General features: G+C 42.9%; 4 protein-coding genes across 6 annotated transcripts; 1 reads left to right on the top strand and 3 right to left on the bottom strand.

Annotated features, from left to right (window-relative positions):
* Positions 1-11,802: 11,802 nt before the first annotated feature.
* Positions 11,803-16,094, bottom strand: MEIG1 (meiosis/spermiogenesis associated 1). The gene is made up of 3 exons (XM_068402280.1): positions 15,991-16,094; positions 13,990-14,152; positions 11,803-11,981 (listed from the first exon to the last, which is right to left on the bottom strand). The coding sequence occupies exons 1-3, from the start codon at positions 16,092-16,094 to the stop codon at positions 11,853-11,855; spliced, it is 396 nt and encodes a 131-aa protein (XP_068258381.1). The 3' UTR covers positions 11,803-11,852.
* A 2,686-nt stretch (positions 16,095-18,780) lies between these two features.
* Positions 18,781-33,686, top strand: DCLRE1C (DNA cross-link repair 1C). Its single transcript, XM_068401982.1, has 14 exons — positions 18,781-18,889; positions 18,973-19,024; positions 21,036-21,120; positions 24,069-24,128; positions 24,739-24,794; positions 25,438-25,539; positions 25,804-25,876; positions 26,041-26,181; positions 26,717-26,818; positions 27,431-27,567; positions 27,732-27,786; positions 29,223-29,311; positions 30,173-30,273; positions 31,062-33,686. Exons 1-14 carry the CDS (start codon positions 18,781-18,783, stop codon positions 32,036-32,038), a joined length of 2,139 nt encoding a protein of 712 aa, XP_068258083.1. The 3' UTR covers positions 32,039-33,686.
* Positions 33,687-34,022: 336 nt separating this feature from the next.
* On the bottom strand, positions 34,023-44,956 carry SUV39H2 (SUV39H2 histone lysine methyltransferase). 2 transcript variants are annotated; one of them, XM_068402249.1, is made up of 7 exons: positions 44,864-44,956; positions 43,599-43,744; positions 41,940-42,611; positions 40,277-40,423; positions 38,557-38,686; positions 37,061-37,176; positions 34,023-35,092 (listed from the first exon to the last, which is right to left on the bottom strand). In XM_068402249.1, the coding sequence occupies exons 1-6, from the start codon at positions 44,880-44,882 to the stop codon at positions 37,067-37,069; spliced, it is 1,224 nt and encodes a 407-aa protein (XP_068258350.1). In that variant the 5' UTR covers positions 44,883-44,956; the 3' UTR covers positions 34,023-35,092; positions 37,061-37,066. The 2 variants fall into 2 exon arrangements, with proteins under 2 accessions (XP_068258350.1, XP_068258349.1); XM_068402248.1 differs by having other exon boundaries at positions 34,023-35,045.
* Positions 44,957-46,556: 1,600 nt separating this feature from the next.
* HSPA14 (heat shock protein family A (Hsp70) member 14) lies at positions 46,557-60,392 on the bottom strand. Of its 2 annotated transcripts, XM_068401473.1 has the most exons (14): positions 60,311-60,392; positions 59,933-60,013; positions 59,754-59,836; positions 58,698-58,746; positions 57,764-57,857; positions 57,553-57,643; positions 56,266-56,370; positions 55,385-55,546; positions 54,325-54,480; positions 52,921-53,023; positions 50,444-50,659; positions 49,867-50,040; positions 48,795-48,865; positions 46,557-47,217 (listed from the first exon to the last, which is right to left on the bottom strand). In XM_068401473.1, the coding sequence occupies exons 1-14, from the start codon at positions 60,365-60,367 to the stop codon at positions 47,139-47,141; spliced, it is 1,521 nt and encodes a 506-aa protein (XP_068257574.1). In that variant the 5' UTR covers positions 60,368-60,392; the 3' UTR covers positions 46,557-47,138. The 2 variants fall into 2 exon arrangements, with proteins under 2 accessions (XP_068257574.1, XP_068257575.1); XM_068401474.1 differs by lacking the exon at positions 46,557-47,217 and having other exon boundaries at positions 49,867-49,991.
* Between the last annotated feature and the right edge of the window lie 9,950 nt (positions 60,393-70,342).

Raw genomic sequence — 70,342 nt, 5'->3', positions numbered from 1 at the left:
TCCGAAATAAAAAACAACCTGCTTTTTAATGGAGGAAATAATATAAAAGGAAATCTCAAATGGGTTAATATCACAAAGGTTTGTTCTGCTCAGTTTGGACGCAATTTGCCTTCCCTTGTTCTTGTTTAGTGCGCTTTACATTTATCATAGCTGGCTGCAGCTAAGTGTTAGAGCAGTTCCAAGGTTTACATGATGAGCTTTAGCTCTCCTTTCTCAAAAGCAGTCCTGGCATTGCTTCCAAGAAATAGATTTGGCCCATAAATTGCAGAGAGCTTTGGAGTCTCTTCAGAACATCAGCACCGTAGACTCGTAAAAAAATATATGCTTTCTTCTGGCTCATATTTTATTTATTCTAAAGGTCATGATGTGTTTTTTCCTGTACTCTGGGCGAAGATTTAATTCAGCACATATAGGAAAATTCTAATATATCCCAAGGCTAATTATATATCATTGTCATTGACGCTGCTGCCTCCATAACTCATCAGCCGGCTGTTCGGGTCCCAAGGTGGAGGTCAGTAACTCATCTGTGCAGGCAACGCTGTCTTTAGCTCTTCACCGCCCCGGCTCGCTGATGCTCTGCGTGTCCTTTCAAGTGATCTAATGTGCTGGGTTTTCTAATGCATCAGTTTATTCCGTAACTCTTTGTTAGCACTGGCTTTCTGCTGCAATTTATCATCTTAGTCGCAGCTCCAGCTACAGCAGACACTGCTCTCCTGTCTCCTTCCCTGGAGCGATTTCAGCTTCCTGACGCAGCCGTTAGTGATTACAGCCTGGTAATTGGTTTTTGCACCATTAAATCAGCCTTCAGCTCCCAGCATGGTGGCCCTTTGGCTATTCTATTTGGCATGCTTTATTTTGAAAGGATACAATTTCCTTTGGAGCTTTCTAACAAAGCTTTCGCAACCCAAAATTCCTGGAGGACCCAGGAACTGTTTTCACCTGTATTTTTAAGTCCAAAGGGAACCTGATTAACAAACTTGCTTCATTACAATGGACTTTAAACACACCTCCACACCAGAGGAAATGCTCTGGAAGGGGAGAAGTTAGACAAGACATTTATGACACTGAGATCCATCTCTGTCATTCCAGAAGAGTTGTGTTTATGTCCCTCTATGGAAAGAGGCATCCAACCCTGGCAGATCACCGATGGGAAAACCAGCTCGAGGACCTCCAGCATTGCTCCTCCACCCCAGAGCAAGGGGTGTGATTTTTCTCCAATTAATCCTGCAGTGCTGAGATTGCACTTTTCTTACCTTTGCATGTGCCAGGGGACATGTCTGCTGCGAGGACACGGAGTTTCTGAAGTGTGTGACAAGAGAAGAGAAACCAAAACCTTTACGTTATGCAGATCCCATGGTCAGTTTTACTTAGTAGCTGCCTGTAAGGACTGAGAGATTTTTAAACCGATACCAAGTAGTGTCACAGAATTAAAAGAAACAAAACCAAAATTCAGCAAAAATATTTCTACCATACTCCAGCTGTAATCTAGTGATCTAGCCAAAGTTCCTTGCTTGCTTCTCTCAGCTTATAGCAACTTTCTTTGAGTCTCTGCCTTACAGCTTTCAGGGACTTTCCCTTAAACAAGTGTTCACTCATTATTTTAGCATTAATGGAGAAGTCCAGTGGCAGTGGGACCCAAGGGGCAGATGCCATGTGGGGGAACACAACTGGAGTGACCAGCACCTGCACCATAGGGCTGACGTGAGCAGCTTGTAACCGTCCCTAGATGGGGTGGTTACATGGGACATGAGGAGGAACATTAGCCCAACAGGAGGGGGAAAAACAATCACAGCCTTTTATCGTTTGCAGTCAAGGAGAGGTCCGGGGGAGGCAGTCAGCAGAGGGAGGCATGAGCTCACAGATTCAGTGCGAGCCCTTGGCATCCCTCCGAGCTGGGAAATACAGGCAGCAGGCTTTAAAGGGTACCGCAGAACTATTTCATTTTACTTTTTCCATATTTCTGTTTAGCTCTTGGAGATCAGATGAGAGATTAAACAAATTAAGAAGCTGAAACATTCAGAGTCAGGGATATGTGGTCCAAATTATTCATTATAATCTTCCCTTTCCTTTGGATTTTCTAGCAATTTCATGAGGATTGTGGATTCTCCCTCTTTTACATTATTTAAAGCATCATAGAAGCTTTCCCATCTGCTCCTTCATGCCCCAAAACCTCAACTGAGAGTCACAACTTTTGATAGAAGATTTAGAGAAAAAATATCTTCAAGATTTTTTTTTGAGAAAAAATACCTTCAAAAAGATAAATGTTTCATTAGAAATATATATATTTATATATATCATGAAAATTTCCCTTCTGAGCCTCTGATACGTGTATAAGCAGTTTACCAACACCCAGCTCTTCTTTCAGGTTGGTGGCAGACTTTAAGTGGGGCAGCACCTGTGGGTCTGCGTCAAACCATCCCTTTGAAGAGCAGAGGAAAGACGCTCGAACTGACACTGGTTGTTTCTGTGTTTGGAGCCTGTGTGCTCACTGAATAGCAAAACCAGCCCTCTCAGCTGCTGCCTTTGCAAATTGGGCATCACTTGTCAGCCCAGGGAGGGTGGCAGTAACATCACAGGGAAATCTGGATTGATACTGTATTTTCAAGAGGAAAAAAAATGCTACTTTTAATAAATCACAAAAGGACATAGAACAACAGTACCACCTCCCGATTTTCCAGGTTTTCTATCTTGTAATTTAAGCTTTCCACAGCAGGATGAATAGAAATGAAAAATCTCCCCCTCCTTGTCCTCCTTCATTAGGTGCATATGGTCCCCTTGGCACCGCCACGTCCTTGAGATACGAAATTTTGCGATGCACTCTGTGGAGAGATGAAAGACTGTCCTCGCCCACAGCAAGAGTGCTTTGCCGTGCCAGGAGAGGTCATCCCACTTCCTGCATCTTCCTGAGTCACCTCAAGGCTACCTGGCAGCCAAGCACATCCAGGAGAAGTAGGTTTCCTTCCCCAAACTCGGTGTCCCCGAGGCACAAGCTCCATTAAACGGTGGTTAGCCATGGGATGACTAAAACACCTGCCTGAAACCCAGACTGCTGCCTCCTGTGCTGAAATGTTTCCAGCTGGCACTGCCAGCAACCATGGGCTTTTTCCTCTCCATGGGCTGTGCAATTCAAACCCTGAGGCAGCTACAGCCTCTGAATTGAAAAGCAAGTAATTTAATTTCTATTTGCACAGAGGAGCTGTTATCTTACTAAAAGTTTATGGATTTCACAGAGTCTGAGGGCCGAGGGCTCCATCCCACGTGAGAGGTCTGAACCTCTCCTCCCGGGGCCTCTCACAGCACCAGTCGCTGCTTTTGTTTAGGTAACTCTGGGCTGAGATCGGTGATAGTGGTTAGAAACTATGATAGCCCTCAGGCAGTAAAATAAGATGTTCCAGAAACAAACCTCTGAAGCGCCTATTTCTTCATCTTCCCTGTGGCTCATCACTGATACTTCAACTCAGATGCATCTGACCAGCTGAGCATAGAGGAAAATACTTTCTAACCCCTTTTTCTTTATTGACAGAGTCCTAGTGTGACCACTTCATTAGTTTATCCCTGATTAGAGTCTGTTTACCCAGTCTAGTATCATTCCTTTTCCTTTTCAGTAGCAGATCATGGTGACCCTCCATCAGTCCTCTGTCACCTCTCCAATTTTCCAAAGTTTGTTAAGATCTAAAAATTAGTAAATTAGAGAGTTCTGAGCTACTGGTCTTAAGACTGTGAGTGTACATGACCCCAGACTTCTCAACTGAAAGTGTTTATATTTAGCAGGCGATGTTTTCACATTCTCTGTGGCTACAGATGGTAAATTATTTCATCTGGTGGGGATGGATTCTCCTACTTTGCTCTGATATAGTAAAGCAGAAATTATGACTATTTGGTGAGATTTTTCTGTCTATCTGATGGATGCAAAAGGTAAAAATGTAAATAACAGAGAAGCTATTCCTGAGCTAAGATTCCCAGTGACATTTGAATGTCTTCTTACTGTCTGTAGCATACTTAAGATTTTATATTTCTTCTGTTTCTTTTGCCTTGCACTCTCAATAATCTTCTTGCAATATATGTACTATCAATGAATATCTCTTCTAAACAACTCTTCAGAACTCATCCTTCAGATACATAAATCTTCCTTCTCTGCTGAATTATTGCTCTGGTCTGATAAAATATTAACCCAATGACATTTTAAATAAGTCTCTGTGTTTGTAGTTGCAAGGGTGGTGACCTTTCTCACTTGTGGACACCAAAGTTGTAAGCGATAGGCTATCAAAGAGAGAGTTCATGTTTTCAATGAGTGCCTTCTCAAAGCAGTGATCTTTCAGCCCTTGGTACATAGACCTCCTCTTTTTTGAAGAGTCGATGGAGAGAAGCAGGGTCCCTCTGGGCTGCTGCTCAAGTTCATTCTGAACAAGATGAAGATGGATCCATTGAGGAGGTTAGGATAGAAGTCAGCAGGGTCTACCCGCCGCAGCTGCAGAACAGGGCTACAGAGCAAGAGCTCCGCTGTCTGTAGCTTCAGGAGACCAGAGCCATGGAAAGAGGCAGATCTGCAGGGCCACTGTGCTCTCTCCTCCAGAAGCACTGCACAACATGTCTCTGTATCGAGCGTGCCTGGCTCCAGCCCATCTCTCCATGCACAGCATCCTAGCACCTATCTCCCAGCACCCACAGTCCACCCGCTGGCTCTTCCCCACTCGCATCCCAGCATTGGCTGTTCCTTAAAAACATCGTGTATTTGGCACAAGCATGTCCCCCAGTGCAGTGCAGCACAGCTGATATCCTCTGGACACCCTGGGCAAAAACGAAGAACCTGCCACGCGTCCAGTCCGCCCACTTTTTGCTCCATCCCCCTTGCAAAACCCAAGCAGGACACCTTCCCCTTGGCTGAGGCATTCGGGCACTCCTGCCAAGGCAGGACGAACATCTGCAGCGAGATGCTGGGACCGAGTCCTGCTTCCCCAGCCAACAAGAACTGAGCTACTGCCAGCAAGGGAGGAGGCTTCTGTGGGTGCAAGATCACTGGCAAAATGCTGATGCATCTGTGTGGTTGACTCCCTACGCACACTCTTCCTTCCCTGAACTCATGTGCCCTTTTTGCCTCCCTCCTCCATCCTCCTCCTCCTGTTTTTAGGCAATCCCTTCCCTTTGTCTCCACGTCCTTAGAGCTGCCACCTGCCTGGACATCTGCAGCAGCAGGACAGAGGTCCTGCTGGGTAGGTGCCTCTACACAGCATCATCCTTCACGTCGCAACCAAGCCGCCTGCCTCTGGGAGGTTGGCGTGAGGACATGTGAAATATGAGAGCATCTGGTTCAGTAAGTTACTTGGTTAAGGACTATTCCATACCATAGAAATAACAAATAACCAGGAAAATGCTAAATTAAACAGGCATACACACAAACATTAATGAGCAGGTTATGAGAGAGAGAGTAACGGAGGCCAGAGCCTGTCAGGCACTGACTGGTGGGCCATTAAAAGAACTGCTCCAGCCTTGGAGAGGGTCAGCCTCGATTTTGTAACTGAATAAGAAGAAGGAAACATGGTTAGCGTGAATATTAAGGGATATTTGAGGGGGGATGGGGGACTGCACGAAACTTACTATGGGATGTTATGGGGAAGGACCACAGACACAAAAAGGGAAGGATCAGGGTGGAACAAGTATGGGAAGATGGTGAGGAGGGAGGATGGAGGGGCCAGACATGTGTGAGCAGGCTGTCGGGCAGGACGTTCACCTGACTGACCCAGCCCCTGATCCCTGCAGTCTGGCCTGTTAAATCCCATTCTTAATTACCTTTTCTGTGTCATCTCACTGTCTATCCTGTGTGCCAGCCCCTGGCACACGGTCAGCAGTCACCCTCCCAAATGCTGTTGGCGAGCATGCTGAGCTTCAGACACGAACTAAGTGCAAAGTCTCAGCTGCAACAAGAAAGAAAATGTGTTTTGTTTGGTAATTACAACTTGCCGAGAGGTGCTCAGCACAGACAGGCTACTAAGAAAGCAGCTCCTACAAATAAATATAAATCCAGTGGAACTGGAGTAATAGGAGAGAACCTGCAAAGACCATAAGGCAACGCCATTCAAGCTGCTTTCAGACAGACTTCACTTGTGTAAGACAATGTGAGGGATAGCGGCATCAACAGCTGTTGAGTTACAAAGTTCTCTTTAAACTGTTTGAAGCCAGTCAATCATTTTCAACACCCTGCAACAAGGAAACCATGTTTGAAAACCAAAAAGTTGAGGTTCAAGTGTCTTCAGAGCTGGAAAGACAACTGTCCACACAGGTACCAAAGAGAAAATTAAAATGCTTATACCGTTTTTTTTGTGTGTTGCTTTGAGCTGCTGTGACTGTAAAGCAATGAAATAACCATAGTATCACTTTCAGACAATGCTGTTCCATAATGGATTCAAGTAAAGGCTGAAAACACAGCAAACCAGCCTAGAACAGACAAATGCAGCCTTTATTTCCCCAAAGTAACTGGATGAATTCAGAGAGGTTGCACCCTTGCCATTTCAGTTGTAGCTGTCAAACACAAAGCCTGAAAAGTAGGTCTTGGAAAAGTTTGTTTTACCTCTTTTTATGAACTTCAACAGGCACAGAAAGCATTTATCCTTGCCTTGTACAAAGCCATGATGTGAATGAGAATTAGACTAAGTACATCAGACTGGGGCAGCTGGTAAGCAGTTGCTAACAGGGAGCCTTGCCATCATCCCTCTGTTGAGCTGCTGCAAATGGTCATTCAAAGCATTACAGTATGCCCTGATAAGAGGAACACCAACAGATAAGAAAATCACCTTGGAAAGTATTTTCACAGGATTACTTTTTATTAAGACTCAAATCAGCAAAATAGCAGATATTTTCATCTCTAGGCAATAAAATGGATAGATGTGATTTTATCTCTCTTTAAAGTTAGTAAAGTTCAGCAAAAGAAGTTTTTGTAATGGTGTTCAGAAATAAGTTATCTTGATATGAACTGCCATGTCACCCCCAAAATGAAGCAGTTTCCCCAGATTGCTTACTTCGATACTTTTTCACAACTTCGTGACCTTAAGACACAAGTAAGCTAACCGTTCTCAACACGCTTAAAACTGAGGTGATGGACAAGACATTTCAGTTACAGATTTATCAAATAAGAGAAAATACTGACATATGAAGTTCTTTTGACAGCTTTTTTGACTGAAAGAGAGACATCCAGCATACAGGTAGCAGAGGAAAACTTGTTAGTACTTGAGTATAAGCTTCATGCTCAACAAGCACAGCTGAATACCAAAGCCAGTTTAGGAAGAACTGACAGGCTGGAAGAGTGGGTCTATGTGAACCTCACGAGGTTCAGCAAGGCTGAGTGCAAGGTCCTGCATGTGGGTCGGGGCAACTCGCTGTATCAATGGAGACTAGGGGATGAATGGATTGAGAGCAGCCCTGAGGAGAAGGACTCGGGGGTGATGGTTGACGAGAAGCTCAACATGAGCCGGCAATGTGTGCTCGCAGCCCAGAAAGACAACCGTATCCTGGGCTGCATCACAAGCAGCATGGCCAGCAGGTCAAGGGCGGTGATTCTGCCCCTCTACTCTGCTCTCGTGAGACCCCACCTGCAGTACTACGTCCAGCTCTGGGGCCCCCAACATAAGAAGGACATGGAGCTGTTGGATTGAGTCCAGAGGAGGGCCACGAAGATAATCTGGAGCACCTCTCCTATGGAGACAGGCTGAGAGAGTTGGGGCTGTTCAGCCTGGAGAAGAGAAGTCTCCGGGGAGACCTTATAGCAGCCTTCCAGTACCTGAAGGGGCTACAGAAAAGCGGGAGAGGGGCTTTTTACAAGGGCATGTAGTGATAGGACGAGGGGTAAAGGTTTTAAACTGAAAGAGGGTAGATTTAGATTAGATATTAGGAAGAAATTCTTGACTGTGAGGGTGGTGAGACACTGGCACAGGTTGCCCAGAGAAGCTGTGGATGCCCCCTCCCTGGCAGTGTTTAAGGCCAGGTTGGATGGGGCTTTGAGCAACCTGGTCTAGAGGAAAGGTGTCCCTGTCCGTGGCAGGTGGGTTGGAACTAGATGATCTTTAAGGTCCCTTCCAACCCAAACCAGTCTGTGATTCCAAGAATTAACTCAAGCAAACATCCTTATACTAGATTAATGTTGTCTCGTGATCACAGACAAAGTCAGGCAAGAACCCCTGTACCTGTTTCTTCTTAGAGGAACCCCTTTGACTTCATAGCTAAGGCCATTACACAGCTACGGTCTTTAAAAAACGAGAGTGGTTCTAAGTAACCTTAAGTTTAGCATGAAGTGGAGTGAAATACAGCTACGAACTGGGTGTCAAAGGACAACAATTGACGCTGTCACTGTCCATACAAAACCTGCTTTCTTGCTAATGAAGTGAGTGAACTCCCAAACACAGCATTAGAGCTGACAAAGGCTATGTCTGTAAACTGGTCTGCAGCACTAATTAGAAGGCTTTTCTTTCCTTTTCATCCCATTGATCTTTTAAATAGTACAGTGAGATTCCACCTTTTAACACACTGACAATGCTGCAAAATGTTAGTAATAAAATCTAGGTGATTCACTCTCTTAAAAAGAATCTGCCAACTCATACCAATCCAGCATTTCAGAAGTGGAACATCAATTCCCATGCTATTTGTTTGAAACGAAAAGAAGCCCCAGTGGGCTGTGTGAAATGCACACTCATTATTTTAAAACATAACACAAGAGAAGAAGCATCCAGCAGTATTGCAAAAACATGGAGGTGTAGTCAGGTGAAATGAGGGAAGCCAAGAATAATCTTTTACATTTGTTCCAATTTTTAAAAGTCTTACTTTAAAAAAAGTTAAGCTCTAAAAAGTTACCTGCTGTTTTAATTCCTGTTCTTGAATACCCAACTATGTCTTTTTATAGACTGAGAAAATGTCTGTACCAAACATTCTAACTTATTCTGTTGGTGCTGATAGCAATAATTTCTGCCAATAAATTTGAGTTGGCTATACAACACGTCTGTTTTTGTGTATTTTTAAAATGCCCTTTTCATGTCTACTGGAAGATTTCTTTTTTAGGAATCTATAAAGTTAACAAAGTGAGATGCGCTATCTTAAAGTGACAAAAAAGATGGTTTATGCTAATAATTGTTCTGTTCACACTATTTGATGGCAAAGTATGAAAAAAGTTCTCTCTTAAAAAGTACATCCAGAGCAATAACAACAACAAAAAATAATGAAAATCTGAAGTGAAATTTACTGTAGCAATGCTTTATTTCTATCGTTGCAATAACTCTCTATTTGTATGTGATTAAAACCTTCCTGGAATAAAAAAGCTTCACAGTTGCTTCTGAGTCCCTTTCAGTCATTTCTCTAACAAAGCGAGTACAAATTTAAGCTAAAAATTTCCAAGTAGTCTAAATAAGGTGACTAGATCTTCATCACCTATTGTCAGTGAGATCTTTTGAATATTGCACCTATACTACTTATTTTGACTTGGAGCTGTAAGTCCTCTATTTTGCATCTTGAGTTGGCCACCACCTTGGGTTCAAATGAAGAATGTCCATAAGACAGATGGTCAAGTGTACACTGCTAATCCATGCCTAAAATTTTATTTAGATATCCCTTTGCTTTGTGCTTTAAAGGCAGGAGATATTAATAATATTTTTGTGTAACTTCCATGAACACACCTACTGCCTTGGGGGGGGTCGCACCTGCAGGGAGGAGCAGACAGGGCAGGTGACCCAAAATTGACCAACGAGGTATTCCATCCCATACACGTCATTCTCAATATAAAGCGGGGGGATCACGAGGGTCTCGGCCCTTCCTCTCCTGCTGTTTTCGGGTGCTTCTGCTGCTTCAGGCTGCTTCTGCAGCTTGAGCCTTTGGCCAGTGTCCGAAGAGGACTCCGTCTGTTTTCCTGCTGCCCCCGATCCCGATCCGCGCATCCCTGAATCCAGCTCTCGACCGTCGTTGGGCCCAGCCTGGGCCTTCCCGGAGCCTGCCCTGAAGTGCCGGTGGTGACGTGGCCGACATCGGGGGAGCTCGATTTTGGTTTTGTATATATTTGTATATATTTGATTATTCCAATATTATTAGTATACTCTTTTTCATTATTATAATTAAAACTGTTTGGGCTTTCCAACCCGTAGGTCTCTCTCCCTTTTCCCTTTCCCTTTCCCTTCCTGTGGGGGGGAGGGCTAACAGAGAGCATCTGCCACAGGTTTAATAGCTGGCCCAGCGTTAAACCGTGACAGATAATAATGTGCTCTACAGGTCAATTATCTAAAGAGTTTTGGCATCTTAAAATATTTTACTTAAATTCCTTAACGAGTGAAGGCAAGTATGATACCTCACATTTACCAGGTGCCTCGGAGCAGGAGCCCACGTATGGACAGCTTCTGCAGAGCTGATGGCACAGCAACATGTTCAAAGTAAATGCTACAAATCTACTTGGAAACATTCCAGGTCAGGTTGGACGGGGCTCTGAGCAACCTGTTCTAGCTGAAGATGTCCCTGCTCATTGCAGGGGGGCTGGACTAGATGGCCTTTAAAGGTCCCTTTGAACCCAAACTGTTCTATGATTCTACATTTAGAAGAAATGAATTGTGCTCGGAAGAGCAAACTTCTCTCCATTCAGAGCAAAGGGTGTCCAAATGACAAGATGAGGTTAGATGAGATTAATTCTGCCCAGAAATCCCACCTATCATCTGCATGAGCTACCTAACCATAAATACCACTTGGTATGGGTTTCGTGTTCTACCTGAAGTTTTATACTACCTGAACTCACTGTATGTAAATCCACAATCTTTTTTTTCCCCTCCATGAAAAGGCACATGCTACCAAGCCAATTAATACTTCCTCTTCATGTAATTAATACTTGCACCTGACAAAAACACTTTGGGGATACCTCACCTATTGCTCACAAAGACATTTTTGTTGTGACTGTTTCTATCACAATAATTAGTTTTTAAATCTGCAGCTCAGCACTGGTCCTTGCTACTTGATTGTTCAGTGTCCTTCACTAAATTCTCTGCTGGTTATTCTTGCTGTTCTCCAGGGGAGCATCGGCCCTTTGGCCTTACTTTGGCGGTCTGTAGTCTCATAACCCTGAGCTATACCAAGAGACTGCAGCTGACATTAGCCAGTGTCAAGAAGATTATATTGTTTTGCGTAGAGATTGATGCCTGTACTTGAAGAAGGGGAAAACGGGGGCGCGGCTTGCAGGTGCTGGGTAACGGTCCAGAGTAACGACACAATCTCAATGTGAGTGTGGAAGTTCTCTGTTTATTCGCTAAGCACGCAGCGGGTGTATAGGCTGTAAGCTGAGTACATGCTGATCACGCGTCCCGATCGCACTTGTGATTGGTCTATAGATTTACATACTCAGAGCCGTGACCGCCCCCCCGGACACAGCCCTGCCTCCTGCCGAAGCAGGCACCGCGGAGTTCCTTGTTTTGCACCTTTCAAGGGGAGTCCAAGGTCGCTAGCTCTGGACTTAACTCTTGCTCAAAGCCTGGGTTGCTCAGACTACTCAGTGGCACAAGATCGTGCCCCTTCTCACTTAACCAAGCCTCTACATGTACTTATCATGGAGTTTGCACACAGTTAAACCAAATACATGATGCCCATTTACCAGCTTTTTATCTTTATGTCAAAGCATTTGTAACTAGGAAAATGAGAGATAATACGGTTTTTGGTTATAGCAGGAAAAAAATGCAATTCCTATGTCTATAATTCCAGGCTTCTCTCCATTTCCTGTATTCCCCCTTCTATCCAAGAACAACACCGATGCTTAAGGCAAGTCAGATTACACAAATCTCATTTAGTCACAGATTATAACAAAGAGATTCATTAAAAAATACAAACAAATTAGAACAATAACAAAACTAATACACATAAACTTTCACTTTATGGACGTCTTTGTCTTCACATTCTCTTTGCTTATCATAATAATAGAACGTATTGTCCCTTCTCTGAAGTTTCTTAACAAATCCAGTTTCTGGCCAACACTCTACCTAGGAAGAGAATAAAAAGGATATACATTCACCTGAACATGCTCACATTAAATGATGTTTGTGCATGATATTGCAAAGAATATAGGGTATACTTCCATGGGAAACCTCATTTGCATCTAAACACTACTTTGCCTTTAATGTGTTTAGTTTTTAAAAAAAAGATTAAGAGCAAGATGTCAGAAACCAGTTTTCTGGTCTAATATAAAGAATTATGTGATCAGAAAAGTCTCAAAATAAGAGTATTAGATAGACTAGAGTATTTTAAAAAGTGAACTAGCTTTTAAAATATTTCGTTTAGGAATAACATGTTGATGCAATTCAGTAATCTGAGAGGCTGAAGGATTCCACTTCTGTAAGACTGACACACACTTAAGGGTTTCTTTGGATCCTTCTGACCATGAAAAAAGTGCTTTTCATTAGTAATTTCATAAAAATAAAGTGAGCTATGTGTATCAGTCTCAAGGAGAGTAGAATCAGTCCTGCAGGAAACCAGCACCATCCTGGTGCTGTTCAGTGTTACACAACGTAAAGCTTTAAACTGAAGGCTTGAGCACTTGCACGTTCAATAGCTTTGTGGCTTTAGCAGCTATCTGCAGCTTGAACACCTATGACTACTTCTGACCAAACTGAACCTTAAAAATCAGGTAATAAGGATCTTATTTCTCTGCCAGGCAGGGATGACAACAGGATGTCAAACTAGGGCATTCTCTAATCATAGAGTCCCAGGAGTAGTAGTATCATCACTTACCTTATTATTTTAGACATACAGCCGAGTTATTTGCATTCTCTGTCTAAACATAAGAGCCTTAATATTCATTCCACCTACATTATAATTGCATCGTTAATAACAACTGCATTATGGAAACATAATAGGGAGTAAACAAGGCATTTCAAAATGTGTAAATTGAAAGACAACCACTGCCAGACCCTGGCAAGTTTGAACAGAGTGCATGCTCATTTTACGTTGAGCCAGTGGTGTTCTTTAACTTTCATCAGGGTTTAATTGTTTACGGTTGTGCCCTGCCATAAATCTTAAACAGGCTGATCCTACCACACTAATTACAGGATTTCCTTTTGCACAGTTAAAGGAATTTATACCACAGCCTTTACAGTGTTCTCTGAGCCCACAACAAAAGAATAAACTGCATCTTATTATGCACATCAACGTTTCGCTGTATTTTGAGTTAGCTGGATGAGGAGCTACTTTCTCAGGAACATTCTGCGCTGATGTGCACAGGAGTTTAAAATCTTTTAAAAGTGGATTTTTCATACTCAATGTGCTGCTTTGGAAGATAAATTACAGAGCTCTAATAAAGAAGATATGTTGTTTGCTGTGTTAACCCCTTGGTTGCTATTTTGAATCTCAGGTAGCCACTGAATATCTGGCAGTTATTCCTTTGGTCATTCGATGTGCTAGGGAGCGTTGCCATCAACTATAGGGAGCAGAGGACCAAGTCCTTCATGTTCTCATTTGATAAACGCCTGTGTCACAACTGCCTTTACCACAGTTGGCATCAAATATTTCTATTGTGGGCAGTTTCAATAGAAGCAATTTTGAGTGTGCACAAAGTCTGATTATGCTACCATGCAATTCAACTGTAAAACTGAAGTCATAAGCAATGACACAGGACTGGCTCCCTGGACAACGAACAAGTTTCCTATCAGGTCTGTTGGCAAAAAATCTTCACAGAGGACTAACTTCGATAAATTCCTTTCCTCAAAACCAAATTATTCTTTTAGATAGCAGCTACCTCTACTCAAAGAAATTATAATACTTCTAAATGCATAAGAGAGGGGGAACAAAAACACAGGCTGGGTAGTGTTTCCGTTTCACTTCCATGAAATAAGTTATTCTGCACAGTTAATAATAGCCCAGGAATTCAAGTCAGACCAGAAACAAAAAACTGTATCAGAAACTAGCCTAAATGAAAGGAGGAAAGCAGCAGACAGAAAGACAGTAGGAGACAGAAGTTTAAAGTATTAACCATTGCAGAGTTCTAAATCTTACCATATCAACTTGTTTTACTTGTTTATATTCAACCTCATCTCTGTATCCAGCTTGCTGAAATCTGTATAAGTTCTCTACATCATTTGACCATGTTTTGGCATGATGTATAGATTTTGGTTTGATGTCAGCTTTAGCCATGACTCCAGAAACTTCAGACTTTTTCCTGAAATTAGATTTTTAAAATGAAATAGAGAAGATGGAAGCAAGTGATTTTGTTAGGGACATATAGAAATGTGTAGAACAAAATTTAAAAAATAAAGGAATTACAGACAGTACAATATTGTCTTCCCCTCGAAGTCTGAGGTTAAAAAAGGAAACTGTTATAAGCAGCTGGAATCAAATTAAATGCACTACTTGATCTCAAACAAACCCAACTCATCTATACTTCTATATAAACCTCTACACCTCGACTTAACCTACCTAAAATTTGTGCATATTGATGCATTCAAAAAATATACAGTAATTTTTAAAATTCCACATCTTCACAGTTGCTATTCCTTTGGGACAGGCAGTTTTTCAGGTTTTTCTTTCTTCCTACTGAAGGGACACCAAACTGGGAAGCACAAAATGAAGAGCTGGGCTGTTACTGAAGCACAGCAAACACTCAGGATGGGAGAGGAGGGGAAAGGAGAACTGCACTGCCAATCACGTGGCCACAGTCGAAATGACAGTGTCCTTAAGAAATAAATTGGATAAGGAGGCAAGGCACACAGCCTACTAAAATTCATCCTGTTCTACCCTTGCAAAATCTGCACTGACTGCCACTGACTTGTTCCTCACACAAAACCCATTTGGACAATCTGCTGAGAAATAGTAAACAGGTTAATCAACTGCTAAACCTGAACAGAGTAGAACTGGGACAAGAGAAACTCAGACTGTAGAGAAAAAAAGAATAAAACAAACAATAAAAAAAAATTTGCAAAGTCAGTGGAAATTCACCAGGGATGGATTTGAACTATATTTCAAAAACATATGAATCATCTGACTTCTACCTTATATCTGAATTTCACTGCATTTGCTTTCTTGAGTGCATCTTATTCTGCTACTAAAATTGAACTTTACGTTGCTTCTGCAAGCAAAACACACATAACACTATCATGCCTAGCAGATATGACAGAAATGAGTCCTTTCCTAGTTTTGTAATGCCACCAAGCTTCAGCTTCCTCATTAGGAAGGTATCTTCAAAGAAAGAGAAAAAGCTCCTGGATTTTGTAGTGAGAGGGTGAACACAGTCTCACTCCCTGTGGGTAGTATGCTGCCTCCAAATCTTGTGCACAGAGTAAAATTTCCCTACTTAGCAAGTTCCTATATCAACTGAGAGCTTGAAAAGTTGAATGCTGATGTCTTATCAAATGCACAAATGCCCCCAGTCTGTTAGGCAGAAAAGGAGGGAAAAAAAATCACATCACAGCATACAAATCTTTGGGAAAATGATATCAAGAGTTATTGTTATCATAATGTGGAAACAGCCAAAGTCTGCATCTCTGTCGTCTAACTGTATGAGAGCCATTAGCACAAAAAGAAAGGGCCTTTCATCTCTTTCCGCATACACTGTATTAAAGACAAATAAAAATATGCACAAGGGCTCTGTTCTGGCAACACTAAACTATTTCTTGTAGTTCAGGACTCCAAACATTCTTTTACCAGGCTCTGCAGCATTTTGTAATTGAAGGCAACCTTTTACTAAAAAAAATTAAAAAGTCGTTTTCCCAGCCAGTTATGAGGAAAACATACTAATTAGCATGATAAGCAGATACCCTTATTCTAAATTTTTAGTGGAGTCTTTGAGATATCTCTCTTAACATCATTTTTTTTCTTCCCTTGCTGCAAACAGCTCTTTTGTAGCCATTACAGAATTTTTCATTCCCTGTTTATGCTCATCGATGTTTGATGAGAACTGTTCTCAATCCAGTACTTTAGACAGTCAATATTACTAGGAATAACATTAGATCTTAATAGATGCTAAACTATAATGACTTTAAGTTATTTATGCTAACTTACGTGTTATTAATGTTAAGTACGTCTTTATAGGATGTACTGAATTCATCTAATGAATGTGCTTCTTCAAGACATCTAGATACGTGTGGCACTTCCTGAGTCACCATTAATTCAGATGGCCAGTCCACAGGCCTTCCTGCCCAAATATATATATATAAAGGTCATATATTTCAAGTGCCAGCTTGGTGACTTCAAATAACAAAAGCACCATCCTGATATTTTTAGGCTGCTATTCAAGCCCTTTAAAAATTGTACTCTTTGTCTGTTGTAGTGCATTTGAGTTCCAGGCATAGAGCTGGTTTCATTGTACAAGAGCACGAGATGAGCTGTACTCCAGACAGGCTGCAATTCAGGGAATGGGAGACAAAAGGCAGCAGGCAGATACAGGCAAATGAAAGAATGCAAGAGAATGGTACAAAAATATTCAGCATAATACTCACACTTTTCACTTAAAGGGAATTGTTGAACAGCGAAGTGGACAATGCCTGCCTACTCTTAATTTAGGGGAAATAGTGAGATTTCATATACCTCTGTTTTGGCTTTGGGAAAACAGGTTTTTTTAATGTTAATCATAGCACAATTTCTACAGAATCCTAACTAGCCTGAGCTTGCATATGGTAGTTTCCTTAATGCTTATATAAGTTGTAAGGGTTTGTGGGAGGAGAGTGTCTGCTCCTCTAAGGGCATCTGGTCAAGGACCTTTTTCAATGCAACAAGGGATAATAAGAAAGGGAGGAAGCCATAAAACAAGAACAAATGGGGACACAAACCTGGCCAGTAAATTATGAGGGAGGCAGTGATGAGAACCAAACCTGGTCAGTCACACTAATTGATGAGGGCATGTGGGAGCGTGAGACTGTTTATTCCAGCAAGGTTATCTGATCTGGGACCTTGTCAGTTGGGAAACTAAGGGAAAAAGGGGAAACCAGAAACAAAACATACAGAGATACAGACCTGACAAAACAAACATAGAGACCATGACAAGAAACAAACCTCACCACCCACGCTAACTGATGGGCTATCAAGAAACCACAGGCGCCACTTCCAGGAAGATCAACCTGGACTTTGCAACTGGTAAGACTGTAAACCAGGGAGGACACCTGACTCGGCGGGGTGCAGGAATGGATAGAGCTGTACAAACCCGTGATGGATGTGCAGGGGAAGGGGAGCAGAGGTGAACAAAGATGGGAATAGACAGAAAGGAGTATAAGAAAGGACTTTTCTGCACCTGATCATCACAGTCTGTCTTACCTTCTTATATCTTCTTATTGAATCTTTTCTTAACTATCTCTCTGCGTAATCTTGCTTTCTATCCCACGTGTGTGTGTGCTGCAAGGACTAAGTTCCAGCTACTGGTGAGACCTGTGTGTATGAGTGAAAACTGGTGTCAGCTCCTGGAGTCAGACGGAGGGTATGGGCACTCCTGGCCTGTGGTGGCAGCTGCTGGAGTGAACTGGGGGTCTTTGACTTCCAGCCACTGGAGCAGGAACAGTATGTGTCCCAAAAAATCAGCTACTGGGGGAGGGCTGGCATGAGTGAGGGGCTCCATGCCAGCGTCTGGAACAGGACTGTGGGTCACAGCCTCTGTGCCTGATGCTGGGGAGGAGGGGTGTGTGTCTGTATCTTCGCCAATCCAGGCATATGTGGGGTGCGTATCCATATTCACTAGCAAACTTTAAGATGGACTAGCTGGTTAGTAAGGGGACCTTGAGTCCAGGCCAGGGCATCAAGCAGGTAGAGGCACCTGTGCTGGTACACCCAAGGGGACTTGTGAACGTGGAGATCATGAGGAACACATGTGTGAGTGCATGTTTGCTAGCGAGCATCAAGCTGGACTAGTGGGCAAATAGGGGATCCATGAAGCAGGTAAGGGAGCCTGGAATCTGTGCAGGGGTGCTGGGCAGACAGAGGAGCTGTGCTGGTGCTCAAGGGATCCAAAAAAGTGTGTGTTCTTGTGAGCCTAGAGAGTGGTATGTGTATGCCTCCACTAGTGAACTTTTATTGCTACCAGCTGAAGAGGAGGAAAGGGACTTGTCTGTGTTTATATTTTATGCAAGTCCTGTGTGTAAGTGCTGTTGAAGGCAACCCTCATCTGTGGCAGTCTGTGTGGCCAGCCATGTCTGTGATACATGCTCAGCTTTGTTACTCATTGAGCCTGCAATGGGGAAAGCAGCAGCTGCATCCCTCAGCGTGGGCAAAGACCCCCAGGCCAGGCTCCAGTGGCCAGGCAGGAGAGGCCCTGGGCCACAGTGGCTGGAAGAGATGGCCACACTTCTTAGATCACTTAATACAAGTCAGCATTCACAGGGCCTATCTGGGACCCTGGAAGAGTCAGTAAGCGATTTGCCAATGACTTCCACAGACTTTACATGAGAGCTGCTTGTATCTGCCAAGGTGCTCAGGCAGACATCTAAGCCCTGGCCTGAGCCACCGCTGTGACCGTAACCCCACCCCGCTCCCACCGCCATAGCCACGACCCGGCCGCCCAGCCCTTAGACGACCCACCTCGGTTCGAGGGCTGCAAAGCGGGGGCCTCTCCGCAGGCCGGCCGGCGCGGAGCGGCGCGGCCTCCGCAGCGCGATGGCGGCGGCCCTCAGGGCGCCACCAACCGCCGCCGAGCGGCGTTGCCAGGCAACCGCCCTCCATCGCCTCTTTAAGGAGCCGTTCCCGCCTCTCTCCGGCCGCGCCTCCGATAGGCTGGCAGGAGGCGGAGCCGCTTCGCGATTGGCTGAGAGCCGAGGAGGCGGGGCCGCGGGGGCGAAGCGTGGCGGAAGCGGCGCGCCGGTCGCCGCCATGAGCCGGTTCGGGGGTCGCGTGCGCGAGTACCCCGCCGTGTCCATCGACCGCTTCGACCGCGACAACCTGCGCGCGCGCGCCTACTTCCTCTCGCACTGCCACAAGGGTGAGCCCGGCCCCCGCCCGCCCCCGTGCCGACCGCCCCCGTGCCCCCCCCCCCCGAGTGACGGCCGTGCCCTGTCTCCCCAGATCACATGAAGGGGCTGCGGGCGCCCGCCCTGAAGAGGAGGCTGGAGGGCAGGTAGGGGCTGGCGGCGGGATGCGGGGCTGTCTGAGGGGGAGAGGGGGCGGGCGGGGCTGCCCTGCCCTGCTGGGGGCCGCTCCGGCCCGGCCCGGCCTCAGCGGCTGCCTCCCCGGCCCGACCCGGCCCGGCCTGCGCGGCGGCACGCAGGGCCGGGAGGCCGGAGGAGGACGCAGGTGGTTCAAAGCAAAGTGTGGACAAAATAGGGTAAGGAGACTGCTGTGGGTCACAGGGGCACGGAGTGGTTTGGGTTGGAAGGGACCTTAAAGACCATCTAGTTCCAACCCCCCTGCCACAGGCAGGGACACCTTCCACTAGACCAGGTTGCTCAAAGCCCCATCCAGCCTGGCCTTGAACACTGCCAGGGAGGGGGCATCCACAGCTTCTCTGGGCAAGCTGTGCCAGTGTCTCACCACCCTCACAGTCAAGAATTTCTTCCTAACATCTAATCTAAATCTACCCTCTTTCAGTTTAAAACCGTTCCCCCTCGTCCTGTCACTACTTGTCCTTGTAAAAAGACCCTCACCTGCCCTTCTGTAGCCCCTTCAGGTACTGGAAGGCTGCTATAAGGTCTCCCCAGAGACTTCTCTTCTCCAGGCTGAACAACACCAACTCTCTCAGCCTCTTCACAGGAGAGGTGCTCCAGCCCTCTGATCATCTTTGTGGCCTCCTCTGGACCCGCTCCAACAGCTCCATGTCCTTCTTACATTGGGGGCCCCAGAGCTGGACGTAGTACTGCAGGTGGGGTCTCAGGAGAGCAGAGTAGAGGGGCAGAATCACGTCCCTCGACCTTCTGGCCATGCTGCTTGTGATGCAGCCCAGGATACAGTTGGCCTTCTGGGCTGCAAGCGCACATTGCTGGCTCATGTCCAGCTTTTCATTCATTATTCCCAAGTCCTTCTCCTCAGGGCTGTTCTCAATCCACTAATCCCACAGTCTGTATTGATATTGAGGATTGCTGCGACTCAGGTGCACTTGGCCTTGTTGAACTTCATGAGGTTTATGAACTTCATGGGGCTCCTCGCTGCTGTTCCCTGAGAGTGTGTCAATGCATGGAGACAGCTCTGTGCCTGTGTTGTGAAGGAGACCAGCTGCGTTCAGAGGTGTACGAGCAAGCAGGTAGCCAGCAGTTTGAGGGGGACAGTTATTCCCATCTGATCAGCACTTGTACGACTGTCTCTGGAGCACTGAGTCCAGTCCTGGGCTCCCCTGGACAAAAAAGAGCATTGGTGTTTTGGAGCAGGACTGCCAACCTGCTCTGGGGCTGGAGCATGTGATGTGTGAGGAGTGGCTGAGAGCTGGATGTCTTCAGCCTTAAGTGTAGGAGAGAACCGTGTATCACTGTTTGCAGGTAGGGGTAGAGAAGATGGAGCCAGACTCTTCTTGAAGGTGCAGAACAAAAGGGCACGGGACACCTTTTCACCATGAGGATGGCCAAACATGGGAATGGGCCCAGAGAGGTGGGCCAGTTCCTAGGCACTGTTTCTTTTATTAGAGTAGATATTGCGTCTTCTCAAATGCGAGCAGAGACTCTCTCTTTGCTCGTCAGGTCTCTGTGCACTGTGCAAAAGCTGGAGCTTTATAGGAAGTATTCTGTGTTCTGCTGAATGCCAACTGTCCCAAATGCCCGTTCCAGGGAAAGCATGCACGTCTGAAACAGACCTTGGTGGGTATAGAAACAAGCAGAGATATGTATACATGTGACCATGTACCACGCACTTTATTTATTTCTGCACAAAAAGATGCTTGCATGGGCACACGTAGGTAAGTCTTTGGGTTTGCTGTGTTGAAGAAAATCCTACTCAGCAAGGTGGAGTAATTCACCTTGAACCTGCTTCAGGTTGGGGCAAGACTGCTCCTGCAGTCTTACTGCTCTGCAGATGAGAGAGGCATCTGAGCGAGGCATCTGAGCGCGTTTTGATGTACTAGGTGCCAGGTGCTGATGCGTCGTTAGATTGTTCCCTGCCTCTACTTTAAAAAACACTCATCTGTGTTTTTTGTCTCCTCGCAGCTTGAAAGTTAAATTATACTGCTCACCAGTAACTAAGGAACTGCTGCTGACTAGCTGGAAATACAAGTTTTGGGAGAATCACATTGTGAGTTTTTGTTTATTTTTACATTGTCACTTTCCGAACAGTGATTCTAGGGAAGAAGCAGCTTCCCCTCCTCTGAAATGTCTAAATGTTGGTGTTGATGCAGTGTTTCAGGGCTTCAGTACCTACATCAGTATGCCTTTCCTTGCTGCTTGCTATGTGGGATTGGTTTATCGTTGTTCACTATTTAATCTTATTTTTCCCTCCACAAAATTTATCCTTTTCTCTCAACTTCAGCTTTAAATGTCCCCCATCTGTACATTGATCATTTGTATTGCTCTTTCATTTCCTTACCTTGCTTCTGTCTCTTTGCTCCTGACCTTATTTCATTTCCCTTTTGCTTCATTTAAAGTCTTTTATTGCTTGGAGTACGTATAATCTTCTATTTATATTATTTTCCTTTTGCTTTTTGGAAAATGGACTATCTCTAACACGAAAATGTTTTAGTGATGTAAAATCACCAAAGAACTTAATTAGTTTACTTGATTTCCACTATTTGGAGCCAAAATTCATGTGATCAGTGATCATGTACAGGTATGACTTGTAGTTAATTACTTCCTTCCTTTTGCAGATGCGGGCTTTGAAATTGAACGTGTTTCTTTTCACACCTTACTGTATGTTCATACATCATCACATAGCGTAGGGATTTGGCTGTATCCTCCAAGCAAGGACAGGAGAGTTTTCTAGTCAAGTGGAAGGTCAAGAAGGACTTCAGGCAAGCTGAAATTTGTTTCCTTGACAGAGTTACAGCTCAGAGTTTCCTTAAATAGGTTGTCAGTGAGGGTCTTAGGCTCCATATCCAAAGAAACTCATATGAGTGGGACCTAGGAGGTAAGTCTGGATAAGAGAAAAAAAAAGAGATGTAGGGGACTTTTCTGTTCAAGGTCCTAGTTTAATTGTGAAGCTGAGGGAGAGGATAACTAGCTTTATATGAAACCTTGAGAAACAGAAAGATTTAATGATTTGGAGCATGAACATGATTCAGGGCTCTGTAAAAAAGACTCTGAACATCCCTTAGGCGTGTTTGATGTGTGAAGGAGCACAGTGTGCGTAGGTGACAATTTTTCTAAGCCTATAATCTTCTTGGACTAGCAAAAATAAAATGAGGTGGGTTTGTGGTGGCTTTTTTGTTGGTGTGTGTTGTTTTTTTTTTATTTTTGTTTTTAAGCTTGTGTCCGTTTGCTTCTGGTTTCCCTTGAGTTTAACCCAGAAGAACTGTGTTGAGCTTAACGTTCTGAGTTTAACCCAGAAGAGGAGGTCCCTTGTGGGGAGATATCTGTAAGCTATTAGGAGTTTGTATGAGCAGTAAAAGGAAAGTAGGCAGTGCTGGTCCTGATATCCCTGTTTGAGAAAATCTTAATCTGGGAAGAGATGCCAGAGTTACCTGTGGTATAGTCTAAGATGAAGCACAATTAACACAAATCAACACAATTTTAAAAATATATTGATGTTTGCAGCTGCTGCTCCCAGGAGTGACTGCTGGTAATGGCATGGGCTGCACAGGCCCTAAATCAGATTGTAGCTGTTGGATGTCTTGCTCACAAGCTTTGTCTTACAATAAATAAGCTTTCTACTTGTAGTGTGACTGGGAAATGAATTAATAGCTGATTTGATATTCACCAGACTGAAAGAAGCAATCATGATGTCAGCTTCCAGACAAATGTTTTTATGATTTCCAGTCTAACCTTTATTTGTACGTGTGGCATAAGAGGCTCTTTGAATCTGCTGCTGGCTTTAACATTTCAACTAGCAAAGAGTATCTCCATCTCTGCTGGAGATACTATCATTTATGGTTATGAAGCTAAACTGTGGCTATCAGTGAAGAATTCTTCAGGCAGTTTAGATCTAGAACTTGACAATTGTTTCACTGCAGTAGGAAATCTGAGAACTACTGAGAAATATCGAGCATGCAGAATTTAGATCAGCCTCTTGAGTTAATTCAGCTTCAGAAATTGTAGATAATAAAATTAGTATTGACGTTTAAAAAATCAGTTCTTGCTAGTGGCTTGAATTTTTAGTATAAAATACTTTTTGACACATATATCTGTGTTTTGGAGCAAGCTCCGTGTTTGATTGGTGGTGAGGTTTCTGGTGGAGAAGCCAAATGTTACCACCTTTGTGTGAGTACTGGCTGAATGGATCTCGTGAAGCTGCCCAGAAATTTGCAATGTGGTGTCTTGTGAATCTGTCTAGTGCAGTGAAACCCAAGGTGCAGAAGAGACTGCTCAGCTGAGAAACTGAAGGTTATACCTAAGGAGGGTAATGACAGGAGACTTTCCTTTCACTTTGGCTTTTTTGGGCAGGAGAATTATATACAAATATTGTGTGAAACAAAGGAAAAAAAAAACGTGAGGATGGAAGAGGAGCCTGCATAGCAGTGCTAACCTTGCAGACAGCCACAGAGCATGTGTGTTGCAGGACTCTTTTAGTAGAGGATATGGCAAACCAGGGGATTTATAGCAGTTTATAGATTAATCACCTCTAGACAAACACAGAAATATGTGCTGTGTGTGATTTGTGGGCTTTGCTTCTGAGAATAGGGAACAGTGAGGAGACATACTACAGTGCAGAGATCTGTCCTAGCAAGATCCTCTTGTGTGTTCTGGGACTGGGATGTCTTGGGCTTTGCAGTCGTCCAAAAATAAGGCATGTGATCCAGCCGGAGAAACCAGAGCTGTTGCTGTTAGAAGTCCAATATGTTCTAACTTTTTTAGGCAAGCACACCTTGATTGAGGTATCTCCATTTCATTTTTAGACAACTTTTAGAAAACTTTTTTTTTTTCCACTGGAAATGGAAATTCATGACTTACTGTGGGAAAATGAGCTTAATTTTACAGGTTTATCATTAGCTGCAGTGGATGCTAAAGATGTCTACTTAATGCATGCTTAGCCATAAGCATGAAACAAAATGTTCAGTGAATCCTGTAATGCATTTATTCATTTTGTTACAGGTTGCATTGGAAGTTGAAACTCCAACTCACATTTCTTTAGTAGATGAAACATCTGGTGAGGTAAGTTACAAAAAAAAAAAAATTCGTATATTTGTAATGGGCAGTAATAATGTTTAAATGAGCATGGGAAACAGATCTTACCTGTAACGTCCCAAGTGGACAAGCTATTTTTAAAATGTACGTCCGAGATGTGCATCCACATGAATTCTTCTTCCCTGCTTTGTTCTTATTATCCTAGTATTTCTTTGGTAATGTCTTTCCAGGGTATTAGTACCTATTGCTCTTGCAGTTTTTTTCACTTTGTATTTCCTGGCTTATTTTAACAAGCTTTAAGTGCAGGAGTTAAAGGTCTGGGAGAGTATCTCCAGCCAAAGTGTATTGCAAGATATTTTCATGATGCTTGTTCACGAGGAACTAAGGAAGTAGGACTGTCTTCAGGCTGAGTGGCTTTCATGAGCACCATACAATATTCAGTCATCTCTTCTGGCATGACAGGGTGGTCATTGCTCTTCAGGGTTCATTGGAATGGGAAGAGACTTTCTCTTTGTTCAAAAGCAACGCTAAAAGCTGCAAGAGACTCTGGGGGGTAATGCGTTACTTTTGCTATGTCAATGAAAGTACTGGTAGTACTTATTACAGTGTGAAAATAATGCTAACCCATCTCTTCCAGAAAGAAGATATAGAGGTGACACTTCTACCAGCTGGTCACTGTCCAGGATCAGTCATGTATGTCCTTTCAATACTCTAAATGTCTCTGCTGAGAAATTTGTCCTGTAGAGTTCTCACTACGTGCAGGGTTTTTTCTAACTAGAAAAAGCTAGTGAATTTACAATTCTTATGTGGAGATAATACTGTTGTGGCAGGGCTCACCAGCTTTGGTCAAGGTTCTAAAACCACTGTACTGTCTGGGGTCTGTCCAGACAGAAGTTGTTACCTTCGTGGGGCAGATTACTTTTCCCCCTGCCTATGAATAACAACTTTCTTGATTTCAATGGTACTTAAAAATGACATACAAAACTGTGATTAAAAATAAATCCTCCATTTCTTATGTCATTAAAAAGAAGGTGCCCAGCTTCCTGGTACAGATGCCTGACAGATTCCTGTGGCTGCAACAGACAACTTTGCTGCCCTCACAGGATCGTGAGGCTTTCGTCTTCAACTCTGACCAGCCTAGGCACAGGTTATTTTCCAGACATGCTGAGTCTGAATTATTGGGTTTATCTGAAACTACTCTAGGACCAAATTTAGCCCAGTATTTCTATTACATCATACATTAGTCACGTAGACTGCTCTAAGCAAGGAAACAAATCGACACCTGGCATTTAATGCTTTATATTGTTGAGTTTGACCAAAGTGTTTCGGTTTGTAGGTTTTTATTTGAAGGTGAAAATGGCACCGTGCTGTATACAGGGGATTTCAGGCTTGCAAAAGGAGAAGCAGCCAGAATGGAGCTTTTGCATTCAGGGACCAGGTGAGGCTTCAGCTATTCATGGTGTTTAGAAAGAATAAAAGACCACACAGGCATGGACAGTTCAGGAATAATGAACTCTTTTTTTCCCTCGTTTTTCATTCTGGATTAAATATATTTGCAGTCAGGTAGTACTGCACTTACAAGCCCCTTTTGACTTGCTTTTTATAATAAAAAGGAAGAATTGCCTCCTTTTGAGGGGAGAGGAAGTGGTATGTCTTTGTATTGTGATGCACTGATCACTCTGACATGACATTTCTCTTTCAGAGTAAAAGACATCCAGAGTGTGTATTTGGACACCACTTTCTGCGATCCCAAATTTTATCATATACCAAGCCGGGTAAGTCTAAATAAGCTGTGAGAGGAAAGGTCCTAAAGCCACTAATTAATTAGCCACCCCTTTGTTAGGTTAATCTTGCAAGGCAATGCCATTTTGCATTACCAAATCACAGATCTTTGGAAGTGTCTTCAAAGAAGATTCACAACATTTTCTAAACTTTTCAGGAGGAATGTTTAAATGGGATCTTAGAGTTAGTGCGAAGCTGGACCTCGCTGACTCGCTATCATGTTGTGTGGCTAAATTGCAAAGCTGCTTATGGATATGAATATTTATTCATAAACCTCAGTGAGGAACTTGGAATCAAGGTAACGTTTCTGTAATTGTTTACAAAAGATCCTCAGGAATTATTGTGGCCAGTCACTGAGGTGGAAAGGGCTGTTCAGAGGACTGCTGTGTGTGAAAGATGTGCATGCTTTCATTAACTATCCTTAAAAACCTACAGTTGTGCCCCAGATGAGTAAACTAGTTGATTTCAGTCTGGAACATCTGGGCTCTCCAGGGAGAAGTTAATCCCCAGTTTTCAAGCTCAGTGTTTACCTCTCTCCCTTTTATCTTGTGAATGATAAAAGCCTTCTCATTTACTTATGACATTAATAGTTAGCAGATATATTCTGACTTTCTTTGATGAATATTCATCCCTTTTCAGCATAGGAGGTATATTGTGCTTGTTCTAGATGTCTAAGCTACTTTTGGCTAACGCTTCTCCACTTGGACACTACTAGTGGGTAGTAATTATTTAAATGCCTACCGGCGTTGGTGGAGAGCAGAACCACAGCTGTATAGTTGCTCCAGCTGCAGTCTGGCAAACACTAATTAAGAGTAAATTCTGCTTTTCTCTAGGTGCATGTGAACAAACTTGGTATGTTCAGAAACATGCCAGAAATCCTCTACCATGTTACTACAGATCGACGCACTCAGATTCATGCCTGTCGACATCCTCGGGTGCGTATCATTTTGCAAAGCCTCTGCTGAGGCTGTGAAAGGCTGGTTATGGGTGCTAATGTTTTGGTCCTATTGTGCTGATGAAGACTTGGGCCAAATGGTGGCTTAATGCAAAGGAGAGTGAGAAGTTTAGTTAGTGGGTTGAAGTTTTTTTTTTAAAAAAAAAGGAAAAAAAATATTAGCTGATGCTGGAAATAGTTTAATCGTATTTGAAACTTTAAAATTGTATTTTTAAATGAAGTAAGACAAGCAGCACATTAGATCAGTCAGGTATTATCCATTTAAATATATCAAAAGCAGCTCATATGGTGTCTTCTGCAGCCACGCACCGTGTGCTTGTAGTGTATGGCCTTCCCTTTCCAGGATGTCTATCAAGCTGAAGGCTCCAACTTGGAGGAGTGCAGGTAGAACTGGAGGGTGGCACATTGGGGCATTGGTCTCTGTGACTGATTTGCTTTGTCAGCTGCACTCTGGAAGCAAGATGCAACAGCAAAGAGTGTTTCAAAGGGGTTGGAAGAGCGATGAAAACTTGATCTGGCTAGATACTATGTTGCTCAATTTCTAGGGGGGGAAAAGTCAGTATTACACTTAATTTTATATTGCATTTGACAGGATGATGAGTGCTTTCGAGGGAACAGACTGCCCTGTGGGATGACGTGCCAAAATGGAACTCCCTTGCACATAATCAGCATCAAACCCTCCACGATGTGGTTTGGAGAAAGGATCAAGAAAACCAATGTAATAGTGAGGTGAGCATTTGAGCCATGCAGAAACCTCTTGTTTCAGGTGTGTATCTTGCCTGACACTTGTATAACTGAATCTCAAAATGGACTTTTTAAAAGTAGGTTATGCTTGCCCGTTGACTGAGGATGAAAAGCAGTTACCTGATTTTTGTGCCTCCTCTTATTTTTAGGACTGGGGAGAGTACGTACAGAGCTTGTTTCTCTTTCCACTCTTCATACAGCGAGGTTTGTATACTTGTAGTACTGAGTATATATTGATTAAAAAATAAAGGAGTTTTGATTATTTTGGAGTGGATAACATGACTTGTCACAATAAAAACCAATCTTTCCAGTAATAAGACATAAGGGGATAGGAAGTTCTGAATGCTGAAGACAGAGAAGTTTGTTTTAATATATCTGCAGAAGAACCTGTTCTTCTTTTAATATATCTGCAGAAGATTACAGGCCTGGTTTTTTTGTTCTCTCTTCTCAAAGTATTGGTCACTGCTACAGTTGTTTTGACTACTTTTTTATTTTAGATTACTGTGTAACTATGCAATGCTTAAAGCTTGGAATTTTGGTTTTCAATACGTTGTTTATCTGCTGTGACTCAGTTTGTGGGTGGGTTTGCCTTCTTTTCCCTGCCCACACATTTAAACAGAATTTTCTCACACTGTAGCTGCCACTGTTACTCCTCTTTCTGTGTTAAAGACTAAAAGGAAATTGGTCATGGCAGCATCCTCTCCAGAATCACACTTTCATTTAATATGACTCGATTCAGTTCTTAAAATACTTCTCTCTACTAAGAAACTGAACTGAAACTGGATCAGTGCTAACAATTAACTTGTCACAAAGCCTTGCACATACAAAATGGAGATTATTCAGAGCCCTAGGAAGACAGTCCTGTTTTTAAGATCCTGGTCAAGTTTTAATTTGCTCTGCCATGCAGAATTTTAAATGGAGGTAGTAGCGTAGTACATGTAACGTGGCAGCTTCGCTGGCAGAATATGGGGGGTACTGTAGCAGACTCATACCTCCACATGCAAAAATAGATGGGTCCTACTGGTCTGCATAGATAGGAGTATAATCTGTAAACTTGCAAGTGTTTTCAGTGCTCAGCACTGATAAAGCTTCAGCTGGAGTGCCCCAAACTGGACCCAATTCTTCAAGAAATTTACTCTCTGGAGAGCATCTAGAAGTCACAGAGTAAGGCTTGAAAAAGCAATGTGTTTTGTCATAACGGGCTTTTATAGTGGACTGGAGGGAGACTTCAAGAACAGTCTTTGAGGAAGGGAATACCTCATCTGCACAACTAGGGACATGAAGTCCAGTAAGAAAAATGCAGGTCTGAAAAGATCTACAGCAGTAAGGACAGTGAAGCACTGGATCACATTCCCTAGGGACAGGTCTGTCAAGCCTTTTCTTTCAGAGCTAATGATGGTCTGCGTAGTAGTTGATAATTGCTGTGAGGTCATTAGGTGAGGCTGAGCTCTCAGCATCCTTTCAGACCTGCTTTCTTGTTATGGAGCTATCCACTTTGGTCTAGAGTTTGGCTCATGGGTCATATTGGTCTTTACATGAGGGAGCTGGTAGTACTTGTGGTGTGCTTTGATCAGTACTGCCATTAAGTGAAATTATTAACTGTTGATGTAAGTTGTTAAACTGCTGTTTCTTCACTTTAGATTAAGGATTTCCTGAGCTATATCTGTCCTGTGAATGTGTATCCCAATGTACTGCCAGTGGGTGGGACAGAAGACAAAGTTATGGAAATGTAAGTGACAAGTGGCAGATGGAGGGGACCTGATCTCTGTTCCTGTAAGGACAACTCCCCTCCTGAGCCCCAGCCTCTCTGCCTTTTGCTTTACTTGTCTGATAACTCAGATTTTTTTTTTTTTTCCTATATTCAGTCCTGCAAACTTCAGCTTTCTGAAGAACGCTTGTATGTTGTGCTAAGTGTGAGAGTTTGTGTTCCACACACTACTTATATCTATGTGCAGAGGCTTTTCTGCTGCTAAACCCTGTTTGGGTGGAATCTGCATACACATTCATCTCACTTTATTCTGTGGCCTATTTCTATTTGTCACTGCTGCTTCTCAGAAGGTTCTTTTAAAGAGGTTTTCTCTGGGGACTTAAACTCTTAGCCTCTGGACAGCATCACAGCCTGTTCTCTTGTGCTGCTACAGGTGTTGGCAGCTTAGAAAGCGCTCTTACAGAGCAGGAGAGCGGTGCTGTCACTCAGTCTGAACAAAATGAGGACTCATTTCTTTGTTCCTTTTTCTTTTCCTCCTTAGTAAGAAAGGAAATACTTTACAATTATTGAATAAAACTGCAGTCAGATTTTGAATCCTGTCATCTTGGCTTCTCTAAGCAAGGCACTAAAAGATGGTTTCCAAATGGCATACATGTTTTAAGGTAAATATATAGAAATGACAGATTTCTACCTTTAAGCTGCCTAAGCTCACCAATGAATTAAGAACTTTTCCCCAGCTATTGCTGCCTTTAACACTTTTGCTGCGGTGCCTGTGAAAGGCATGAAGCAGTGTACTTAGATCAAGTTAAAAGATTTACTTTTACTCCTGAAAGTATCATCTGCTGAGATCTAAATATTAATCGCTTTTCTCATTCACCTCAGATTAAAGCCATTATGCAGGTTGTACAGGAGAAACATGGAACCCAGGTACAAACCCTTAGGAACACTGAAGAGAGTCCACAAGAGAGACTTATCTGATACAGGTAAAGGTTCTGCTGGGCCTTAAATGAAAGTGAGACTAAGCAGAGGTGCCAAAAGCCAGGGTGTTCACCGCAGCCTGTCTGCGTTCAAAGCAACAGTTAGAAAGGAGAAATATATATTAAATGAACTTAGGTTTTAGGAGGGTGAGAGAGCACAAACTGTGTAAAATCACACTTGTACTTAATGCTTAACAGCCCTTTAAGGTTTGGGAAGAGTTCCATTCCACAGTCCTAGACCATACCTAGTAAAGCTGTTTCTCACGGAACTTCACTTGTATCACCTCCTGTGTTGTGAGGGACAGAGTGCTGCATCAGTGGAATTGCTCCTCTTCATTATCTCACACTGCTGGCTTTTTAGCACCTTGTAGCTTTTTAAATTTATGATGGTAAGTGGATGCTGTACCTAGCCTCTGGAAAGCCACTTGGGCACTAGAAGACAACTTTGGGCCTGCTGTGTTCTCTTTGGCCATTTCTGAAGTGCCAAGTACACAAGGGTGATATAGTCCTGGCAAAACATGTCAGAGGCCCAAATAAATGTCTGCCAGGGCTACATCTGATCTGCTGTAGCTTATGTGGAGGATGGCAACTAGCAGCTGTCCTTGTAAGGCACTGTGCTAGACAAGGCAAGGCAAACACTGTCAGTAATGTCCTGCTAAGTCTCCGTCTGGGTTAAAGAACATTTTCCTCTCTTCATACTAAATGAATTTGTATTAAAACTTTGCTGTCAACAGAATTTTATCAGAGATCTGAACTTTTCTTAGTGGGTTTTTTCCTTGTTCTTTTCTTGACAGATGAAGATGATCTCTTTGATACAGAATTAACTTCTGCAAGGCCCAAGATTCCAAAACAGCAGAGAGAAGAGAGCAGGCCCTCCAGCACAGGACAATCTGAAAATGCTGAACGAAACAATGAGAACACAGAAAGTTACAAAGCGACTACAACTTACACCTCCCTCAAGGTAGACTTCATGGACTGTGAGGAATCAAATGACGACGATGATGATGAAGATGATGAAGAGGAAGAAGAATCTGCAAAAAATATAGTTCAAGTTCTTTCCCATGAGCCAGATGCCATGTCCACATCAAATTTCAATGGAGTAACTAGTGACCAACAGGATTCTAATGCCGATGTCCCTCGCTGGGATGCATTTTTTAAGTGTAACAAACTAGAAGAAAGCTCTGAAAATGAGGACAACTTCCCATCTTCAGCAGATGCTGGTGGGTCCCAGTCACTCTTCAGTGATTCGGATGGAGTAAGCGACTCAACGCACATCTCCTCCCAAAATTCTTCTCAGTCGACACATATATCGGAGCAGGGGAGCCAGGGCTGGGATAGCCAAATGGACACAGTACTCATTACCTCCCAAGAGAGAAATGCCTTGGACGTGAGCTGCTTCAGCAAAGGTGGGAACAGAGCAGTTGTTTCGGTATTGCAGGAGGCTGCCAAAGATACTCAACCTGACAGCGGTAGGTGGAAGCCACTGGGTCAGAATAGATCTTGTGCCTACGATGTTGCCTGTGATTTGAAAAGCAAAGACTGTGAGAAAGGTGCAGAAGCTGTCACTGCTCATGTTCCAGATGTGCTGGTGGAAATAAGTGACAGCTCCAGGACTCCTGATCTAGAACTGAGGAGGGACTCCCAGAGCTCCTCGGACTTTGAAATTCCCCCGACTCCTGACGCTGAAGTGCCTCAGCCAGATAAACTGCACTGTTTATATAAGAAGCTAGCAGCAGGTGAGAGCATACTCAATGAGAAACACGTCTCCTGAAGACAGGTACAACTGATTACATCATGAGACAAATACTGGAATTTATTAAACCCTTAATTATTTTTCTCTTTAGTGCTGATTACTATCTGTCTTTCTCTTTACCATGAGCTCAAAGAGTTTGCCTTTGATATATATGTGATCTCAGGTTTTAATAAAATAACCACATTTTTAACTGTGGAGAGGAACACAACATCTTTCAGGAATGACCATGCAAACAATGCAATAGTTGCACTAAGGCTTTAATCTTGAGTTTTCACTGCAGTTAATTTTAAAAACAAGTGCAGAACAGATCAGAGAATTACTGAGAAGGCTTTTTTTAAAAAAAAACCCAGATTGTTCTTTTCAAGCACTCTCTTTACACGGAACAAGTGTTGTCATCCTATTTTAACTCCGGAAGGAGGTACTACACACCATTGTCTATGGTTTAAATCCAACTCATTGCAAACAACTTGTCATCAGTTCCTCCATGTTTGGGTTTGTTCTGAATTGTTTTTCATAACAATTTAAAAATAAAATCCTGCGGCATGTGGTTCCCAAGCCACCAGCAGCAGCCTGCTCTGGAGGTGAACTCACAGCAACAGAAGCTAACCTGTTATCCTGGACAGGCTCTTATGTTACTCAAGGCTCTTGTATTACCAAACTTCACCTCCTCTGCAGTGGTGCTGGAGCAAATCCAGAGAAGGGCAATGAAGCTGGTGAAGGGTCTGGAGCACAAGTGTGATGAGGAGCAGCTGAGGGACCTGGGGGTGTTTAGTCTGGAGAAAAGGAGGCTCAGGGGAGACCTTATCCCTCTCTACAACTACCTGAAAGGAGGATGTAGTGAGGTGGGGGTCAGTCTCTTCTCCCAGGTAACAAGTGATAGGATGAAAGGAAACAGCCTCAAGTTGTGCCGGGGGAGGTTTAGACTGGATAGCAGGAAAAATTTCTTCACCAAAAGGGTTGTCAAGCATTGGAACAGGCTGCCCAGGGAGGTGGTGGAGTCACCATCCCTGGAGGTATTTAAAAGACGAGTAGATGTGGTGCTTAGGGACATGGTTTAGTGATGGAGTTGGCAGTGCTGGGTCAATGGTTGGACTTGATGATCTTAAAGGTCTTTTCCAACCAGAATGATTCTGTGATTCTATTGACTTCACTGAGTTCAGACATGTTTAGATTTCTCAACAGATGCTCCATGCACGTGTGCCATCATAACATTAGAAAGAGCCAGAAGGTTGACTTAACTTTGCCAAAATTCTTAGCTTCACAAATAGAACTGTAATTCAGGTTTTTGTTACACTGCAGTGCCTACAAAAATGCCCAAACAGCATAAGTCATTTAAAAATCCGTGAGGTTTCCCAGCTGTGTGGCCTTACGTCCCAAAGAATTAAACAGACTTAGTATGACAGCACGACAGCTCTCCCCTCTGAGTGTGTCTTTATTCTTTCTGCCATCTTTAGCATTCTGCTACTGGGAATGGGGGGGAGAAGAAAAATTACTATCATCATCTATGTATGGTTTTAAGGGTATTCAAGCCCACATATTTATGTATTTCTCCACTGTCACCTTTCCCACTCTGTTCCTGGCATTTGTTAACAGAATTTCCAGACCTGGTCTATCAACTTTTTTTTTTTAAGCAAGTTTGAGTGACTGAAACTGCTGTTGTAACTACCTCTGCGAATAAAGTCATACAGAGCAGAATTTCTTCTGGTGGCTTGTCTCCTTAATTGTACTATACATGTAAGTTCAGGGCTGTATTTACAGTGTGCTTAAATATACAGGAACCCAGTCTGCTTTAGACAAGTCAACAGTGTAAATTTATACCAGTTCTTATCAGCCACAAACTGCATAGGAAACGCATGACTCTACAGTCCTTCTAGTGCTAGAAAATTTGGGTGCAGGACAGGAAGAGGTTGCAGTCTTAAAGCAAATTCTACTGCTCCAGCCCCTTTTGACAGGCTAACAACAGCCTAATCCAACAATTTTTTTTGTGAAAAATGACAACAGCAAGAGAAAAACTAAGTTTAATTTATTTTATCAAAAACTATCAGAAGATAGCAATACTAGAGATCACACATTATGAAAAGAAAATGTTCCTGAGCTTACAAACTGCATATTCTAATGTACACAGTCCTAAAACATACATTAGAAAGAACCAGAAGGTTGACTTAACTTTGAGATTAAATAAATAGACAATAGCTTCCTTACAGGTGATCTTGCAGCTTTAGTTTTGCTACCCAAAAAAAAAAAAAAGAAAAACAATTAAACCCAACAAAAAAGAACAGCTAGAGGATAGATCCCAGGTTACCAGTCTCTAAGAAGTGCATATACACAACTGAACTGGTGGCCATGATGATGCTAACAGACCACAAAGCAAAACAAAGGCAGAAGCTAGGCTGGTTTAGGCTCCGTAAGAAATGGCAAATAGCTTTTTCTCCTTTTCCAATTTGGCAATTTTCCCCCTGAACTCATAGAAACAGCAAAAGGAGTTTTAAAAGTGACAGTGTCCCATTAAGCTAATTCACTGACTGCAATGCAAATGCACTGTGAATATGTAAATATAAAATACTGTTCAAGGCTCTAAATTGGAAACTGGATACATGGGGCGTTTACTTCAAATAAATACAAAATACTGTTACCTCCCAGAACATAAATTAACGGTCCTTTATTTATCACAGAAGAGGTAACACATATCTCCTTAAAGAACAGCGTGTTATTCCAGTGCTGGTGGTAACATACTGCCTGGGGAAAAAGGCAGACACTGAACTCAAGTACAACTAGTAAAACTTCCATCTCTTAAAATGCATTTACTTGCAATATTGAAATCAAACTGGGCATGGATGTAGGTAGACAAAGAGTGTCGAACCAGCCCTGTGTCGTCCTGCACAGGAGAGGCCAGAGAAGCGCATTTGGTAAGGAATCCATTTCTTGCCGCAGCCACTGTCGCCATCCTGTACCGACAGGGAGGGCTGCAGACTGCAGCGGATTAAGGAGCTGGAGGTTGCAGATTCCATCCACGTGGAATGCATCGCTGAACCGGGCGACATGCAAGAGAAACCACTAGTGACTCCAAATGACCTATGATCATATAGAGTTTGCTAACATTAAAGCTCCACATTCCACTTCAACTTTATACATTAAAAAAAAATCATTAGAGATGTGGCATAATAAAAATTGAGTAGATTCTGCATTTATCCAAGTATGTGGATACAGGCGAGCCTGGTAACGTCAAATACTTTTAAATCTAAGCAAACTTTCTCCTATTCATTAAACAATATAAAGTATCTATTTCAACGTGTATCTCTTTGTCTTGTAGGTTACAAGACTTACAGAGCACTTTCAATGGCCCACACTTGTCACCCCAACCGTGAAACCGATTTTGGCTAGCAGCATGTAAAATTTCACTTTCTGCCAAAGAGCCAGATCTTCAGTGCAAATGCAACTGTGCTTCTTAACGAACAACCAACCTGTCTTATGCTTTGAAACACTCTTCTTGGAGTGCTAGTCATTAACATGAAATTTAAGGCATTTTCTAACAAATTAAGTAAACGGTTATATGCTGGGTACTCGACTTTGTTCACCTGAGCCAACAGCTGCGCACCTTATAAAGGTAACTAGCTGACCTATGATACATAGGTAGCATCCATGTACGGAGCAACATTATCCTGCCTGACCCTATCAACATTTACATGATTTGTAAGCAATATGCAATTTTTACAAGCTTTTAATCCATGAGAATAAAGCACTTAAACCATCCCTGGAGCACGGACCTTGGCTGTAACTCCACTCATAACCTACCTCAACTGCTCTTCAGTGTTTTTGAAGCAGAGCAAAACTTAGCATACATTATGAATAGATCGAGACAACTTTAAGATGATCGGGGAAAAAAAAATAAAGACAACTCAAGCAGCTGAAGAAGAGCACATTTCTCAGCCTTTACATTCAAGAATATCTTACAAATGTCTACAGCAAATGGGTAAACTCACCCCTAGTCTAACTTCACTGAAGTTAACATTTTTGCAACAAGAAAAAACAGGCCTAGTATCTTAGAAGTCTGTCACTAGATAAAAAAAGTCACAGTATGTAAAAACTTAATCAAAACCAGTTTGTGAATACAAATCAATTCCCAGGGTATTTTTGCACCTAACAGAGAACTGAGCGTCCCTCTGTAATGCATCAGCTTTGTTAGACAATGGGCTGCTCTCCCTACTCTTTTATTGTGTCTTTCCAACCTGTAGCCAGTTTCAGCAATGACTGCCAAACTTCTGCAATGAAAACAAGCAGCGTACATTATTACGGATAATCTGGTATTTACAAATTCTCTGTAGAACTGCGGATCTCCTACGGCATCCCAACTAAAAATCACAACATAACCACTGAAAAAACTTCTAGATGTAGAACTTCTAAATAACATAACACCAGCTAAAAACGGTCGAGACCTTGATCTTACATCTGGAATCCGCTAAAACCAATTGCTTTACTTGCGTGGAGTTGAGTGGACATTTTACAATTTGCATTCCCACGAACCTTAACTTAGACACAGCCTGATGGCTGTCCTTAACCCTTCACCCCGCTGCCAGAAATGTTATTGCTAATCTCTTGATGCTTTTCTTTATATAACAAAAAAAGCAAAAGAATTGTCAGCTAAGATTTAGGACTCAAAGGCCTCCAGACTCTTCAAGGTATAGAAAATATGTAACATCCCTTCACGCCACTGAAATCAGTTCCTAAAAGGCCTATGGCTGTAAGCTCACACTGGAAAATTCCAATCAAGGTACATTTTAAAGAGTTTTCTTAGCATACATTTTAGGGCTTCCTAAATAACAGTTCCAGAAAAATCAATTTTTAATCCCCATTATCAGTGTTGTATTTGCCTGAAACACTATATCTCTTTCTTTGGCCAATGCCATTTCAATTACAAACGTAATGCCTTGTTTTCGCTGTATTTATTTACATTAGACATAAGAATGCTTGAATATATGTGTGAAAGAAGAGTCTTCTTAAAACACATTTAAAAGAGAACAAAGTATTTGTGACTTTGGATACCCGCACTCAGTTGAGATAACCTCTGCAACACATCGCTCCGCACTTGCAGACAGTTCTGATCCTCTTTTTGGAGGGGCTAAGACCCTCAGCAGAGTCCGAAGTCAGGTCTATTGAACCTGTGACACAGATAAACACAAATAAGGAAGTTTTAAAAGACAGACTGAAACTGCGCTAGGTATTCAAAAGGCTTCAAAAGCCGCCTACCACCCCAGTTCTTAAAAGGATTGCGTGGAAAGCTATACTCAAACCCTACTGCCACCCACAAGCTACAACTACTTACACAACACCTAGCATACATATCAGAATCCAAAGCTCAAGCCTTGTACCCTCAAGTCTGTAGCCATACTGGTCAGTGGAGAGTGCAGCCTGCCTTGAATGTTAGTGTCATGGACACCACAAAAAAGAGGAGTTTCAAGGATTTAAATTGATTTAGATTGATTTGTCAGAACTTAAAGAGAGCTTCTACAAGAACGAGGTACAGCTCTGGAGGATAGAGATGCTTCTTTGAAAACTAAATAGCAGGGCAAACAATACATCACTGTTATGGATAAATGGTTTGCACACAAAGTTTGACACACACAACACCCCTGCCAGCAAACCTCAAGGGTTTTTTATTGTATTGGAAAAAAATGAAGTCGCAGACTGGTTTGGGTTGGAAGAAACCTTTAGAGATCATTTAGTCCAACCCACCTGCCGTGAGCAGGGACACCTTCCACTAGATCAGGTTGCTCAGAGCCCCGTCCAACCTGGCCTTGAATGCTGAATGGAAGATAATTATCAAAGAATCGTCAAACAGCTCAGGATGGAAGGGATCTCAAATGATCATCTGGTACAACCTTTTGTGGGAAAGGGAGCCTAGATGGGATTATCTAGCACCCCATCCAATCGCATCTTGAAAACCTCGAGTGATGGGGGCTCCACCACAGTTCCTGGAGAGGTTGTTCCAGTGAGTGATGGTTCTCACTGTAAAAAACTTTGGACCATCCTTCTTCCGTCCTAAACATCTGTACCATAGCACCTACATCTGCAACTGAGGCCTACAGACCCCAGAATCCAAAGACAAACCTATGGTGCCTTAGACCACTCAGCTGTTACAACTGTCTTTAACACCATCACTAGCAGATTACCCAGAAAGTAGTTTACCTGAAACACCAATTTGAAAAAAAAGAAAGCTTTTTCTTTTTTTAATGGTATCCTGACCATTCCTTTGAGCATTCTTGTGACAAACCTTCAAAATAATTTGCCTTGTCAGACGTTCCAACCGCAACCCCTTGAGCCAGGAGTGCTGAAGGAGGTAACGCACCAGAGGTGTACACAAGAGCTGCTGGGTGCGCTCTGTCTGCGCTACACGCCAACGAGCGACGTCTGTTCTAGAATCCACAGAGCTGCGTTAGGGAGATGCAGTGCCTGACCTGAAGTGCTATCACCAGTCAGGCTGCAACAAAACCCACTCGTGCCTCAAACCCCCTGCAAGAACAGCGTTAAAACGTGCAGACCTTTCATCTGATAGTCGAAGGTTAGCTCTTCTCCAGGCTTGATGGTCCGTGTAGAAAACAGCGCTATTCGAGGAAGACGCAAGTCGAGGTTATCAATAAACACATTGAAGACTTGAAGATTTGGATCACACTGTAAGGCAAAAATTAATGTAGTTTCTGTTAAGAAAAATGCAGAATAAGTTTCAGTGGAGTGTTTAAGTAACCCAAGGTCACAGGAAAGGAAGAACTGGTTTTTCTCTCAGTGACATAAGTCTGAAATGAAGTTATCTTCTGAAATCAACAAATTACGTTCTTGAAATAGCGTAAAGGAGAACACTCCTAGCTTAGAGCCGAGTCCTTTCAAGGAGGCAACCTTTACACAGTACGCAGACTACACTAACATGCAACAGCCTATTAAAAAAAATATGGTACCTTCAAAAGATGACAAAAAAAGATGACAAAGCAATTAAAGCTACATTCAGAGGTTAAGATTTACCTACAAAACCCACAAAAAGAATTAAAATTGAAAGGAAAGAAAAACAACCTAGTGTTTCAAGCCACACACACTATTCTGTATTTAGGTTTAAGCACTGCTTTCGGGCCAGAAATAATATTTTCATACTATGAATAAATTTCTATTTTCAATTGCTAACCTGCTTGGCTTTTGAATTATCTGCTGTGGGCTGGGTGGCAGTAGGAGGGTCAAGGACACTAAGCAGGAACTAGAAACCACTTTATCATTTTTTCTGGATTAAGTGTCAGAAGTCAGGAGTCACTGAGGCAGTTTGTTAAACTCTGCACGCTTTTTTGCTCTTTAACAGTAAAATATATCCCACATGAAAGAATCACAAGTGAAGTCAGACATTTAACTTTACACTGAAGAGTGAGAATACTTCACTCCCATTTCCAAAAGTGAAGAGCAATTGGGGGTATCTAAAACTCTTCTTCATCCTTCTCCCTGGCAAGCTCACATGAAGTACAAACGTCATCAGCTCACAAAACTGAAGACATGACTTTACTGTATTTGTAGAACACTGCATACCTCACAAACATAACATCTGTAAGAAATAATAATTTTTAGTTCAGGAATGATACATAATTCCTTTACAGATGAAGTTCACCCTTCTTGCTTTAGGTACTTCAGTTGAACAGGAAATAAAACACTACAAAAATTTCCTGTTTAAAATTTACTTTCGAGTTCTCTGTCAAGTTTAGATTTGATATGAAGAGGGAAAAAGGTATCTACAGGGGAGAAATACCAAAGAAAGCATAGGAATTTTCATTTTTTCCTCTACCAATGTTTGAAGGATGATGTTTGGCATAACCCCCCATCCTGTCCTGCTACAAATAATGCATGAATTCCTATCATCTTTGAATCTTCATTAATTTTATTAAGTACTTCTCATGTGTGAGGTCTTTTAGTTACTTGGAAAAAAACACACCAAACCAACCCTATTTTGGTTGTCTAGAATCAGATATTCAGTGGCAACCCCAGTCCTACTAGATGCCCACTTCAGGCAGCATCTCATGCCCAGATTTTTGTAGGCAGTCCTAATCCGAGTAAGGCTACATATTCCATTCTATGTATTATGTCATCGAACTGACTGGACTGTGCTGGCACGAAACAAACTGCTCCAGAAAAACTCTGAATATGGTAAGAAAATATTTACAGTAGGAGAAGATATTTCTGGCACAATTAGGATAATTCTCCAAATTCTTAGTATACAAAACAAGGTCTTACGCTGTGATTCACAAAGTGGGACACATTTCCATATCGAGCTGCATCTACTGTAAATTCATCTGAGTCATAGTCCAAATCAAACAAGTATGTATTTCCCTGGTTGTCATAGAGCTGGCCTCGTCTCTCTGCTTCCTCACTTGTAATCACCTAAAAAAAAGAGGAAAAAAGAAACCTGCATCATATTATTAACTATTACTAAATTAAGCCAAAAATCACAATCAAGTTAGGAAAAAAACAACTTAGTAAAAAATACGACATTTGTTTTTGATGTTGAAATAGCATTCCATTTCTAATGAATAAGGAATACATACATACAGCTAAACTAATTAGTTAGTGACGACATAATTTGTCTACAGCTGACACACAGCACCACCTTGTCTCAGGAAAAAAAAAATATCAGCACCTTCTATTAAGAGTTTTGATGATGACAGACACAATCACCTGCTTCTACTTGAAGTTTCTATACACACAATTTTTTCATTAGACACAAAACGCCTTGTTTACTTCACATAAAGTTTCAACTTTCTCCCTTTGCACAGACAAGATCAACAGGTATCAGTCTTTACAACCCAGTCACATTTACAGCCCGGTATTCATCTCCTCCCTCCCTAGAAACATCTCTTCCTGCTATTTTTGACTGCAATGAAAGCTCCTATTCATGGCAACTTAGACAGACACATCACTTCACAAAGCTGAATCTGTGCCATTAGGCTGGCACATACTAGGAGAAGGTAGAAATCCAGAAACTCTCCAAAGGAACAGAAGAACTACACTTTTGACAGAAGCAACAGCTCAAACAACTTCACCTGCAGCCTGTTACGTTAAATGTATTCTGATGTGCAGACTCAGCAATCACAATTTGAAAGCAAGACAGATATATAAAATATGGTGGAATTGGACACAAAAAAAACCCTCCAAAATCTTTCTGACATCAGACTGGAGAACTTATTCAGCAGTAGGGAATAAGTAGATTCATGTGGAAGGGTAAATACACACTCTTTCCTTTAAGCAACAAAATTACATAATCATCTTTCTGCATTAACCCCTCAACAGATAAACACCAGCCAGTACAAAATCTCGAGAGTAACTCAAGGTCTGTATTTTATAACATGAAAGTTCTGTTTGAAATAGTACGAGATTGAGAGCAAACAGATAATGTCCATAATCCAAATCTTATTCTTGATGTTAATCAAAAGTAATAAACACATTTGGAAATACTACCTTAAAAGTTCAGACAAAACAGAAGAGGGACTGAGAGGCTGGGCGGGGAGTTTGGTAACAACTGTGCCTGGGGAACAGCAAAAACTACAAGAATAAAAATGATCAGGGAAGAATGAAGAACACAACTACCATGAAAGAAAAGAAGGACTTGCTTTTAGAAATACTATTAGGGTACATATCTAAAATAATTCTTTAGTGCCATATGGGATAAGTATTCTCTTTACATTCCACCTTTCACAACTGCTCTGGAATAGAGGACGTTCTGGACAATGTAATTCTTCTGTCATCTAGAATGACTATTTATTGTATTCCTCTACTCAAAAGTAGACTTATCTATTATACAGCAAAGTCAAGAAGCGTTAAAACTGAGAGAAAGCCCATCAAGATTTATACAACATTTCCTTTACTGTAAATAATTCATCTATATGAGATAAATACATACCTCTCCAACGTACTCCATCACAAAACTGTTGGTTTTAATTTTCTGGAGGGTTTTTACTCCCCAACCACGGCCATTGTTAGTTCTGAAGATGCAAAGAGAATACGGTGTACCTTTCTGTACTATCCTATTAGGGCAGTCGGGCCCACACCTACAAAACGAATTGCATTCATAGATGGGCAAGCCAGGCTGGATTTTCAACTTCTTTCGTTTATTGTAAGCCAAAATAAATCCAGCCTCCTTTGGACAGCACTTCTCAGCGGGACAGTCAGCGCATTCACAGCCAGTCGTTATTCCATTTATTACATTTATTCCCGGAGCAGGTTTATACTCATTAATGTAGTAGAAGTCTAAAGGAGGGCCTTCAAGATCCACAGTGTTTTCTACCAGAATCATTGCTTTATGATTCTTTTTCCTGTTGAGTTCTTCTTTCCACCTCTGTAGAGCTATTCTTTGCTTAGCTTTCTTTACAATGTAATCTGCGACCGCAGGTTTCAAAGCTTTAACATGGTTTCTCACTTTCAGTGCTTTGCCTTCTCTCACCCGAGACAAGAACTCATTCTTGTCGCTAAGAAAGTTTTCAAGAAGCAATGGGCATTTCAGATTTTTCTGAGGTTCCCAAGTATTTGAAGATTCTGGCCATCCTTTCCATTTCACAAGATAGTATTCTGTGCCCTTGAAATACAGAAACAGACACAGATTTAGCCACATTTCATTTTGCTGAAATCCAGCATCACAGAGTACACAGACAAACACAAAAGAGCTCTGGAGTTAAGAAACAGTAAACAGAGCAGAAGGTCTCGATGTCCCCATAACAATTAGAATTGGGGAGAAAGAGAAAAATCAAGTTTTCTGTTTGCAAATTAACTTATAGCACAACTTTGGATACTTTACATCTCTCTAGGGGCAAAGAAATACACAGCTGGGATGAACTCTGATCACTAGCATTATACCTGGAGGAGGCTAGTTTGTTAAGGCTATTAAGTAAGTTATACTAACTAGTTGTATGACTCATATACACAAGCAGAATGTAGTTGTATCACATACAGCACAAAAAAAATTTCTAAATTTGCCGAAAAAAATCTCTAAAAGCCACTATTTGTCGTATCAACCATCCTCCCAAAAGAGTAATGCATTCAAAACACATAATACTGTATTTGTAATCAAGAAGCATACATTTTGTACTTATTTTAAAAAGGCCAAATAACTGTAACAAGGCCAAATCCTGAGACTGAATTTCACTGGCACGATCGAGCCGTACGAATCCAGTTGCAGCACATGGCCCTAAGTCTTCATCAAACAGACTATAATGGTCAAAAGAGAAATATAGACTGTTAACTGCAAATAAAAGAGAAGCATCGTAATACATACCAAGCTACAACCTAAAAGCATCAGCATTTTGCTTTACTTCCATATGCGCAAAGGTGAAACGTTTCATATTCTAGCATCGCCGTAATTTCAGAAAAACTTTCCTTCAACATACCGAAAGCAGTAGTTATACCACTTTCTGTTTACAGTTCAAAGTTTAAAAGATATGTCATTCGACGTCAGCAAGAGCTTTGTCCTCACAGCCTGCTACTTTATATTATGAGCAAAACTACCCTTGGCTCACTTCCAGATTTCAGCTGAAAGAGTGATCAGATTGGTCTGTGTTTCTCTTACCTCTTCTACCTTGTAGTCACACAAATATTCCACCTCATAACTCTTTAGACTCCTCTTGGTGATTCCAATGGATTTACATCTGAGATTTTCCTTCCTACATAATTCTTGGAGGGTCTCAAGTGAAGCTAGACATGGCACATACCAAGCTACAATAAGAAAATCGGTAAAGAATCCTATTTAACGTCTCGGCTAAATTGAAATCATTACGCCCTATCCCAGAGTCCCCACATTATCATTTGTGATAGCAGTCCACGAGTCTCTTGTACAACTACGGTGTCTCACAGAGTCAAACTCAACCCTTCTCTAATGGGTAAAGCGAAACACATCGATGATTCCCTTCCTGCAGCTTTGTTCTGCACAGTACATATAAAGAACAACAAATATTTTGGAGGGCAAAGACTTCCACAAGCTGAAGGCTGCACTAAGAACCGAATAATTTTCCTACAATTAAAAGCATCCCACAACTGAACTACGCTGACAAGGAAACCTCCGTTCTTTAATAAGACCGCCAGATATCTGTAGTTAGTCAAGTGGAATCGAGCACTTGCGATGCAACCATGGTGACTGGACGAGGACAGAAACATCCGCCGCGCTCTTCCAGAAGGATCGCGGGTGCCTTGTCAGCTCGGCGGGTTTGAAGGGCCGCGACGCTCCGCAGAGCGGCCCGGCCAGGGCGCAGCTCCCTGCCAGAGCCCGGGGATCACGGCTGGGCCGGGGGGTGCGACGGAGCTCACAGTCCCGCCGCGGGCCGCGCCGCCCTCCCCGCAGCGCCGGCCGCCGCACCGCGGGGCTCTCCCGCCTCGGCAGCCCCCGCCGGCAAAGGGCCGCCCCCGCAGGAGTTCACCTCCGGGGCGCACCGCCGCAAGCTGGGCAAGGCGGCGGGGGGTGCCGGGCGCCTTTCCCGCAGCCCCCCAGCGCCTCTCCCTACCCACCCCCCCCCATATTTACCTCAGGCGCCTCCCCGCCCTCCCCCCGTAGCCCCTCCCGGGCAGCAGGCAGGGTCCCCAGCCCGCCCCGCCGCCGGGCCCCGCCGCGGCCGGGTGGCTGAGAGCGGGCGGGGTGGAAGCGGCGGCAACGCTCCGAGCGGAGCTGGGTGAGGGGGACCGGCAGCGGCTCCCCCCACCGCCGAGAGCGGACGGGAGGGCCTCCCCGCGCGCCTCCCTCTCGGCCCACCCAGCGCAAGGAGAAGGGAGGGAGAGCCCGAGCCGAGGCGCTGCGGGCGGCCCCGTCCCCAGCCACGGCCCGAGCCGCCGCCGCTACCTCACCTCCTCGCCAGCCCTCCATCTTGGGGGGGGCCGCGCTCGCGGCGGGAGGCGCCAGCCGCGGGTCGAGGCCCGCGCGGCTCCGCCCCCCCCGCGCCCCCCGCTCCGGAAGGGGGCGGAGGGGAGAGAGAGGCGGCGGCGCGCGCACGCGGCTCCGCCCCCGCGGCACGCGAAGGGCCTTGGCGGGAACGGGGCCGCCTCAGCGGGGTATGCGCGCCCCAGGCCGCGGCTCTGCGTGAGGGGCGGTCCCCAGCACGGACGGAGCGCGGCAGTAGCGGCTGTGAGAGAGGTTAAAGCGAAGCGAGGTGCAATTTAATGCGGTTTCTCTTTGTTCGTTTAGAGCACGGGCAAAGCGGTACTGCCTGGGGCGGGGGAAGCGCAAGGCGCCGGGCCGCCTTCCGCCGGGCCCGTCACGGCACCCTGCCAGCCGCGGAGCTGGAAGTAGGAACCACAAAGAAGGGTTTCAGACACTGTTTAAAAAAAGCTTCACTCTCATCACAGCACGCTTCTCAGAACGGGTGTTTCCTATTAATACAGCTTTCAAGTTCGCCCCAAGCCCCATTATATGAGAAGCTGAGGGAACTGGGGTTGTTTAGCCTGGAGAAAAGGAGGCTCAGGGGAGACCTTATCGCTCTCTACAACTACCTGAAAGGAGGTTGTAGAAAGGTGGGTGTTGGTCTCTTCTCCCAGGTAAGAAGTGACAGGATGAGAGGAAACGGCCTCAAGTTGTGCCAGGGGAGATTTAGATTTGTATCAGGAAAAATTTCTTCACTGAAAGGGTTATCAAGCATTGGAACAGGCTGCCCAGAGAAGTGGTGGAGTCACCATCCCTGGCGGTATTCAAGACAAGTAGATGTGGTGCTGAGGGACATCGTTTAGTGGTGGACTGGGCAGTGCTGGGTTAACGGTTGGACTTGATGATCTTAAAAGGTCCTTTCCAACCACTACGATTCTCTGATTACACAGCAAAACATCCCTTAAAGATGTCTGGTCACTTGTTAGTGCTTAAGTGTCTCTTGTATTTATAAGGGCTGTGGTACACCACTGCCATGACAGAAACAGACTTTGGGTTTTCCAACATCCCTTTTAGAGGTTTTCATGCCGGAACTGGTGAACTATTTACTTGTTTTCCAGAGATCAAAGAGCCAGGGATAAGGGAAGGAGAGCTTTCCCAGCACTTCGGCCACTTAAGGAAGCCTCACCAGTTCAAAGCCCCTGTCTAGGCTGGTTAAGCCACAAAATACTGCATTCCCAACAAATGTCTGTAAGATTTACATCTTATATGCAGTATCTATTGCTTCTGTGAGGTAGGAAGCATATTGAAATACATGTCTGGCAAACACAAGACAATCTGGGAAGCTTACAGAAAAACAGGTAATTGAACACAGGTCTCTTTCAAATCCAGATGGGAATCCCTTGCTCCGGTTTCAGTCTCTTGCTTTTGAGGCTCTGCTGTGTCACTTTGAGGGTTTTACAAAATAGATCTGGCCCTCAGGGCTGAACTGTTGCCCCTTAACTGCACATTAGGCTGAGACCCTCAAACCCTGTAACGACACTTGCCTGCTCCATCTCCTTACTATTCCTCTACCTAAAATGAATAAAGCTGCCAGCTTGCATCCAAACAATGACATACAGGTAACAGTGACACACAGAATGGAAGATGCTAGATCTGCATAAAAAACCTATTTTATTAATAACACATAAATAAGCACATATAACCCTTCCACACGTTTTTCAGATTACACCACAAAACCATCTTACGGTAACTGCAGAAAAAAAAATAATCCTGCTCAAGAGGCCAGCACAAATGGGCATCACCTCCACGGTTTCAGGCGACATCAAGACCACACAGGATCTCAGTACAATTTGGTACAGGTAGAGTGGATTTTCAGCAGTCTAGCTCTTGCTGGTTCGATGCTATTCCGTTGAAGCCACAAATACATTGGTGGAACGGGTACACGACCTGATTAGTCCAAGGAAAAAAGTCTTTAGACTAAGTAACATGCTTGTTGCTGAACCACAAGGCACAAGGATTTGCCCTTTGCATTTTTAAAATCAGGTACCGATAATTCAATGCTCTGCTGTCTGCATGTCTTGATTAACATTTTGCACCACATTTTCCACTCCAAACAGACTTGGTGGCAAATTAATGTTTTACCTCAGGTTATTACAGTCCTCTAAGAATCATTAAAGACATCTCAGAGAGAGTCACCACTTTGGCAGAAAAGCCAACAAGAGACAAAAATCAACTTAGAAAAATGCTGCCTTTCAAAAGAGACTATGATGCCACTTCAACAGTGATGATTTCACACTTTCCGGTATCTTGATCTGTGCAGGTAACATGCAAGGACCCGTCCCTAGATAAAAGAGAAAGGTATGTTTAGGACTATCTCAACACAACACTTACTATGTCACTGCATGTTCCAGAGAGGATAAAGAAGAGTCTTCATGCAGATGAAAGGAAGAAAGATGAGCATCAAAATATCCAGGGAAGAATATGCTTCAACACAGATGAAACTGATCTGTGAAACTGAGTGTAGTTTATTGAGTATTTAGATATGCACTTCTTGCTCTCCATTGAAGTATTTATCTTCTCCACATATGGTGGAACAGATTCAGGAACATGTTTAAATACTGTAACTAAGTTTACCTAGTACAGGTTTGTAAATAGCATATGCAGTAATACTATCCAAAATATTAATCTTCAGAACTCTGAGTAACAGCAACCAACAGATAAGCACATCTTCTCAAAGCATGAGAACTTGAGTTTTAAACAGTAGTAGTCGTCTCTAAATACTAAGGATCTCCTTCAATGAGGAAAACCTTAATTTTCAAAATCCAAGAATTAGAGACAATATTGAATCCTACTTCATCTAGACAGACAACAGTCACACGTAATATTTAGATAGGAATAGATGGGTTCTAGTGAACTTTCCCTAACCTTTTTCATCTTAATATTACTAAAAACCCCTTTAAAGTAATGCAGGTTTTCTGCACTACACAGTTGCATACATAATCCCTAAGATGTTTTTCTTATCAATGCTAAGGGCAAACCTCTGTATGACTAACAAGGTATTTCAGGTGAAGTCTGTTAATGAGCATTAGTACACCTGATACTTAACGTAAGAAAATGAAGTATTTTTAACTCAAATAGCAAGCAGGGATTTAGTTTTTCAGCAACATCTAGACAAGTTTTGTATTATTTAGAAAAGCAATAGGACAGCCCTCAGAAGACAAACATGCTTTGACTACTTAGAATTCCACCTTCTGATATCTTTATAAACTACTTAAGACTATTTCAAATGAGCCCAAGTACTCCTATTAAGACCCGAGAGAAATTTCTTCAATATCATGTCATCCCCATTCCCCACCCCGCCATAAGATACTTCGTATTTTCCCCACAATAAACAGGTAATTCTGTAAAAACTAGATTTATGAAGGCTGATTTCCTGTGGCATTGTTTCTCATGCATAACAACTCTGTCTCAAAGAACAGAGCCACAGGTTTTCACCACAAATGCTGCATATGAGAAGTCCTTCATGGATACCTTAGCAACTAATACAGATTCTACTCAAGTTTCCTCTGAGAGTGTGGGCATTCAACACAACTCCCTGACCCCCTTCCACAAGAAATTTGAGACCCTGACTGTTCTCAAGCATGGTTAAACTGACCAACAGTTCACAAGCTGCTAAAAATCACCTATACAACTGTGTTAAGTTTTATTTCTTTAGGAATCAAACAATGAAAGCACAGAAGGTGCTGCATAAAAACCACATTCCTACAGAATTTAGCCCTGCTAGGACACAGCCCTGTAAGCAATGAAATGCTGAAATTTCTCAAGACAAAATGAAACATTCTGTAACGGGAGAAAAGACTGCATGTCAGAAGTGTGACACAGCAAGTTAAATAGCAGAACAAGAAATATTTTGGGTACCTTTTCATAGTGAGAACAGTTAGTATATCATGTAGGCCATCCTCCTTTTTATCTAAATCCTGGAGTACAATCTGTTTAAAAAAAAAGTTAAATTATAATCAAGTTCCCTAAATCTTTGCACAGCAGTTCAACTGAAGTGACACAATAGCTAAGGTGTGCAATTCATTCTGTTTAGCATCTCATACTAATAATTCAACATCAAAGCATGCCCTAGTGCACTTCATTCACCTGTAGTGCAAATCTATGTATTTTTAGCTATTTGCACTACTGTTTCAGTGGGTTTGTTTCAGGATCTATAGTCAGGATAGCTGGAGTACCTACAACTCCCACAGACTACAGTAGGAGCTGAGCATGTTCCTTTGCTTACGATCAGTTCTGTAATTTTCAGGTAACAACCTTTTCCTATCCCCTTAAAGGTCTTTGGGCAGGACTAAGGTGGAATAACAATTTTCAAGTATTCCATCAATTTCAGCCACATCTGCCTCCTCCCTGGTGCTTTAAGCACACTGAAGCCAGGGTAAGCTCATCATCACTGTTTTGAACAAGCTGTGTTCTCTCAATAGGTCAATTGCCGAGCAATATCTTTATATCGGGTGAGGATTTAATCATATCATCTTACCACTGTGAAAAATCAAATGTGGTATTTAATACCAAGATCCTGTCCAATCTAAGAAGATCAAAAAGTAATCAACAGCACATGCACTAGCTACATCACTACCTCCGGCAGTTTTATTTCTAAAAAGCTGGAGATTGCGTACTACTGGAATCACCGGTTACGATCTCTCATCCCAGGTGAGCTTACCACAGCAGTGCCAAATGTCAAATCCAGAGAGCCATTTAGAAATGCAAAAGGGTAACTTTAGTTTCTTTAAAAAGTGCTTTGATACTTCATAACACGTTTACAGAAGAATGCTTAAAGACCGTTTCCAAAGAGTTGCATCTCATTCTAATTTTGTAACAAGAAGTTTTGGCAGGGGTGGGATTTGTTTTGGGTTTATTTTTTTTTTCCCCAGATCCGCTCGATTTCCAAGTGATTGATATTAAAAATGCACATGAGTGTGTATATACTCACCTGTGCAAATTTACATTCTTCATTCATGGGACTTTTCCCCAATGACTCGTACAGTTCAAGGCATACAGAAGAAGTGTTTCCAGGAGCGTGCAGGGTGTGCTGCCTTCGAGCTGGTAATGGCGTCCCTGATGGAAATAGCACTGTGAATTTGTCAGCCCCTGACTCGTCTACTCCCTTTAAAAAGAAAAAAAAAGTTCATGCCTTTCTCTAAGTACTTTAGTGAGCTGGAAGTGTTACAACAGTGCTCCGTGAGAAAAGAAATCCAAGATTCATTCTGTCTGCCACATTTACCATCACAGTAAAAAAAAATAGCTCCTATAAATAAATGAAACAGTCCAGCTGTTACAACATAGCAAAGACACAATCTATCTCCCCTTAAAATCAAGCAGTTTTTCCAGTCAATTTTTTGTCAATAAACCTGTTACCACTTACTGCTGATCTATAGCCAATCTGTAGAACTAATAATAAATACTTTAATAATAAACTAATACTGTTTCTCTAAGATCAGTCATGCACAGTAGTGCTGTATATTCATTGCAGCAGTAAAATTTTCTAAGCTAAATAATTTTGGCCTTACCTTAAGAAGAATATCTTTGGCGGAACACTCAATAAAGAGTGCTTCCTCTTCTAACAAAGGATTCTCTTTCCCTAGCAGAATTCCTGCCTCTATGGCTGCACCAATGGGAATAACTTCGTCTGGAGGAATTGAATTCAGTAATTCCACGGTTGGGAAAATGTCTTTGATCAGCTGCTGTAGCTTCGGGATTCGAGCAGACCCACCACACAGAACTACCTGGAAAACATGCCTTAGTGATTTCAAATCTTTCTTCTGACAGATAAAACAGACAGGTCACAGCCTGAAACACAGAAATGCAAACTGCTCTGGGGCATTTTATCATCTGTAGTTGTTGAAATAAAAATTGATGCCATCTTTGCTTGACTTCCTTAATTTGAAATTCAAAAATAATGGAAATAGCTTGCAAGTTTGACGTGGTGTCTTGAAAAAGCGTTTCCTATAGTAAGCACCAGCTAGATGAAGTAACATTTTAAAAATTGAGGAATTCATCATAAAATGAGTCAGGTTGGAAGGGACCTCCAGAGGTAATCTAGTCCAACCTCCTGCCCAGAATAGTTCCAGTTACAACAGGCTGCTCAGGACCTTATCTCCACAGAGATTCCACAGGCTCTGTGGGCCCATGTTTCAGTGCTGGATCACCCTCACACTACAAATTCTTTTCTTGGTATCTAAAATTTTCCCCTGTTGTAACTTGTGCTGCTTGCCACTCACCCTTCCATCAGGCACCTACAGGAAGGAGTAAGTGAGGTTTTGACTCGTGTATGCCTTCCTATTAGGTAAGTGTAGGCAGCACGAGTCTCCCCTGAGCCTTCTCTTATGGGTGAGCAAACCTAGACTGGCTCCAGCAGGTCAGTACCTTTCATCTCCTGTGAAGCCCAAAAATGATGAGATTTTACTTGGACACTCTGTGCAAGTGCCAAAGAGGGAAACAAACGCTTTCCTACACCCATGGCTACACCCTTGCTATTACAGCTCGGCACGCAACTGGCCACCTTTGCTGCAGATGCACACTGCTGACTACTATAATAGTAAACTTACCATCTATTAGAACCCTCACATCTTCTCCTGCACAGCTGTGTTCTAGCAACTCCTAGCCTGTCCTGCTGCACAGGATTATTCCATCCCAGACTCTGCATTTGCCTTTGTTGATCTTTGTGATGTTCTTCTCCATTGGACTAGATGATCATTGTACGTCCCTTCCAACCCAAATACTCTACCCTATTATATAAATTTCTCTCGCCTTTTTCAATCCACCTGAATAGCAGCCTTGATCTGCAGTGGTATTGATTGCTCCTCTCATTTTGGTACTGTCAGCAAACTTCCTGAGAGCACATGCTACCCCATCATCTGTGTTATTAACAGAGACGTTAAATGGCATTAGCCTCAGTATCAAATCCTGAGAGATGCCACTGACAACCAGCCATCACTTACTGATCTTGTGCAAGAGAAAACCCTTAAACCCCTTCTCTTATTACAGTAACTTTGTTGAGATCAACCAGATCTGGAAACAAAGTTAATTCACATTTTTCTTCATGTAAAACAGAATTTAAGAGTTGTAAATTAGGTTCATTTATTTTTACATTTAAAGTGCCCCCGCTCCCCCCCCAAAAAGCATTAAGGCCTGAGAGGACAGCACACTGGGCCACTCAGAAAAATACTGCCACCAGAAAACAAAAGATGTTCTCTGAACAATGGCCAAGGACACTTCATTATCCTACCAGTGAAACTCTGATGTGACACAGCAAACACTAATGAAGAGTCTAAAATAGCATCAAGTAACATTAAAAGCGCCAGCTAACTTTTGCTGCATAAGTTATGTGCCAGTTCCACCAGTGATAAATGCAGCACTATGTCACACACAGGTGCACAGGGGTTAAGATGAAATTACTCTTATATCAAAGCAAAAAAAGACCTTTGAATGAAACCAGTAATGCCTCCTACTTTACTCACCATATTTGGCATTAGAACACTCTCTGGTTTGACGTCTAACGTGTTTCTAAGTTTTTTAAGCTAACAAGGAAGAACACAGGCACCAAGTAGACACTAAGTGATTTGTTCAACTCATAAGAAAAAAAAGTCAAAACTCGGGCTTTCTTCAGCAGCGTCAGCAAACTCCATCCAAAGCTCAGTGAGGGCAGAAGAAAGTCGATGTACTAAATTTAAAGAAGGTGGTACTCTGCTCTACCAAGTTACAGAAACACACCAAATGGAGACAAATCCTCTACCACTGACTCAATATGCAGCAGTAAGAACACATCGCTGACTCTGACTCTACCTTATACTTAACTTCAAGTAACTGAAATCAAAGCAAAGATAGAAGTTTGAAAGATCTTGAGTCTACATACGTGGTTGGATCTGAGCCAAAAATGCTTAAACACATCACGAAATAATCTCAGTCTGCAAGGAAAACAGGCCCCACAAATATTCTTCTTGCAGAGGTATAAAGTATACTACAGACAAGTGATTTCTATTATTACCTTATTAATATCATCTGCTGTAAATCCAGCTTCCTGCAAGAGCTTTTTAATTGCTTCCACACATTTACTAAAAAGTGAAGAACATATAAGTTCAAACCTGGCCCTAGAAGAAAAAAAAATACAAAAAAAAAATTCAAGAAGTGTCATCTCATCCATTAGAGACAAATACCCGAGAATGAAGAACAATCATTTTTAGAATATACTTTGGTTCTCTAGCTATAACTGGTACTAAGGGATTTTTTTAAAAAAAAAATCTAATTTCCCAATTATTAATCTCGAAGAAGTGATTTTGTTGTTGTTGTTGTGAAAATATCTGCGCTATTGATTCCATCATTGACACCTACATGGAATGCACATTCATTCTTCAGTTTAGTCCAGAGAAAAAACAGTATTGTTGTCTTGACTCATATACAAAAAAAGCAGAAAAAATCCTGGAACTGCTTCATCATCTTTAAAATGAAGACACAAAGACTCAAATGTGCCTCTTGAATTTTCAGAGGCAAATCAAGCTCTCTCCTGATGTGCACACAGTGAGTAGGCCCTTAAGCAAATTGAAAAACAAACTCGTGCTTGCTTCAGGCTCTTTCAAGCCTGAAGAAGTTTTACTCCGTACAAATACAGCAAGTCAAATGCTGCAACATTAGTGCACTGGACATCCTTCTCCAAAACTGAGCCAAACAAGTTACACAGCATTGCTTCTCACATTTGCAAACACTGTGCAGTATTTTAACAGATGCAACTGCTGCAGCAGTGGATGCACAGTTCTGAAATTGAAAAGTCTATTTCATTCTGCTAAAGCTGCTGCTGCCTGGAAGAGGAATCAAAATTAGCTAAACGTCTCAGTAAGAGATCGTCCCAACAGAGAAAAGACTTGGAGTAGGACACAGCAGTATGAATAAAAAGACAGAAAACACCCTTCTACTCCAGCTGTCAAACAAAGGCAGTATCAAGCCTTCCATGACTCCTATCATTCCGGAGCTCACTTAGATGAAAGAGTCCAAAAGTACTCTTTTCTTTAAGGAAAAACCAACAAACACAATAATAGCGGGAAATCCCCTCCCACCTTGAGTAGTTACAGTATGTATTGCCCTTTCATCAACAACCAGACTCCAAAGATGAGGTCTCCCTGTGCCTTTTTGCACTTTATTTTCTAACAATTCGGGCAATAATGTTAGTGTTACTACCCGAACTACTACAGATCACATCCTAATAGAAGCACCAATATGAAACAAAGCTGAAAGAAAGCAAGTTGGTCTCCCATCTCACTTGCATTTCTAAAATTAATACCACGGGGGGGGGGGGGGGGGGGGGGGGGCGGGGAAATCAAACCTTACTGAACATCCCACCTAGAAAGATTTCGAGTATAGTTTTATATAAAAGCAGTAGCTTCAAGATTTCTTTTACCTGGAGACATTGCAATCAAAATCCAGTCCATCATACAATGAGTCTACAAAACAGTTTGCACTTCCCAGGGTTGATAACGAGTGCTTTGCAATATCAGCACTGTTCATTAACTTCATCATGGCTCTGGGATTTCCTCTAATATCATGTTTACAAGACCTACATTGAAAAGACGACAGAAGAGATATCAGTTTAGAAAGGCAGGCATTTGAGTGATAACGCTAACTTTCCAAAAGGAAAACAAGGTTAAAGCTACTGAACTTGTTTTCTGTAGACATTTTAGTATTATCTACAATGCCACTATTGAAAACTCACAAAGAATAAAAGCATCTATTTCAATTTCAACTAAAGAACACTGCGCAGAGGCACCCTGAACTCAGGTGTTAGTGTTTATCATATAGATTTCAGTCTTCCTGAACAGTTTCTCAGCTGAACAAATCCTGTAAGTGACTGCAAGGAACAGCAAGAAACGGCCTGTGAGTTAACTAATTTTAACAACAGATTAAGAAGAAATAGAACGCCGAACATTAGATGTGTCAACAGAACACTATGTTTCATCCAAAAAGTCTCCTCCTGTGACAGCACACAATGGACCACCTCAAGATCACTAGAGCTAGCGGTAATGCACTTGTTCATCGCAGGATGACGTGCCATACAGACTTCAGTCTGATGACCCAAGCCCCACCACAGCCCTTCATGACAACAAGAAAAACAAACCCACCCACACAGGTGAATCCCCTGCCACCCCAAAAGCTTGTGACTGAAAGGATGCAAGCAGCCTGTAGTCACATACATCACTCAAAACACAGAACAGTTCATAGCTGAGCCCTGAAGAGTTCAACACCGTCTTCAGGCAGCATCCACCCAAACCCAAGTATTTCCCAACCTTCCTCCTTGGCCCCCAACAGCTGAATGTTCCTTTAATATCTTTATTTGAGCCATTTCACTTGCAGACAGTCTGCTAGATCTGACAAACTAATATAATTTTTTTTTCCTTTGAAAGCAAGTATCAGATAACAAAGTTCCTGTCCTAACAGCAACATGCTTGGAATTCAAAACCTACCTCTGAAATTCAGAAGCTAAGTGTTGTGCTAGAGCTTCTGTGAAGCAAACTCCACCAATGCTATCATCTGTGTTTGTAGCGAGCACCCGATATATTCCACTGTTTACTTCTATGATTGTGATAGAAAGCGACGTTCCACCAAGTTTATAAACCAACACATTGCTGCCATGTTAAAAAAAAAAGAAAGTAGTATTAATAAGCCATCTAAAATTATGTTTACTTTGACACACTTTCTAAAAAGACGACCACCATATAATGTATTACAGGTTTTAATCAGTTTTGTCAGGAGAATTTGATTTGAGGTGTTTGTATTTAATGTATCTTAGTACCACTGACTACTTGACAGTGTTCCCCAAAGAACAAAATGGTCTATTTCACACAGTGAGAGTACTCAATGTTTTTCCTATAACACAACTGAGAACTGAACAGTACATTCAATATTATAGGCAAGAATTAAATGAAAAGGCTAAAAAATACCAACCAAGAAGAAAAAAGACAAGGCAGCTGTTTGCACTGACACCACTCTTTGCTATTTTGAAAATCTTGCGAATTATCTGAATATCTATACGGGAAACCCAATGCACCTACCCAACCCAGGAACTCAGCTTTAGTTCTTCAAGCCAATCAGCTCATGAAAAAGCAAGACAGAATCTGGGGACAAATCTTTAAAGACAGTTCTAAAAAAATAAAAACCAGAGCAAAGGGATTTAAAACACTATGGATTTACAACTTCTAAATTGTTATTGGCTTTGTCAAAAGAAAAAAAGAAAAACAAGCCACAAATCATTAATTTTGTATTGACTGCTAAGGCAATACAGCAAGATTTCTCAGGATTTAAGTAGAGCAGCTCAAATTTAAGAAGTAAAATATTAGAATTTTACCTTTTCCCAGTGGGTGAATCTTGGCCAATTCCATAAGCCAGGAGAGCTGCAGATGGTTCATGAATTAACCTCATAACATTAAATCCAGCAGCTGCAGCTGCTTCCCTGTGATAAGGCATAACAGCATTTCATTTTACTTTAATGATTTCACTGCAGTCATGCACACTATTAAGATTTCATCTGAACTACATATGCCACCAATTCAGAACTTGGTTACAGTATAATATTAACAAAGCTACGTGACTGGGAAAAAAAAGGTATCAAGAAGTTCAGTTGCTACTGTGTTCTTCAGGTAGCTGGATCTGCTGTGTGCTTACTGTCAAAACACTGATGTATCAGTCTACATACCCCATAAAAAACAGCAAAAGCCTCCCCAACTACAAGATGAAAAACCCCACCCTCAGTCAAACTTAGTAACTTATATTCAGGTGTGACTTTAAAAGTTCTTGGTACATTATTTCACCAGATACCATGCTAGGAAAATTGTTTTTATTTCCAGATCAAGTTACCACACCTCACTTCTAACATTTTCTTTGCATGTTTTCTTGCAACTCCAGTAACCCTAGGACTGCCCTGCAAGTCATTTCCATCACTTCGAAGTTATTTTGAAACTAGTATGCCAAAGCAATAGAATGTTTCATTATACATACTGCAAATACCCAGCCACTAATGTTTTATGACCATCTTTGTGCTCAAGTATTTCATGACAGTTAAACATAAGGGCTTCTACACACCAGAAGACAGAAATAGATGCTGTCAATTACGCACAGTTTTAAGTCTATTAATGTTTTCATGTGGCAGAATTTTTACAGCTGCACTTCCATGCAGAACTTCCAAGCAGAATACTGGTGTGTATTCCGTATCTGCTCTCCCATAAAACAGCCCTCAGTAAAGTCATGTAACACCATTTGGTTTGGTGAGTATTGTTGTATAAAGGGATGGGAAATTACGGAAGAGGGCTGAGAAACGATTTGCATTTCCAAGCAGACACTGAAGATCCACTAGAAATAACACATGTGAACTGACATTCTATCCTTGATGACACCAAAGTTCCCTCTCACTTCAGTTAATTCAGAATTTCAGTTTGGTTACAACAGTCAATTCCATGAAGAGTTTATAAATTTAGGATTTTTATCTCCTACTTCCACATTTTCCCAATTCAAATAACACCCCAATGTCTTGACTGACAGTCGCAGGCTGAAGTCCAGCAGGAGAACTCCTATTGCTGATCTGCCAGCCAGTCTGCTTTAGGCACGTTAAATAACAGAAAAATCTTAATCCTCTTACCCAAGGGCATTTTTCTGATTCTCTTCAAAATCAAATGGTACAGTGATAACAACGTCATTTACATCTGAACCCAATGCAGACTGAGCAGTTTCTGTTCATAAACATAGGCAGAACATGTTGATTAAAACCAAAAAAACCAATATACTACATCTTAAAAATATGAGGACAGTTTAAAAAACTAAAATATATTACGATTTTACTTATTATATACCTTTCATTTTACTGAAAATCAGCTTTGCCACATCCTCTGGGTTAATAAGTTTATTATCTATTTCGTATTGAAGTTTTCCATTCTTCTCGATTATCTGTAAGCAAAGCCAATATATCTCTGTTAGATACATATTTTGATTATTAACAAAAAGTAATGTTTAATGTAGCCTCTGTTCAAAGTAAAAAGCACTGGACTGTGTAAATACTTTCCACGTTAGTACTCCACTACAAGAGAATAAATGTTTCCAAGATGCTTATCAAAGATCACAAAACACCCTTGCATTATCCAACAGACACGACAGTGACACTCATATGGATTTAAAGACTCCAGACTTTCTATTACGAAGTTTTCCTTAGTACAAAAGCAACGTTTAGAACAAAAGTGCTTGCCTGCTTATATTCCATAAGAAAAAATAACAACTATTTATGTAAGCATGTCAATACGAACAGTTAAAAACCAGAAGAAACCTTGTTCCTTCTTTAGGAATGTATTTTTCCAGGACAATTTTTCTCTCGTTTTGCAAAAAGGTTTCTAGTAACAGGCACAGTATTATCCAAATTAAATACTGATATTAAATCAAGTGGTTAAGCATTTTTATCACAAGATGATGTAACCTGACCATCTCCTACCAGCGCTGAGAAACACCACAATGCTATTACCCAAATATGTTAAGAATCATCCCTTCTGAGAATAGCCAAGATATATATATATCATTTTTCTGTTGGATTCTATTACGATGGCAGATTTCAGAACACGCTGAAGTTCTCCACTTTATAAAACGAGAAACATTCTGTCCAGCAGCAAATGGACCTCATATAATGAGAGCTGATCGCTACAGAACACAGACATGGTGCGGCACAAACAAAGCCAAGAACAACAGTATAAAATGATACAAGTTATTCTGAGAACAACAAAAAAACTTGATCGTACTCACTGAACATTTGCTTTCTGCAATATATTTCTCTGCCTGTGGGTCACCAGAGCTGTCCAGGCAAATTCAAAATAATAAAATAAATCATATGCTCAACGGTAATTGCACAAATTCATTCACCTTGCTGATATAACGTCTACAAGCCTCTGAAGCTATACTTCAACCAAAATTCCTGTTTCCACTCTACAGATACATTTACACAGGAGAAGAAAAACCAACAGTTCTGACTGCTGGTCTCTTTCAATCCGCTTTCCCTAAACTAATCACTAGTTAGCGAAAAGGGAAAACAAAACCCAACATGTTGTTTTAACCACCTATCCCCAATAATCATTATAAAAGATTTGAGTGGCACTTTTGTAGTATTGACTGAAATAACATGACAGCAATAAACTGATAATCTTAATCCTCTACTAAATATGTAAAGTTATGCACCTGAAAAGTGCTGAAATACATCAGAATGGACATCACCTTGTCAACTCCTTTCAATGGAAGGGCTGTAACACACAGCTAGGTTACCACTGAAAAGCTTTGTCGCATCTCTGATGTTAGACCTAAACCAACAAGTTTAGTTCTAGAATCACTGTAACTGCCAGCACAAATCAACACAGCTCCACTAACTGAAGATTCACAACAGGCATTACGTCAATGTGTTTTATTATGGTAATAAAAGCAATACAAAGCTTCATGCAACTAAAACCACAGTGGATTTTAGCCACAGGAAAACATCCAGGTAAGGAGATGTTTTCGTTACGAAACTTAAGTATATATCAAAAGCATATACGCTACTTGTTACGGAATTTCACAACTTGATTTCGCAGACAAGTTCAGGTATAAAATGCTATGCACCTCTTTACTCTTGAAAGGAAATGCAGAATAAGAAATTCATAATATAATGAATTTTAAGATTTGACATACTCTCCTGTCAATGCCAGGGTAACTTAACTACTATCACACTATATTAAAATGCCTCCAATATCAATGCTGAGACTACATTTCACTAAACAGCTTTAATGGGGAAAAATGAACTTCTCACCTTCCCTTTCACACCTCTTCTCTTACCTTCGCCCAAGGATCTGCTTTACTTTCACTACAGTGTTTGAAATATTTCTTATTCTACTTTGCTTTGCAGCTAAGCCAACAACCTGAATGAAAAGCAAGGAAAAAAAAGAAGTAAGCACCAGGCAGAGCTCCCCCCGCCGCCAAACCCCCCTCCACCCCCCGCCAAAGGGACGCCTCACCTCCTCGCTCTCCGAGAAAGCCACGACCGCAGGAGTGACCCTGTCCCCGGCGTCGTTGGCGACCACGTCGGCGCGGCCATCCTGCGGATAGAGGCACCCCCGTGAGCCGACCCTCGGACAGCCCGCGCCCCGTCAGGGCCTCACTCGCGGCGTGAGCCCGCAGCGCCTTGAGAGAACAGAGATGACCGCGGCCCACCATCTCCACCACCACCTCCTTCTTCACCACCTCCTTCTTCACCACCACCTGCACCACCACCACCTGCACCACCACCACCTGCACCACCACCACCTGCACCACCACCACCTGCACCTCGGACCCCCGAGTAGTCACGACGCCTCCGCACCGCCCCAGACACAGCGGGAGGAGCAGCCCCTCACCTTATAGACGGCGGCGCAGGCACAGGTAGCGCCCAGGTGAACACCGATGGCCGCCATGAGCGCCTCCCGCACCACGCGCGCGCCGCCCCACAATGCACCGGGCGCCCCCCTCACTCCCCTTCCAACCAATTCCGCTCCCCTCTTCTCCCTGACCGCCAATCAAAGCCCGTGCCACGCTCGCTCGCAAACCAATCACGGAGAGGCGCACTTGGAAATTCCGTCATCGGCGGAGCAGCCAATGAGAAAAATTGAGAGGGGGGGGGCGTCATCACACATGGCAACGGGGCAGAGTCTGTGCGCGAGGCGCGGGCGGCTTGGCGGCGAGCGGCCGCTGAGCGGGGTCGGGGAGGCGGGGCCGGGCCCGGGGGACCGGGCCGCTGGGAAAAGGGACATTGAAATGAAGGCGAACGAACGGCTTCGTGCGTGTGCTGGGGCGTGTGTGTTGTGTGTCAGCGGCACCTCTCACGCTCTAGTTGCGGGCAGTGAAGCACGCGGGAACGGTGTAAATACTTTTTTCTCCAAGCGCTGTAGGTATTAGCGGGGCAGCCTCACTGCAGCGCTGGTTTTGCATCATCTAACCAGGCGTGATCACTGTGAAGTGAAGCTGAGTGTCTCGTTATGCTGCACTCTATTGGAGAAACCCATCCTACCACAGGAAAAAAAAAAAAAGAAATTATTTCTGATCAGTCCCAGGGGAATTCAACATCATTCACACAGAGTTCACTTCATCCTGGCCAGAGCCATCGTCATGCTGAAGGCTCCTCGGCCTTCATGTGGCCCTGTAATCACAGAGCCACAGACTGGTTGGGGTTGGAAGGGACCTCTGGAGATCATCTAGTCCAACCCCCTGACAAAGCAGGGTCACCCAGAGCACGTTGCACAGGGTCGTGTCCAGGCGGGTTTTGAATATCTCCAGAGAAGGAGACTCCCCACCCTCCCTGGGCAGCCTGTCCCAGTGCTCTGGCACCCTCAGAGAAGTTTTCCCTCATATTCAGGTGGAACTTCCCATGTTTCAGTTTGTGCCCGTTGCCCCTTGTCCTGTCGCTGGGCACCACTGAGAAGAGTCCGGCCCCAGCCTGTACTGGTGCACGGATGGGTGCAGCAAAGTTCTCTGTGTGTCTTAACGGACAGCAGGTCACCCCACACATGCGGCCTCTCACTGTAAAGGTGACAGCTCTTCTGTAGGTTTGGGCGCTCATTTGCCTCTCATTTCCATAGGGAGTCTAAACGCCACGCAGTACCATCTCACTGCATCATTCCGAAGTCAAGATTGTCCTTATCTTTATACATGATATGTTGAAGGGTTAAAGGAATGAATCAAGATCACATAGAGGTGAAAGGAGTAACCCGGAGCCGCAAAGGGATTTTGTCTCCCAAAACTGATCCTGTCATGAGACAATCATACTTTCAGTAATGGAGGTTGCTGAAGTCTGACCAAAGGCTGGAGCTCAGATTGCTGGCAGTCTGTGCTTGGGAAAGAATCGCAGTGTTGATAAAGGCAAAACCTGTTCAACTGAAAACAATACATTTGCAGTGTCCAAATTGTAGCTCCTTTCTGCATCCTCTTTAAATGGAGGAATGAAAAGAGAAGAAAGGTAGAGGTGAGCAGGAGAGACCTGTGGGGACTGGAGAAAGGTATTGTAGAAGAAAGTGATGACAGAAGTGATGCTTTTGTCAAAGGTAAAGATGGAAGGAGTCTGAGAAGAGACACGAAGATAGGAGAGTAAAGGAGAACAGAAACCCCTGGTACAAAAACCATCCAAGAATAGTTTTCTTGTGTTTCCCCCCAAATCCTAATACTTTTAGGACATTTAGGATAATAGACCAGTATGTGTAATCTGTGCCTCGAATAGTTCTTGTGGCCTCACTGCTAACATCTACGCAACTAAGCCCATCCATGGTTATTTTCCAGTTGTTGTTATGCCATGGACACGTCAGGATGGACACACAGACGTTCTGCTTATCTTAACTAAAGCAGTTAATGCTCTTTCCAGGTGTAAGCAAACTTGTGGAGAAGTAGGCAAGAAGTGCCTTGGCAAGGGTTTGTGGCAGCCCGTAGTGTTTGTGGAGGAGTGAAAAGACCTGACTGTGCCCTTCCTATGTTTTCGGGTGGTGTCCTTAGCTAATGAGAAGCTCTGAGGTTGCACTGAGCTTGAGTGAGCTGAGAAATGGAGTGAACAACCCACTTCGAAATAAAAGTGGAAGAGGCTGCCCTGCTTGCTATGGCAGTTCTGTAAGTACGTAAAAGGCTTAATGCTTGTTGTTCGTTAAAGGTGGGGCTGAGGAGGCGAACACTGATCCGAGCAGCAGCTTGGATTCAGGATGCAAGAGAATTTCATCTTTCATACCTCTGGGAGAGCTATCCCTCTTAGAAAGAGGAGACAAATCCAGCCCTGGTCTTACTGGAGTCCTGCACATCTCTAGGTACGTACGTCAAACAAGCCAGCCCACTTTGCTCCCCCTGCAACACACTCCCTCTGATTTAGCCAGGTACTCTGCTGAAACCTCTTAGTATTATTTGCCAGCTGACAAACCAGCGGCACAAACCTTCACAACATCAGAGCTGCCCCTTCTCTCCCAGACTGTGGCACATCTCTCAGCCATCCAAAAACCAGACCAGCCACTGTCAGACCAGCTGTTAGCACAGTATGGCGTGAGCTTGCCCAAGATCCTTCTGTACCAAGAGCTCGCAGGCAGCCTAAGAGGTTTGAATGCAAAAATGGATCCCCCGGCACTGTCCGTAGCACGCTAACTGCAGGAAAATCACAGAGATTATGGCAAAAAGGCAGTAATATCTGCTGAATTATTTAAAGTGGAAGCAAGTGTCTCTATTGAGCAACAGACTGTTTTGCAGCTGGTAAATAGTATATATGCTAAAATGTCCCTTGGGGTGACGAAAGAAGGATGAGAGAACTTCTTTTAATTATCTTGTGTGTGTTCTGACTTAATTCTCAGGAAATTAAGCTCCAAGGAGGCTAGAGATGGCAGCTGCAACACCGTGGCCTGTGATCATCTCCAGCCTGGGAAGGTGAACAGATCCAGTGGAGTCAGTTCTCAGGAGACCTGTGGGAGAGCTGTGCTGTGGAGGGACCTGGACAGTGGTCCTCCAGGTGGCATTTCCCCCCTGGCTTTGAAAACAGCCTCTTCCTCAAGACAGCATGAGACTCTACTGTGCTACTGGAGATGCCAACATCCTACTGATGGAAATCGTCCGTCCCCATCGCTTGCCTTTGTAAAATCATCTGTGAGATTTTTTTTTTTTTTTTTTATAAAAAGAGGCTCCTCGAACTCATTACCTAAATCCCCCAAAAGAAGTGCATTTCTTGTTTTGGGCACAGGAATGCATGCTCTTGGGAGTGTGTCTGTATATCACCCCCAAAGCTGCTGGGTTTCGGGGGAGGCTGTAGGCTAGGGTTTGCTGCACCACTTGCCACCCATTACAAAAGGCACTTGATAAAGTTGATTTCAGTATCTCCATTGCTTCATAGTCCCAGTACCTAAGCGACAGGGAAGAGGCAAATTCAGGTAGCGGATCAGTTTAATTAAATACTTGTGTTAATTTTTAATAAGCTGAACAGAATGTTTTTATGGGTCGAAGGTCAGAGCTGACTGCTATGGAATTTTCCACAACAGCCCAAAAAATAAGGACGATGAAAGCTGGGCAGGCAAACCTGTTGAAAGGCTGGTGTTAATACCTGTAGGTGGCATAAATGCAGCATGGAATCGCAATGCCACAACTCGTCTGTTTGGCAGCTCAGTAGGTTTGCGGTAAAGTTGAAGCCAGACTTTTTTTTTTAACTTACACCAGAGTGCTTATTAGAGAATATCCCAAGTTTTTTTTATATTTATGATGACATAAAGCATATTAAACATCTATTTGGTTTTGCTTGTAAGCCAAGAATGTTAGTTTTCTTTCTCTCTTTTACTGAAAATCTTTGAGTGCCTGCAGTGTAAACCATCCTTTATTGCACTCCACATCACAAACTTAAGTCACAAAGGAAAAATTCAGTTTTCTTATGACCCGAAACAACCAAACCTCCAGCCTGTACCTGGGACGTTAATCAGTGGTCACTACATGAGCTGCTGACCCACGCTGAACTATCCTGAGGGAATCGGCCAATGACTCCAGCTGACGCAGTTTGTCTGGAAGCAACACTGTCCTGAAGATACGAACCTCTTCCAAGTTACTCGGGTATAGTTCTTCTCTGCCGCCATTAAATCAGTTGCAGATTATTCTTGACAGGAGTAAGGAGGCACTAAAGGCTAATTAAACACCGCAAACATGCTTCGTAGCTAGAACTGAGAACTAGCACAAGTCACCTTTGACAAGGCTTTGTTGGCTATTATGAAAATCAAATAGATGTGATTTTCTTTAGACTAAGAATAAGCATGGGCCACAGATTGCTCTGAACCAATTTAGGGGGGAGAGTGCCAGCTTGAAACAAGAAGTTCATTCTGTGCACTGTCAGAGATTTCCTATGTGACCTTGAAGAAGTAATAGAATTTTACTGTTTCTTGAGTTCTTCATCTGAAAAAAATAAAACCAACCAAGAGTAGCGTTTTCCCTTCCTCCCAAGGGTGTTGGGAGAGTAACTACATTAATTAGTTGCCTGCTTAGAAGTGAGTAATAGGATGGAGTAGCTAGAACATAGCTCTTCTTTATCTCTGCTGACCAGTCCTGGTCAGTATCATGTCAACTAAATTGATTTTTTGCAGAAGATGATTAAACACAATTAAAAGTCCATGTTAAAACCAATGCTAAGATTAGCTTTATTGAACTAAGATCAAAGTAGTGATAGATTCTGAGCTCCTTTTATTAAAAAAGTGTTAATGGGATGCATGCAGAGCTGACAGAATGATTTCCTTTCCCCCATACCCACCGTTATCTATAAAGCTAAAAGATGAAATTAGAGTTCTTTTTTTTTAATCTACAGAGCAGTCATCTTTTTTTTTTTTTTTAAGTGTTAATGATCCCTGTCTTTAGCTAATGTGTCAACATTCCTTTGGCAGCTTTACCAGTTTCTGCTGTTCAGCTTAAGGTTTTTATTTTCTTCTTGCAGTATGTAAAGAATTTTTGGACAGATTTTACAATTCACTTAAAAGAAATTCAGATTTTGCTGTGGACACCATAGCTGGTCAGCAGCTGGGGGGATGCAAGAGGAAAAGAACAGCATCTGGAACCATTCTCCTTTGTTTTAAGTTCTGAGAAAGCCCTAGTTAAATGACAGATTTTGTGTTTGATAAAAATCTCTGTCCATCTGCACTCACGGGCATTAATTCAAATCCAGTAATGACAATAATAATGATAATTACAAGTAACAGAGGACAGTCCTGTGGCCTGTGTGAAGCAAGTTTAGAGGATCTGTGTTTAATTTTCAGCATATATGGCTGCATGTTGTTGGACAGCCATTGAAATCAGTAGGAATCTTTCCAGCAGCTTCCCTGGTCATTGGCTGGGGCCCTAAATGGCCTATTACAACAGGGGAAAATTAGCATAGTTGTTGGCAGCTCATCAGCTGATGACTGAATAGATACACTGAAATCTCCTTCCACCTTTCCAGAACAAAACTGGGAAAGGCCAGGGGTGCAGAGGAGGGAGGCTGTGCTGCTGATGAACAGACAGCCGCACTGTTCTCCCTTAGTGACAACTTCAGGGCTTCAGAGGTATTTCAGGCACCCAATATTTTTCACTGTGTGGTGTTCTGGTTTTAATGACCTGTATCCAGATAGCTGCCCCTGAAAGAATAGTTATCATTTTTGTGGAATGCTACGCGTGTTTATGGAGACTGAAAGACTCCCCATTCAGGGCAGACCTGGGGTTCAGGCAGTTGGGACACATTATATCAACTGATCCTACCACAGGAGCTTTGTGCAATGAGGTGGTTTGTGTTGTACAAACTCTTCATGCTCTGATGTTACTCAGTCAGGCTGCAGGGACTTCTTAGTCCTTTGGAAGCAGGAGGGACATCCTGAGGTCTCCGCAGAAGGGCTGCTGCAGAACACACACTGTTTTCTGGTAGCTCACAAGGGACAAGTCCCACTCCACTGAGAAGCAGTTTTAGGCCAGCTTAAGCACAGCCTTAACACAGCAGACACCTCTGCAGCTCCAGTCTCTCCCACGGACCTACCCTTTGAAGAAAGGCATACGCTGTATTTTCAGCTCTGGATTTTCCCAGGTTATCATTGGGGGATTTTCCTGGCCTGTTCTCATGCCCAGAGGTTGTTCCTCTGAGTGCTGTTCAACCACAGAGCAAAAAGACAAGATCTGCTCAAAGAACTTACAGTCGTAATAAAAGTGAAAAGTGAAGAGCCAAACCAACAGGAATTCCCTGGAGTGTGGAGAAACAGTGAATCCGTCTGGCCAGAAGATATGCACAAGTTTCAGCGGATCAGCCTCTTCCTCCTGTGCTGAAGAGTGCTTATCTCCCATGGATCCTGGTGGGACAGATTGGATGGGTAGAGGCAGAAGACTCTCATCCTCGATTTAAAACCACAGGTGGTCTGTTCGCCTTCTCTGCTCTGTAAAAGCTAGTAGGAAAACCCCACCGCTTTCAGTGGGATGCATTCTGCCATGAGAGAGGAGTGCTTCGTTGGTGTATCACCTTACTCATTAATTCATTTAAGTGCACATTCATTATGTTTACTCATGTGATGGACAGACACAATCAAGGCTTACCTTCAGGATTTGTTATAGGTACAAAATTAAACAATACGTTGCCAAATAGGAATAACATCATTCAATATCTCCTTGAAAACTCATTATTTGCATATTATCAACATCCTTTACAAGCACGTCTGGCACTGCTGTGCCCTCTGCTTTGCCATGTGTTTTACCCCATGCAAGAGGGAATCCCATCATCTCAGCAAGTGGCTTGTGGCAGTCGACACCCCTGACTTTTGGGTGCCTTCTACTCCCATGGACTTGTGGGGGTGTGAAAGCATTCCCCGCTTTGCAGCACCCCCTCTTTTGTCTTGGCATTAACTCCCTGTCTTGTGTTTTTCAGTGCTGTTACCGTGGAGCCACCAGTAATGAACCCACAAAAATCCTTGCTGAAGACTGTTGCATGGTGGGTGCCCACGTGCCCTTGCCAAAGATCTGTGAAAAGTTTAAGATGGCAGATACTCATCTTGGTGAGCTCAGATAAGGCAGGTTGAGGTTTTAAAGCAAATTGTTGGGCTTTGGGGTATCATTGTCTAATCGCATTTGTTTATCCCTCTGGGTCCCTGCCTGCAGACTCTTTCCATTCTTCAGCCTTTCTAAACCTAAGCAGAAAGGGAAATAAATAGTTCCGCACTCCCTCCCTCCCTCCCTCTCTCATCTACTTACAGCTTAGGCCAGGAAAACTAAAGAGTTCGAAGCTTACGCTTTCTTCCTAGCCAGAGCAGTCCTTGTTGGAGGCCTGTCCGGGTGTCCCACACATGTGGATGGGCACTTTCCCAGCTCTGCAGTGAAGGAGGAGCAGTGCTGACTCCTTCAGAGAGAGGCTGCTTGTTCAAGTTGAGCAGCTGTTAACAAAGACTGCAGAGTTTTAAATAACTGGAATAAACGAAATCTCTTGTCCATCTTCAGTTAATCAGGCCTTGCTTTCTTTGTACATCAAAAACCTGCTTGCTTTCCTCTTACCCAGGCAGTTTTTCCTGGCAGATAAAAACAGAATGTAGAACATCATAAACAGCCAGTCCCGTGGACTGAACAAAGCCTCATTTCCAGTGGCTTCATGTCTTGTGAATCTGCTGCTTTTATCCTAGTAAAGCACAAGGGTTGGCATAAGATTTCTAATGGCTGGACACTTCTTGTGATTCATTCTCCCGTGTGATTTCTGTGTTGTCTAGTGAGATTTATTCTACAGCCTGCCTGTTGTGGAGGGGAAGGCTGTGGAGATCCTGAACTATGGGGAAAGAAGTGAGAGGAGCTGGTGCCACTACTTCTGGAGACTGGCCAAACCCTAGTCCTTAGCTTTAAGTACTTGGAGCTGCAGACAGATCACTGGAGGGCACAAGGCTGCAGGCCCATGTCATTTGGGGTGCAGCAGCTGCTCTCCCCGACTCCACCACCCCCTGCATTACAGCAATCGCTCTGCAGCATTTGTGTAAACTGGCTGAATTTTTCCTCTCTGGCAGCACAGAGGAGTTAAGGACAATGTGAAACTTACGTGCTCTCTAAAGCAGCTCTCACATTCTTTCCTGTTGCAGAAAGGAAACTGGACTTAAAATCTGTGGAGCTCTCCAGGAGGATGAGAGAGGCTGAGCTCTGGAAGTACTGACAGGCTGGGGAGAAGTGAGCAGGGTCTGTATGGAGAAAGCAGAAATTGTGAGCCTGATTAAAGAGCTGGTCCTGAGTGTATGTGTGGAAACCCAGATCAGACCTTTAGTTGACACCAGTGTCAAGCCCATATTGGTCACAGATACTGTCTAAAGGGATGGTGAGGAGGTTTATTAGGAATTGCTTTTGTAGCACCTTAGCAGTGCAAGGCATTTTTCAAACACCTTCAGAAAAGGATTCTAGCAGACATACAATCATTAATTATTTGCCTTGCAATAGGTGAGCAGAGGTCCCAATATGCCAAGACCGGTACATACACATGCGCGGGGACACACACACACACATAGAGAAGCTGTTTTCCTACATTATTCTCAAAGGGCATGCTATAAATAAAGTCACAGAAGAAATCAATAAATAAATAAAATGTAAGGGCTCTGTCTCTACTTCACTATTACTAGTGAAGTCAAGGGTCTCTCGCTGATCATACTGAGAGCAAAATTAGCCATGGGGTATTCCTGGAGCACATGGTACGGTGGGATGGAGATAGGGAAGACGGGAAGGGCCAAAACACAGTGGAGGTGAAACTCGTGTGCCCTGGCTGAGCTACCTGAAGCACAAGGTCCAGGTCTGGACTAGTTCACTGTCACGGCAGAAATGGGCATCCCTAGAGGCGGTTTCAGCCCATCATTTTTCAGGGCACTGCCCACAGAGATCTCACTTTCAAACATGTAGTCTAGCACAGATGGATTAGTTTTGGGTGCCACAGTATAAAAAGGATATGAAGATACTAGAGAGTGTCCAGAAGAGAGCCACAAAGATGGTGAAGGGTTTAGAGGGGAAGCCGTATGAGGAGCGACTGAAGTCACTGGGTCTGTTCAGCTTGGAGAAGAGAAGACTGAGGGGAGACCTCATTGTGGTCTACAACTTCCTCACAAGGGGAAGTGGAGGAGTAGGCGCTGACCTCTTCACCCTGGCGAACAGTGGCAGAACTCAAGGGAATGGCATGAAGATGTGCCAGGGGAGGTTTAGGTTGGATATTAGGAAAAGGTTCTTCACCCAGAGGGTGGTGAAGCACTGGAACCGGCTCCCCAGGGAAGCAGTCATGGCATGAAGCCTGACAGCATTCCAGAAGCATTTGGACAATGCCCTCAGACACATGGTGTGAATTCTGGGGCTGTCCTATGCTGGGACAGGAGTTAGACTCGATCCATGTGGGTCCCTTCCAACGCAGGACATTCTATGAGTCTATGACTCTATTCTATGTTCTCTATTGCTTTTCTCTATCTTTCAGCACAGGTAGGTAAGTGAGCAGCAGTACAGATAAAAATTGCAGCTATTAGTCAGAAAATGCTAACCAAAACTAACCAGCCTAAAGCCTGTGTTGCTAGGAAACAACCTGCCTCTTACTATGCATGGCTACCATTTGTATGCATCCACTCTTCTGATTTTCTTATTGATATTCTTTGCCTGAGACCCAGTAAGAAATTTCCACTACACGCTGGCACAGAATCCAGTCCTCTCCAGGGCCCACGATGGTTTAATTTAACCTCAGACTGGTGGTGCAAGTGGCTTCAGTTACTTCGTTTTAGTCTGGCAGAAAACTGGCAGGATTCACATACCCATTTATGCACATGGGTACGCAAACAGGGACAGCTGAGCTTTGCAGGACAGAGCAGCGTGTCCTGCCTTCTGGTTTTCCAGCCTCTCCTGGAGATTTCTTCCTTTCAGTGATGCTGTTGCCTTTTATATGTCTTAAGGAACTAACCTGC

This window comes from Nyctibius grandis, chromosome 5, assembly GCF_013368605.1.
Source record: "Nyctibius grandis isolate bNycGra1 chromosome 5, bNycGra1.pri, whole genome shotgun sequence".
NCBI classification, from domain to species: domain Eukaryota; kingdom Metazoa; phylum Chordata; class Aves; order Nyctibiiformes; family Nyctibiidae; genus Nyctibius; species Nyctibius grandis.
This window is presented reverse-complemented; position numbering and strand designations above follow the sequence as displayed.

Coding starts and splice junctions, on each gene's coding strand:
- MEIG1 (XM_068402280.1), bottom strand. CDS start 16,094: ATGGTGACTCAGGAAGTGCCACACGTATCTAGATGTCTTGAAGAAGCA. Junction 14,153..15,990: donor GTACTTAACATTAATAACAC/GTAAGTTAGCAT, acceptor ATCTAATTTCAG/GAAAAAGTCTGAAGTTTCTG. Junction 11,982..13,989: donor AAGTAAAACAAGTTGATATG/GTAAGATTTAGA, acceptor TTCTCTTCCTAG/GTAGAGTGTTGGCCAGAAAC.
- DCLRE1C (XM_068401982.1), top strand. CDS start 18,781: ATGAGCCGGTTCGGGGGTCGCGTGCGCGAGTACCCCGCCGTGTCCATC. Junction 18,890..18,972: donor CCTCTCGCACTGCCACAAGG/GTGAGCCCGGCC, acceptor CTGTCTCCCCAG/ATCACATGAAGGGGCTGCGG. Junction 29,312..30,172: donor GAAGACAAAGTTATGGAAAT/GTAAGTGACAAG, acceptor CATTCACCTCAG/ATTAAAGCCATTATGCAGGT.
- SUV39H2 (XM_068402249.1), bottom strand. Junction 40,424..41,939: donor TGATGGAGTACGTTGGAGAG/GTATGTATTTAT, acceptor TCTTTTTTTTAG/GTGATTACAAGTGAGGAAGC. Junction 38,687..40,276: donor CCCACTTTGTGAATCACAGC/GTAAGACCTTGT, acceptor TTTGCCTTACAG/TGTGATCCAAATCTTCAAGT.
- HSPA14 (XM_068401473.1), bottom strand. CDS start 60,367: ATGGCGGCCATCGGTGTTCACCTGGGCGCTACCTGTGCCTGCGCCGCC. Junction 59,837..59,932: donor CTTTCTCGGAGAGCGAGGAG/GTGAGGCGTCCC, acceptor CTTTTCATTCAG/GTTGTTGGCTTAGCTGCAAA. Junction 57,858..58,697: donor TTGCAGAAAGCAAATGTTCA/GTGAGTACGATC, acceptor CTTTGCTTACAG/ATAATCGAGAAGAATGGAAA.